General features: G+C 40.2%; 1 non-coding gene across 1 annotated transcript; it reads left to right on the top strand.

Annotated features, from left to right (window-relative positions):
- Positions 1 to 26,927: 26,927 nt before the first annotated feature.
- LOC105498978 (uncharacterized) lies at positions 26,928 to 58,317 on the top strand. Its single transcript, XR_003013457.2, has 4 exons — positions 26,928 to 27,128; positions 31,878 to 32,624; positions 57,111 to 57,200; positions 58,104 to 58,317. It is a non-coding gene; the product is annotated as an uncharacterized protein (transcript).
- Positions 58,318 to 72,089: the final 13,772 nt, after the last annotated feature.

Raw genomic sequence — 72,089 nt, forward strand, 5'->3', positions numbered from 1 at the left:
CTGTCCCCATGATCCTCATAGTCTCCATGGTCCTCACTGTCCCCATGATCCTCACTGTCCCTATGATCCTCATAGTCTCCATGGTCCTCACTGTCCCCATGATCCAACTGTCCCCATGATCCTCACAGTCCCCATAGTCCTCACAGTCCCCATTGTCCTCACTGTCCCCATGATCCTCATAGTCTCCATGATCCTCACTGACCCCATGGTCCTCACTGTCCCTATGATCCTCACAGTCTCCATAGTCCTCACAGTCCCCATGATCCTCACTGTCCCCATGGTCCTCACTGTCCCCATGATCCTCACAGTCTCCATGATCCTCACAGTCTCCATGATCCTCACTGACCCCATGGTCCTCACTGTCCCTATGATCTTCATAGTCTCCATGATCCTCACTGTCCCCATGGTCTTCACTGTCCCCATGATCCTCACAGTCCCCATGGTCTTCACTGTCCCCATGATCCTCACTGTTCCCATGATCCTCACAGTCTCCATGATCCTCACAGTCCCCATGGTCCTCACTGTCCCCATGATCCTCACAGTCTCCACAGTCTTCACAGTCACCATGATCCTCACAGTCTCCATAGTCCTCACAGTCCCCACAGTCTTCACTGTCCCCATGATCCTCACTGTCCCCATGATCCTCACAGTCTCCATGGTCTTCACTGTCCCCATGGTCCTCACGGTCTCTATGATCCTCACAGTCCCCATGGTCCTCACAGTCTCCATGATCCTCACAGTCCCCATGGTCCTCACAGTCTCCATGATCCTCACAGTCCCCATGATCCTCACAGCCCCCATGACCCTCACTGGCCCCACGATCCTCACTGTCCCCACGATCCTCACTGTCCCTATGGTCCTCAGAGTCCCATGGTCTTCACAGTCCCATGGTCTTCACAGTCTCCATGATCCTCACTGACCCCATGGCCCTCACAAGCCCATGGCCCTCACTGGTCCCCTTGCTCTTCTGCTTCACACACAGCTTTGAACCTAAGTTCCACTGCTTTTTTTTGGATGCCACCACTTCTGGGAACCTGGCATGTGTAGGAGGCCTCTCTGGTTCCACATTCACCACTAGAGTGGAGAATTCCACCTTGGCTTCATGCAGACTCTACTCATGATAAAACCTCAGGATGCAGTTCTTGACTAGGTCTCCATGATTCCCCATGAAGATGGGGTAGACAATGATTCAGGGTGTACAACATATGTTCAAAGAGTGTTACATTGAAAAAGAGCTCAACATCATTAGTCATCAGGAAAATGCAACTAAAAGCAAAATGAAGCATCACTACATACCACCAGAATGTCTAAAAATAAAACACAGACTGTACCAAGTGTTGGTAAGGATGTAGAGCTCTCAGAATCCTCAAACATCACTGGTGGAAGTGTAAAATAGCTCAACAACTTTGAGAAACGTTCCAGTGGCTTTATATAAAATTAAACATAATTCTACCCTATGACACAGCAATTTCAACCTAGGTATAAACCCAATATATATGAAAAACATACATACACCAAAATATTTACACAAGAACATTTAGAGCAGCTGTAGTTATACTAGACAAAACAACCCAGATATCCATCAATAGGAGGAAAGAAGCAAATTATAGTATATTCATACAAGGAAATGTTTCTCAACTGCAAAATGGAACAAACAAGGGGTACACACAGTAACACACGTGAATTTCCAAACCATTGTGCTAAAGGAAAGAAGCCAGACTCAAAAGAGTGCATTCTTTATCATTCCACATTTACGCATTTCCGGAACAAACAAAAATAATCTGTGGAGGAAAATAAAGCAGATTAGCAGTTGCTTCTGTTGCAATGAAACACAGACTGGAAATGAACATGGGAGACTTTCAAGTGATGTAAATGTCGTATTGATGAAGTTTGGGTCACATGGGTAGATACATTTGTCAAAACTCATTGAATGGTATACTTTAGATTGGAGCATTTTGTTATAAAATTTTCCTCCAAAAAAGAGCTACAAATAATTATTAAATTCTGATTAGTGATGTATATGCTGAAGTACTTAGGGAGAAGGGTATTAATACCTGCAGAAATTAATTGATTTCTAAGAAATTACTATTTCTTCTCTGAAATGCAGCAAAGAAGAAGATGGATTAATGGATGAGTAGGATTCATGAACGGACAGATAACAGAAGTTAGTGTAATAAATGTTAATAGAATCTGGGTTGCGTAGACGTTTACTATATAATTTCCAACGTTTTATAGTTTGAAACTTTTTATAATGAAATGTTTGATGGTGAAGAAAACAGGTAGAAATGCCTCGTGATTTATGGCTCCTGATTAGTTATTGATTTCTCTCTACATATACTTTGTCTGCTCAGATGGCTCTGGGAAGGTGTAAGGAAAGTCCTTTCACAGAGGAATGGGGAGAGGGGTTAGACAGGAAAAGGAGGGGGACAGACAAAAAGACAGGAGGCAAATGGCAAGGGTCCTGCAGAGGGTATCAGTCAGGGTCAACCAGAAAAGCAGAACCAGTCAGAGGCACATATTAAGAGAATTATCACAAGGAACTGACTTACGTGATTACGGGGCCAGCTAGGCAAGTTTCAAATCCATCTGGAAGCGTTGTGGAAGCGCAAGCTGGAATGGACACGGGCAGAGGCTGCTGTCAACGGGCAGAATTTCTTCTTCCTCAGGGAAGCCTCCGCTCTGCCCTTGAGGCCTTCCGACTGATTGAACCAGGCCCACCCAGATCATCTAGGATAATCTCCCTTACTTAAATTAACCGATGATGAACTTTAATCATATCTACAAAATACCTTCACAGCAACACCTAGGTCAGTGTTTGATTGGGTAATTGGGGGCTGTGGCCAGTCAAGATGACACAGAAATCCAACCATCATGGGAGGTTAAGCAGAAGCTGTGGTCCAAGAGTTTTTGTCTCTGTTTCCAATTAAGACTATCAAAGGTGACAGCACACTGAACATCAGAGGAAAACTGTGGCCCGGGTTGGTGCCCAAGTCTCCCTCAGTAGTCCCGCGGGATAAGAGGCAGCAGAATCTTCCAGGCACTCTCAGAGTGAGGTGGACAGGGCTGATACAGGTATGTGAAATAGGCTCTGCTGGATGAAAAGTGGCACAGCCCTTGAGAAAGCGATTTGGTGACATAAGGAAAACACTGAGCCTCAGAAGATCCTGCATCTGACTGGCAGCTTTCTGCACAAAGGTTTTGACTATAACATTATTTCCAGTAGCAAAAAATCAGTGGCATCCTGATGACCTGCCACAGGAGATAGTTTAGGAACTAGGATATACATCTGAAGCATCTTGTACATCTATAAGCAAGAAGAAAAACAAGGGTCATGATGTCCATGTTACAACATAAAAAAAGCTTAAAAGATGGTGCACACCATTTTCTATTGTATGAGTGTTTTCATATTAATACAAATACAAATGTGTGTATATGTGTGTGTGTGTCATATATACACACACACACATATACATAACATCCTTTCCATTTTCACAAGAACAACACTGAAAGAATGTCCCATAAAGTGTTAAAAGTTATATTTGGGAGGAGATTTGAGACACGACTGTCTATTTTCCAAATATTCTGAGAGGTGGTTGTTACTGCTTTTACAAAATGGGAAAGAAATTATGAGCCTGCCTAGCTCATTATGGCTGCTCGTGGTTTCAATGCCTATGGGATTGCTGAAACCAAACTTCAGCTGAGACCCCTGAAATCCAAATTGCTTTTTAAATTAAGCGGCAGGAAACTTGGAATGCATATTTTGTCTCAAATTTGGTTAATAGGAACCAGATGCAAAGCTTCAACTAAACTTCGTTGTTTAGTGTTCTGGTACCCACTTACCCATTTGCTGGCTGAGCTAAAGTTATTTTATTCATCTGCATCTTTTTGTGTGTTAATGCCTTGGATACATTAGTAAGATAAGCCTACGATGTGTTCTTTCCATGTAGTGAAAATGAACCTCTAAACATTAACGTGGGAACACAAGGGCCTATTATTTTCCCAAAAAGCAAATGAAATCTGAGTCAGAATCTGCATCCCACTCAGTTGATGTAAAAGTCAACCTCCGGCATTATGGGAACCTCCTCCCAGCTCTACACTGTCCTGGGGACCTAATGCCAGTAGAATATTCTGAAAGCTCTTTCATTTTTCTGTTCTCACGCCTGACTGCTGGGATGCTCTCCTTCCAGCTAGGATAGGCCATGGGGTGAAGCGACATCCTCCCAAGGTGGTGAGGAGCTGGGCCTTCCCCAAGATGGCTTCTCCCACACAACCTGGCTTCCCTGGTCTCAGAAAATGGCGCCTCCTGCAGTCAGAGCTGCCTCCTCTGTCCCAGGAAACTATCCCTCCGCCTGCAGCCTCCTGAGCTGTTTGCCAGGGAAAGCCTAGTAAACAGTCTCCACAAATCTGTGTGAAACATACACACATACTACACACCACACATACACATATACACCATACCACACACACACCATACATACCCCCACACACACCCCATACACGACACAGACCACACACTACACACGCCGCACCACACACACACACACACCATAAACACCCCTCACCCCACACACACACACCATACACACCCCGCATCCCACACACAATAAACACAGACCAAACACTGGACACATCACACCACCCACACATGCCATACACACCCCCACGCATCCCACACACCACACACACTACACACAACACACCACATACATTACACACAACACACCACACCACACACATACACTATACATACCCCCATACCCCCTATACACCACACATAATACACACAGACCACACACTACACACGCCACACACATACACACCATACATACCCCTACACACACCACACACATACACACCATACATATCCCACACATCCCACACACCACACACATTACACTCACTACACCACATACATACAATATACATACCCCACACACACCCCATACACCACACACAATACACAGACCAAACACTGCACACACCACACCACATACACACATCATACACACTCCACACACACCCCACACACCACACACACACCACACACCACACACACTACACATACCACACCACACACATACCATACATATCCCCACACATCCATTCACAATACACACAACCCGTATCCACAACACAAACACACTAAACACACCTCACACCCCACATACAGACCACACACTACACCACTCACAAACACACATACACTGTACTTACCCCACACACACCCCACCCACAATACACACAGACAACACACTACACACACCACACACATACACACCATACATAACCCCCACACCCCACAATCACATACAGACCACACACTACACACACACCACACCACACACACCATACATACCCCCACACATCCCATACAGCACACACAATAAACACAACACATATCCACAACACAAACACACTACACACACGAAACACACCCCCTACACACTTCATACACCACACACAATACAGGGACCACATACTAACACACACCACACACACCACACATACACACCATAGACACACTCCACACATCCTATACACCACACACAATAAACACAACACATATCCACAACACATACAATACACACACTACACACATATACACACCATGCACACAAACTATAGACACACCACATACACCATACATATATTCCACACATCCTAACACCACACACAGTACAAACATGTCCACAACATAAGCACGCAATACACACAACACACACCCAACACACAATCTCACACAAATATCACACACACTACACACAACACACACATTCATACACACACACCATACACTCGCACACACTACACACACTGTACACACACGCACACACAACACACACCAGAAAGACAGAGCAGATTTGCAATTCACTTAAGTCTTGATAAGGGCCCTGCAGCAAGGCCTTGAGGATGGAAGAGCATAACTGTGAGCCCAAAGCAAACACCATGTGTTAATCCACTATCCCACCATGCTCGAGAGTCATTTTTTCTCACTGCCAACTTGCTCCATATGTGATGTAGTCACCTTTAGATAACACTAATAAAGCACCTAGGTAATCCTGCAGGTGATTAGCTGTTGAAGAGTGAGGCACTCTCTCTAAGTCTCAGTGTCTCACCGCAGTTCACCTCCCAAGAATTATGATGAGAGTTACATGAGACAAGGCAGGGATGGTGCTGTCTAGTGCCTAGCCCATAGTATGTGCTCAATAAATGTTAACCTTAGAAAATAGCCACACACCTCAGCACTAAACAGTATGTCCCACTGCATGCCCATGAACAATCTTAAACTAGGAAAGGACATGCTGAGAAAGTCAACGTTTTTTGACCAAAATCATTCGAAGAGCTAACAGACAATTCATAGAAGAAGTGCAAAGATATGGTAGTGATCAAATAACATAAATTAAAGCAATAAGATCATTTTTCTTTGACTAGGCCGACAAGGATGTAGAAGAGTAGAAATATCTAGTGTTGACAAGAGTGAGGGGAAGGCCTTGAAAACTGGCAGAAGACAAGGATGCCCTCTGTCACCACTTCTATTCAATATGGTAATGGAAGTACTGACTAGGGCAATCAGGCAAGAAAAAGAAATAAGTGATATTCATATAGGAAGAGAGGAAGTCAAATTATCTTTGCTTGCAGAAGACATGATCCTATGCCTTGAAAAACCCATCGTCTCAGCCCAAAAGCTTCTTAAGATGATAAGCAACTTCAGCAGTCTCAGGATACAAAATTAATGTGCAAAAATTGCTAGCATTCCTATACACCAACAACAGGAAAGCAGAGAGCCAAATCATGAATGCACTCCCATTCACAAATTGCCACAAAAAGAACAAAATGCATTGGAATACAGCTAACAAGTGAAGTGGGGGACCTCTTCAAGGAGAGCTACAAACCACTGTTTAAAGAAATCAGAGAAGACACAAAGAAATGGAAAAACATTCCATGCTCATGAATAGGAAGAATCAATATTGTGAAAATGGCCATACCACCCAAAGTAATTTATAGATTCAATGCAATTCCTATTAAACTACCATTGACATTCTTCACAGAATTAGAAAAACTATTTTTAATTCATATGGAACCAAAAAAGAGTCTGCATAGCCAAGAAAATCCTAAGCAAAAGGAACAAAGCTGGAGGCATCATACTACCCAACTGCAAACTATACTACAAGGCTACAGTAATCTAAACAGCATGGTACTGGTACAAGAACAGACATATAGACCAATGGAACAGAATCGAGAACTCAGAATTAAGACTACACACCTGCAACCATCTGATCTTCAACAAATCTGACAAAAACAAGTAATGGGGAAAGGATTCCCTATTTAATAAATGGTGCTGAGAGAACAGGCTAGCCATATGCAGAAAACTGAAGCTGAATGCCTTCCTTACACTATATACAAAAATTAACTCAAGATGGATTAAAGACTTAAATGTAAAACCCAAAACTATAAAAACCCTAGAAGAAAATCTAGGCAATACCATTCAGAACATAGGCCTGGACAAAGATTTCATAACCAAAATGCCAAAAAACAATAGAAATAAAAGCAAAAATTGACAAACGGGATCTAATTAAACTAAAAAGCTTGTGCAAGCAAAAGAAACTATCATCAGAGTGAACAGACAACCTACAGAATGGGAGAAAAATTTTGCAATCTATCCAGCTGACAATTGTCTAATATCCAGAATCTACAAGGAACTTAAACAAATTTACAAGCAAAAAAACAAACAATCCCATTTAAAAAGTGGGCAAAGGGCATGAACAGACACTTCTCAAAAGAAGACATACATGCAGGCAGCAAACATATGAAAAAAAGCTCAACATCACTGATCATTCGAGAAATGAAAATCAAAACCACAATGAGATACTGTCTCACACCTGTCTGAATGGCTATTATTAAAAGGCAAGAAACAGCAGATGCTACAGACGTTGTGGAGAAAAAGTAATCCTTTTACACTGCTGGTGGGATTGTAAATTAGTTCAACCATTGTGAAAGACAGTGTGGTGATTCCTCAAAGACCTAGGAGCAGAAATACCATTTGATCCAACAATCCCATTACTGGGTATATACCCAAAGGAATATAAATTATTCTAGTATAAATATGCATGCACATATATATTTATTGTAGCACTATTCACAATAGCGAAGACATGGAATCAACATAAATGCCTGTAAATGATAGACTGGATAAAGAAAATGTAGTATATATACACCATTGAATGCTATGCAGCCATAAAAAGGAGTGAGATCACATCCTTTGTAGGGACATGGATGGAGTTGGAAGCCGTTATCCTCAGCAAACTAATGTAGGAACAGAAAACCAAATACTGCGTGTTCTCACTTATAAGTGGGAGCTGAATGATGAGAACACAGGGACATATAGGGGGAACAAAACACACTGGAGTCTGTCAGAGGGGGAGTGGGGTAAGGAGAGCATCAGGAAGAATAGCTAAGGGATGCTGGGTTTAATATCTAGGTAATAGGATGATCTGTGCAGCAAACCACCATGGCACACACTTACCTATGTAACAAACCTGCACATCCTGCTCCTGTACCCCTGAACTTAAAATAAAAATTGAACAATAAGAGTGAGGGAAAGGATTGGAGCATAAATTGAAACAACCTTTTAGAGGGTAATTAGCAGTGATTTAACTCCAGGAATTCATAGTTCAGAAACATTTGCACACGTCCTCCAGGCTATAGACAGGAAGTCGTTAATTGTTTTATAGAGGCAAAATATGGAGACAACTTCAATTCCATCCCTAAAGACTCTATTTAATAAATAATCATTGAGTCACTGTGCAATGTCTACAAATCTAAAGAATGACAGAAACACATGTGGAAGAATGGCCATATATATGTTGAGGGTTTTTTTAAGTGAGTTGAAAAACAATATACAGAGTTTCCATTTCGTAAGCGAAACACATGTTTGTGTACACATGAGAATGCGTTTGCATATCTGTACATGTACCTATAATTTGCATGTGCCAGGAACAATTCTGGGAGGAAACACAACTGCTCATAATGGTTACTCTAGAGATGTGGAAATCAGAAAAGGGAAATGCAGGAAGAGTTTTTCTCCAAATGTGGGCACTCTGTGGCAGGTGCCCTCATGCCCCCAACAGCTCCTGGGGTCAGTCGTCTGTGCATGCTGGTGCAGTGCATGTACTAAATGGCTTTGTGGAGTGCACCCAGCCCAAGCATGCCATAGACCAGGAGTGCCGGAGAATGCACATCTAGAAGCAACTGCCAACCAGACTGATGGAGGTTGGTATGTAAATACCTCAATTCCTCAGCTCCTTGGGGCACACAGCTGAGGGATATTTATACGAGCCCCTGGAGCTCCCTTGGGAGCTAAGCTAAGCTCTAGTTGCCCTCCTTGGCGTTTTGCTTCGTAACTCGCCTTTATGGGCTTCCTCACTTCCCTGTCTCACTTCCCTACTGCCCCACCAACATCTCTTGGGATCACTGTCTGATATGATTTGGACATGTGTCCCCATCCAAATCTCATGTGGAATTGTAATCCCCGGATTGAATGTGGGGCCTCATGGGAAGTGATTGGATCAGAAGGGGAGAGTTCTCATGATTGGTTTAGCGTCAGTTCCCCTTTGTACTGTGTGGTGAGTGAGTTTTCATGAGATCTGGCTCTTTAAAAATGTGTAGTACCTCCTCTCTCTCTTCCTCCTGCTGCGGCCATGTGAGGTGCTGACTCCCCCTTTGCCTTACGCCATGATTGTAAGCTCCCTCAGAAGCAGATGCCGTCATGCTTCCTGCACAGTCTGTGAAACCATGAGCCAATTAAACCTCTTTTCTTTAAAAATTACCCAGTCTTGAGTGTTTCTTTATAGCAATGCAAGAATGGACTAATACGCCTTCTAAACAAACTTCTTGCCTCAAGTCTTCTTCTAGAGGAACCTAAACTAAGACGACTTTTCATTGTCTCAATTGTTATAACAATCTTCACTGCTTTTATTTTGTTTTCTCTTCTTTGCTAAGATACATAGAGCTGCCTAAACGATGTCCCCTTGTTCATGGCACGTGCTTGTTAATGGCTCCTGCAAGACTCCTCCTGGGTTTACTTGACCTCATTACTTTTCCTCTTCATCTCTCACAACCAGGTCCATTTCTGTTCTCTAATACAGCAGTCTCCAACCTTTTTGGCACCAGGAACCGGTTTTGTGGAAGACCATTTTCCCACAAATGGGGTGGGTGCGGGTAATGGTTTTAGGATGATTCAAGTGCATCACATTTATTGTGGACTTTATTTCTATTATTATTACACTGTAGTATGTTATTAAATAACTTTACAACTCACCATTATGTAGAATCAGTGGGAGCCCTGAGCTTGTTTTCCTGCATCTAGATGGTCCCATCTGGGGGTTATGGGAGATGGTGACAGATCGTCAGGCATTACATTCCCATAAGGAGCGTGCAATCTAGTTCTCTCACATGCACAATTCACAGTAGGGTTCACACTCCTATGAGAATCTAATGCCACCGCTGATCTAACAGGAGGCAGAGCTCAGGCAGTAATGCAAGCCATGGGAGTAGCTATAAATACAGAAGAAGCTTCGCTTGTCTGCCAGCCGCTCACCTCCTGCTGTGCGGCCCAGTTCCTAACAGGACACAGACCGGTAGCATTCCGTGGCACGAGGGCTGGGGACCCATGGTCTAATACATACTCTTGCTATTGTATTTTAAGATGTTCTCACAGTTCATCATCATGTTTTTTGGATGGATGCAGTTTCTTAACAAAGATGCATAGTGTTATTTTCATGTCAAGTCCTCACATTGTCTCTGAGCTTTAGCGGTTGACACAGAGAAATCAGCTGTTGGTAGAAGCACTGCTCATCTGCAAGTGCTCTGTCTTGACCCTGAGCACTTTTAGGAGACTTCAGTTTTATTATATTGTGCCTGGGTGTGGAGTCTTTTTGTATAACTATCACTTGGGATTTGTTGGGAAAGACTGGTATGTTTCATCAGTTTGGGAATATTCTCAGGCATTAGCTCTTCAAATATTTTTTCTGCCCCAATTTCCCACTCCTCTCCACTGGGACCCTAACTGGCCAGTAAGATGAATCTATTATTTCCTTCACGGCTCCTTTCTCCTCCACACTGCTCTCTAGATCATTGTTTCTCGCCTATCTTACCGTTTACTCAGTCTCCTTTCCACTCTGGCCAACATTCTGTCAAGAAGACATAAGTTTCTTCAACTAAATTTTTTTTCAGGTTTAAGTCAAGGTTCTCTTTCTAGCCAATGGCTATGTAATTGTTCTAGCATCTTTTTTTTTTCTTTTTTTGAGACAAGGTCTTGCCCTGCCACCCAGGCTGGAGGTCAGTGGAGCAATCATGGCTTATGGCAGCCTCAATTTCCCCAGGCTCACTTAATACTCTGCTTCAGCCTCCCAAGTAGCTGGGACTACAGATATGCACCACCACACCCAGCTAATTTTTGTGTTTTTGTAGAGACAGGGTTTCACTGTGTTGCTCAGGCTGGAGTTCCAGCCTCTTTATTGAAAGTTTACCCTTCCTAGGCTGGGCGCGGTGGCTCAAGCCTGTAATCCCAGCACTTTGGGAGGCCGAGGCCGGCAGATCATGAGGTCAGGAGATCGAGACCATCCTGGCTAACATGGTGAAACCCCGTCTCTACTAAAAAATACAAAAAACTAGCCCGGCAAGGTGGTGGGCGCCTGTATTGGGTGGCTGCGGCAGGAGAATGGCGTAAACCCGGGAGGCAGAGCTTGCAGTGAGCGGAGATCCGGCCACTGTACTCCAGCCTGGGCGACAGAGCGAGACTCCGTCTCAAAAAAAAAAGAAAAGAAAACAAAAAGAAAGTTTACCCTTCCTTCATTGAATTGCTTTTGTACATTGATCAAAAATAAGTTTGGCATGTTTGCATGGGCCTATTTCTGGGTTCTCTGTTCTGTCCCATTGAGCAATGTTTCTACTCATCTGCCAATTCTACACTGTCTTCATTGCTGTGGCTGTAGAGGAAGACTTAATGTTGGCTACAGTGATTCCTCTTATTTTACCTTTTTTGAAGAGTGTTTTAGCCATTCTAAGGTCTGTGCCTTTCCATATAAATTTTAGAATAAACTTTTTTATGTCTATCAAAAATAGTCTTGCTAGGGCTTTGATAGGAATTGATCAATTTGTTAATAATTGATATCTTTACTGTTTATTTCACTTTCTATTTCCAATAAGTTTTTCTTATTATTGCTTTATAGCACCCTGTTTTTCTTAATGAACAAAGTATTTTCTATTATCTTTCCAAGTACAGTTTTGTAAATGCATATTTTATCGAGGTGTAATATGCACACAAAAAGTACACAAATCCTGAGTGTACAGCTCAGTGAATTTTCAAATGAAATGCACCATGGAACCAGCACCCTAATCACAAGACAGGACCATCACCCTAGAGCGGCCCTGTACCTATCCCAGTCCCCATCAGTGCCCTCCAAGGGGAGCTAATATCCTGCCTTCTAAACCTGTCGGTAAACTTTGACTTTTAAAAATTCCATGTCAATGGGATCATACACTTTTATGTTGCTTTCACTCAAAATAATTTGAGAGATAGATTTATATTTTTCTTCTCAGGGTTAAATATTATTCTTTTGTATGAAATGGAAATTTCTATTGTTGATGGACTTTGGAATTGTTTCCAATTTGGGCTATTATGAATAGTGCTGCCATGAAACATGTATATGCTTCTTAGTAAACATATTAACACACTAATACACCTGGGAGTGAAATAGCAGGGTCAGAAGATATGTATATTTCAGCCTTAGGAGATTCTGCTGAAGGCTTTCTGGAGTGGATAAACCAACTTACACTTGTGCCAGCTCCGTGTCCCCACCATGTGGTGCTGTTTATGACTTTCATTGGAGCCGATGTGGTAGTGTGTGGTAGTATTACACTGAGATCTTGATTTTCAGTTCCCCCTGGCTAACAAAGTTGAGAAATTTTCATATTTTTATTATTGATTTGAACATTTTACTTATCGAACTTCCTGTTCAACTGTTTTGACCATCTTTCTATCTCATTGCCTATCTTTTTCCTACTGAGTTCTTTACATATTCTGGATAGAGTCCCTTGTCATGTATGTGTGTATTTATACACACACATACACACGTCACACATCACAGAGCAAACACCTCTCCTGCCCTCTGACTTGTCTTTCCACAAGTCATCTTTTGATTAAAAGACATTCTTAATTGTATACAATCCAATTTTTCTTATACTTTTAAGTATTTTCATTATATATCCCTTGTCTTTTACTGTTCTTGTATAACACCCTTGTTGAGATATAAGTCACATACATACAAATCACCCATTTAAGGTATACAATTCAATGGGTTTTAGTATGTTCAGTTAGACAATCGTGATCACAATCAATTTTTGAAAAATTTCACCATCCCAAAAAGAAAGCAAATACCTGTCATTTTCCCCCAACACGTATCCCCTCAGCCCAAGGCAACTACTAATTTTTCTTTCTCTATAGATTTACCCATTCCCCTTTCTTTTTCTTTTTCTTTTTTTTTTTTTTTTTTTTTTTTGGTAGAAGGAGGGGGAAGGTGAATCTTTCTTGTTCACGTTGGAGGTTTTCCTCAAATGTTTGACGTTTTATTGCTGTCATTTATGTTTGAGGGAGGCCTTAAAAGATTTATTAGTAGTGCTGTATGTGCACCTCACTGTAACAAAATAAGGCAGCATTTTTTCTGAGGTCTCCCAGCCAATATCTGTAGCTCCTTTGTCTAAGTGCCCTCACGTGCAAAGCCTCTATATTTCAACATCTCAGTAATAAATCTCTGGGATCCTAGAGGGCAGAGGGAGACATGCAGACACCTGCTGCAGGGGGTGGTGGAGATAGGGACCCAGGGAACACAGCTGCTTCACAGAGACTTCCCAGCTTTCATGCTGTGTTCAGGCTCACACTCAACCTCACCTGCCAGAGTACCTGCTGTCTTCCATTCGGAGCGTTCAGCAATTCTTCAAGGCAAATGTGCTCACTCTTCATCAGTATCACCCCCTGCAGGCACTGGATGCTCATCTCATCTTCTCTGTTAGGTTAGCTACATCCTCCATCCAATTTACATCTCCAAAATGTTGGTGTCTTTTGTCTGCATTTTCTTTTCTTTTGTTTCTCTTTGTTCTTGTAGGTAGATCTTGTTTACTTATTTACTGATTCATTTATTTGTTTAGTAGAGACTTAAACATAAAAGTAAAACTATACATTTATGTGATCTTAGTAGGTTTCGGAAAAGGAGAAATGGTTAAATGCATTGCAAATAGAGAGCTTTTTAGTAGTCAACTATTACATTTTTACTAATTTGATTATACTAGACTAATTTGAATTGAATTAATTGGATTTTTCTCACTATTAGTGAGAATGACATCTTGTCTTGTTACATTGCTCCTTCTGTAAATTAACCTAATGATATCCTTTGCTGATTTCTCTGTTTCTTGCTTTCTATCCTTGTTGATGTGTGAATACTTCATATATTCTAAATGTAAATCATCTTACTGATTTAGACACTACAAACACCTACCAGTGTTCTTTCTGTTAACTTCATGGAACAGATTTCATGTTCTTCGTGGAAGAAAAATTTTCCAATTTTGATACCATCAAATTTATTAAATTTTTGCCTTATTCTTCATGCTTTTAGGGCCTTGTTTAAAACATCATCTCACATTCCAAGATTGCTGAAATATTTTATTTTTTCTTTCATTTACTTTATAGTCTTACCTTTTGCATTTAGGTCTACCCATATTGTTCAAATAGGGCACGATATCAGGATGCAGCTTTATTTTACTCAGTTTAGAAAGCCAATTTTTCTAAATTTTTCCATCAACATTTACTGGATAATCTACCTCTTCTTGTAAAGCTGTGATGTCACCTCATATGTAAAAGACATACGTGAACCCTCGGATCTGTTACTGGGCCCTCAATTCTGTTTCACTGGTCTCTTTGCATAATCCTTTCTTGGTACCATGATGTTTGGGGGTTTGTTTTATTACTATGGTTTTGTGATATGTCTAAACATTGTGTAAGGTGTTTCTTAACCCATCCCCTTGCCTCTTTGCTCAAAATAGAGAATCTCTATTTCTCCAAATAAATTTTAGAATCTTTTTTTTTTTTTAAAGACGGAGTCTCACTCTGTCGCCCAGGCTGGAGTGCAATGGCGTCATCTCAGCTCACTGCAACCTCTGCCTCCTGGGTTCAAGCAATTCTCCTGCCTCAGCCTCCCTAGCAGCTGGGATTAAAGGCGCCCGCCACCTCACCTGACTAGTTTCTGTATTTTAGTAGAGATGGAGTTTTACCACATTGGCCAGGCTGGTCTCAAACTCCAGACCTCAAGCAATCCACCCGCCTCGGCCTCCCAAAGTTCTGGGATTACACGCTTGAGCCACCTCACCTGGCCTAAAATCACTTTTTTGTTCTCTAGATATTCTGCTAGGATTTTCATTGCTGTTATGTTAAACATTTGAAAAATCAGCTTCTTGATAAATGATGTCTTCCCCTCCATTAATATGGCTTATCTTTCCATTTATTCAGGTCTTCTTTCATGTCCTGTAACAGTGAATTAAGTTTTCCCTCCATAAATGTCTTATACATTCTTATTAGGTAATGCCTAGGTAGTTCATTTTCATGGTGCCATTTTATTTTCCAGCTGTTTATTGCTGACAAATAAGAATAGTAATGAATGTTCTTATTTCTTGATCTTATATCTGGTTGAGGTTGACATTTGTAGTCATTAAAACTTGTCATCATTTTGCTCTCAAAGTGACTCTAAGCAATGTTTCAGTGATGGCTGCCTTCATTTGCAGGAAGAGAGATGCTCCCACAGTAACCTATACCTTTGTGAAATGTATTCATTTGAAGAGACAAAAAGGAGAGAGATAAAATGGAAAGCTCTTAAGAGCCAATCAAAGGGATCTATCCAGCTCTGCAATCGCCTCCCTGAGGAAGTGACAGAGGCTGAAGGCTTCATTGTTAGGAGCAGTTTAGACTCTGGTTGCACAGACCTAGGCCATCAGCATGAGTAGTGACTGAATGAGCAACATTAACAGAACTTGCAGTTTATTTAGGTGACAAAGATAACGTTTAACATCATGCAAATGAGAAGGCCAAATGTTTAGGCAGATAAAACGGGATCCTCAGAGAATTTCCGACCTACCCCACAAGTGTTTACATCAGGTGCTTTTGTGCAGATGAGGGAACCTGCCCAGGGCCTTGTCTGAGCATACCCACATGAGTACTGGAAGAACAGGGCAGAGCCACAGGCAGGAGGGAGGAGCCTGGCCTCTTCAGCTCCTGTGTGGTGGCCTGGGATTCAATCTGTGAGGCAAGGGGACTGAAAGAAATTGAAGAGGACAACAAAGATGAAAAGATATTTCATTTTCGTGGATTGGAAGAATCAATATTGTTAAAATGTCCATATTATCCAAATCTATCTACAGATTAAATGCAGTCCCTATTAAAATAACAATGACATTCTTCACAGAAATAGAAAAAAAAAATCTTAAAATTTATGTGGAATCACAAAAGACCCAGAATAACCAGTGCTATCGTAAGCAAAAAGAACAAAACTGGAAGGATCACATTACCTGACTTCAAATTATACTACAGAGCTGTAGTAACCAAAACAGCATGGTACTGGCATAAAAACAGACACATAGGCCAATGGAGCAGAATAGAGAACCCAGAAACAAATCCACACACCTACAGTGAACTCATTTTCAACAAAGGTGTCAAGAACATACATTGGAGAAAGATCAGTCTCTTCAATAAATGGTTCCAGGAAAACTGGATATCCATATGCAGAAGAATGAAACTAGACTCCTATCTCTTGCCATATACAAAAATCAAATTAAAATGGATTAAAGACTTAGATCTAAGATCTCAAACTGTGAAACTTACAGGAAAACACTGGGGAAGCTCTCCAGGATGTTGGTCTGGGCAAAGATTTCTTGAATAATACCCCATAAGTGCAGGCAGCCAAAGTAAAAATGGACAAATTGGAACACATCAAGTTAAAAAGCTTCTGCACAGCAAAGGAACAATCAACAAAGTAAACAGACAACTCACAGAATGGGAGAAAATATCTCCAAACTAACACTCTAACAAGGGATCAATAACCAAAATATATAAGGAGCTCAAACAACTCTAAAGGAAAGAATTTACTAATCCAATCAAAAGAAAAGGCAAAATATTTGAATAGACATTTCTCAAAAGAAAACATACAAATGGCAGACAGACATATGAACAGGTGCTCAATGTCACTGATCACCAGGGAAATGCAAACCAAAACTACAATGAGATATCATCTCATCCCAGTTAAAATGGCTTTTACCCAAAAGTCAGGCAACAACAAATGCTGAAAAGAATGTAGAGAAAAGGAAACGCTCGTACGCTGTTGGTGGAAATGTAAATTAGTATAACTACTATGGAGAACAATCTGGAGGTTCCTCAAAAAACTAAAAATAGGGCTACCATATGATCCAGCAATCCCACTGCTGGGTACATGCTCAAAAGGAAATCAATATATTGAAGAGATAACTGCACTCCTGTGTTTTTTGCAGCACTGTTCACAATAGCCAAGATTTGGAAGCAACCTAAGTATCCATCAACAGATGAACAAGTAAAGAAAATGTGGTACGTACACACAATGGAGTATTATTCAGCCACACAAAAAAGAAAGAGATCCTATCATTTGCAACAACATGGATGGAACTGGAAGTCATTATGTTAAGTAACGTAAGCCAGGCTCAGAAAGACAAATATCATATCTTCTCACTTATCTGTGGGATCTAAAATTCAAAATGATTGAACTCATGAAAATAGAAAATGGATGGTTACGAGAGGCTGGGAAGGGCAGTAGGGGGTTGGGGGGTAGGAGGGGATAGAAAGAATGAATAAGACCTAGTACTTGCTAGCAAAACAGGGTGACAGTGGTCAATAATAATTTAATTGTACATTGTAAAATAACTTACAAAGTACAATTGGATTGTTTGTAACACAAAGAATAAATGCTTGAGGGAATGAACATCTCTGTTTTCCATCATGTAATTATTATGCATTGCATGCCTGTATCCAAACATCTCATGTACCGCATAAGAGTGTGTGTGTGTGTGTGTGTGTGTGTGTGTGTGTGTATACTCACAACAATTAAAAGTTTGTTTTAATTTAAAAAACCACATCAAACTAATGAAAGAAAAGGTACTCTGGTTGAAGTTGGGTTGGGGCCCTAAAGACTCACCTCTTCCCCTCATCTTCAGGTGGCCAGAGATCTCTCCACAGACCAGCTCCGTTCATCCAGAAGACAACTGCATGATCACCAGTAGCCCAATCACAAGGAAATTAGGGCCCAGACACAGGACTCAACCTGCAACTGGCCCTGTTTCATGGTATTCTTGAGATATTTCAAGTCTCCATTGCCACTTTGCTACTCCAGCTCTCCTGCAAGGTAGAAGTGTTCCTTCTATTTATTTATCTTTTTTAAGAGACAGAGAGACAGGGTTTCTGTCACCCAGGCTGGCGTGCAGTGGCACAATCATAGCTCACTGGGCTCAAGTGATCCTCCCGCCTCAGCCTCCCAAGTAGTTGGGACCACAGGCACATGCCACCACACCCAGATACTTTCTTTTTTATTTTTGTAGAGACAGGGTTTTGCTATGTTGCCCAGGCTGGTCTCAAACTCCTGGTCTCAAGTGCTCCTCCCACCTTAGCCTCCCCAACAGGCATGAGCCACCACACCGGGCCAGGAGTGTTCTTTACATAGAGCATCAGACTTACTAAATGAGTTGTACACATTAAATTCTGACAGTGAAGTGGTAGTTACTGAATACCTGCTGGAGCCCCTCCCTTCCAGATGTGGCACCATAAATACTAGCTTCCTCACATGGAACCAACTTCACAACCAGTTTATAGGTCATGGATGAAAGAGCAGTCAGTTTGTTCTACTTCTGTTTGATGACCCTGCTTCATGACTAGCTTTCTTAATAAGATTTGACACCCACTGATACTTGACTGATTTTTAGATTCAAACTCATCTTAGAGAACAAAGGTGAACTGTTGGCAATTGAAGCTGTCATGCGTATTTTTTTTTTATTTTCTTTTTTCTTTTTGAGAGAAAGTCTCACTCTGTCACCCAGGCTGGAGGCTGCAGTGCAGTCATGTGATCTCGGCTCACTGCAACCTCCACCTCCCGGGTTTAAGCGATTCTCCCTGCTCAGCCTCCCGAGTAACTGGGATTACAGGCCCGTGCCATCATACCCAGCTAATTTTTGTATTTTTAGTACAGACAATGTTTCTCCATGTTGGCCAAGCTGGTCTTGAACTCCTGACCCCAGTCGAACTCCTGAACTCCTGATCCACCTGCCTTGGCCTCCCAAGTGCTGGGATTACAAGCCTGTCATGCGTATTCTGAGGGGAATTCCCAGAAAGGATTCCAGCAGTGCTGTGAGCCATGCCAGCAGCTTTGGCAGGTGAGCGCAGCCTCTTAGAGAGCCACCTGAAGAAGGGGCATTCGTGGGCATGTGCAGGCTTGAGGATGCTTATTAGCAATCACTCATTTCTCTGCAGGAGCAGCCAGAAAGAATATTATCCCAAATATCCTCATCCTATACTAACACAATCATGGAAACAGCACATGAGTGCAAAATTATTTAGAATTTATTTCCATAATTGATAAGCCAAATCAAACTGACAATCTAGAATAAAATGTTGAATTATTGCTTGATCCCACCGTTCTTTCTTTGTTGAACACTTCTATTCACTGGAGAAAACACCACAAGTTGCATACTTAAAGAAGTATGCTTACATTTACATTTTAAACCTATGTATGTAAACCTTTCGTAAGTACCAATTTTTTAAAAAGTTGTAATAACATGTTCTCAAAAAAAGTTGAATTATTAAGGTTACCTACAAAAAACTTAACCTTCTGTGTTGTATAACCCACCTGGAAGCTATCTTTCAGCATCCCAACTGAAATTTCCCTAACTGCTTAGCCTCGCTCGTGTGGGTTACCGTTGGCAGGAGGGTTTTATGTAAAGAGGACATCAGGGCTACTCCACTCTCGTCCCATTTTCCCTGCTCACACACTGAGGTTGGTTGCCCGGGTTAAAAGGCCAACCTTTGTCTTGACCGAACACAGTGAAGCACCTACCTTACTGCTTTGAACTGACTTGCATGGTTGGCATCCTGCCATATCCACCAAACGGAACCAAGAGAACATCAACTCTTGACAAGCAAATCTCCTTTTGGATGGCATGACATTGGGTGCTGGCCAGAAATGATTCTTTAATTTGTGACTCATGCTTTTTGCCATTGAAAACCCAGGCTTTGAGCAATAACTAAGTCCCCAGAGCGTATGATAGAATCGTTTATTATCTCCAGGCCTGAGAAGTGATTCCAAGATCACTAATGAACATGCGCCTTTCTCTGAACATCTGGAAAAAATAGTAAGTATGTGGAAATGTAACTGTGTTCCTTGCATGTGAGGTTAACACAGCAGCCTATTTTCTCACTAATTTTAAAGGCACATTAAAGAAAAAGAAACCAAAAAGGATGATGCTTCATTGAGGATGTTTTCAGACTAGCTCATCTGTAACTGAATCAGTTCCCTGAGTTCAGATGCCAGCAGGCCCTGATAATGTTAACGAGGCCAGTGACTTCAGGATAATGATGCTGACATGATTCTCCCAGGCTGTGCCTCTTGGGTGGCCAGAAGGCTGGAGGCTGAAGCATTTCCCGAAACTTTTGACCCCAAGCCTTTACATTCACTGCGCACAAACACTCCTTGTGGGTCCCATGTTCCTGTTTATTTTTCTGCATTGGAATCCCATTCAATCTGATTGGTATTTACTTAAATGCTTGAAGAATGGTGTTTGAGAAGCAATGAATTTTCTATAAAACTGCAAAGGAATAAAAATAGTTGTCTTGAGAGAAGGAAATTGACATTCTTTTCTCAAAAACTTTTCTCATTTCTACTAGCTGTTATTGGTTGTGTGCGTGTATACGCATATCTACACCCAACCAATAACCTGTATATACATATATACACATGCACACATACATACATATAAACGCACACATACATATGTGTATATAGTTTACAAACTTTGGATTTATATTGACAACTCCATGCTTCAGCTCCCCACCAGCGATAACTGTCCGTGGACAGACATGGGACTACGCAAGGTGTCAGAGCTTTGGCATAATCTGGGCATTTGTATTGGTATTTTTAGGTTTATGCTCATTTTAGCTTTGTTAACTAACAGGCCTACCTCAGAACTAGAAATGTGTTCACGCATCACGCAGTACCCAGACCCTGGTCAGTGCCTACTAGATGATGGATGAGATAGTTCATACATTCAGTATTTTCGAAGCTAATTGTCTCTTTTGCTCATTTCTGTAGCCCAACAAGAAGATAAGCCGAATTCATACTGAATTATTTTATTGTTGTTTTGAAATGGGATCTCGTTGTATTGGCCCGGCAGGTCTCAAACTCCTGGGTTCAAGCAATCCTCCCACCTCAGCCTCCTGAGTAGCTGAGATTATAGACATGTGCTACCATGCCTGGTCCATACTGAATTATTCATATAAAAATTATTTAGTACATCTGTTATTTCACCTTGCTTTTACTGATGATGTGCATGTTTTTAAAAATCTAGTGCCATAATTTTTTCCTTTGGTTTATTGAAGCTACTGGTTCATTGGTTTGTAGATATTGTTATGAATATATTTGGAAAACAAATAACAGGAAAAAACAAGCAGCATTTAGTGGAAATTTTTTTAAAGAGTGAGTGTTGTACTAGGGTGTCTCTCTATATATCCTCTTGTTTAATCCTCACTATAACTCTATGAGGAAATTAGTAGTCATAATAGTAAGATTATGGGCCGGACATGGTAGCTCATGCCCATAATCCCAGCACTTCAGGAAGCCGAGATGGATGGATTGCTTGAACCCAAGAATTTGAGGCCAGCCTAGGCAATATGGTGAAACCCCATCTCTACCAAAAAATACAAAAATTAGCTGAGCATGGTGGCAGGCGCCTGTAATCCCAGCTACTCGGGAGACTGAGGTGGGAGGATCCCTTGAGCCCAGGAGGCCAAGGCTGTGGTAAGCTGAGATCTGCACTCCAACCTGGGCAACAGAGTGAGACCCTGTTTCAAAAAAAAAAAAAAAAGTGTTAAGGCATTTTCCCCACCAGCCTTATGTAATGGCATCACTTTTTTTTTTTTTTTTTTTAATTTTTTTTTTTATTTTAATTATTATTATTATACTTTAAGTTGTAGGGTACATGTGCATAACGTGCAGGTTTGTTACATATGTATACTTGTGCCTTGTTGGTGTGCTGCACCCATCAACTCGTCATTTACATCAGGTATAACTCCCAATGCAATCCCTTCCCCCTCCCCCCTCCCCCCTCCCCATGATAGGCCCCGGTGTGTGATGTTCCCCTTCCTGAGTCCGAGTGATCTCATTGTTCAGTTCCCACCTATGAGTGAGAACATGCGGTGTTTGGTTATGGCATCACTTTTTTACTATGGAAAGTGAACTTAAACCTATTCCAAGTGCACACTACATCTGTAAAGAAGAGCAAATCCTAAGGGAACTAGCGGGAGGTGTGGTTTTAAAAGATGAGAAGTCCTAAATTCATTCTTCTTGGATTTTATTTAATTATGCATTTCATTTTAAGAAATTATAAACTCCTAAAGGCAAATGAATGTTTTGTGATGTTGTAATATTACTGAGAAATTCAACCACAGTACTAATAAAAGAAATCCAAATACCACCAAAACTCTCTTTTCCACCATTGGATTGGGGATGTCTGAGTCTGACCGCAGTCCCTCAGTGCTGACGAGGGTCTTGGAAACTCCATCCTTGCTGCTCTGTGGGAGTGCTCACCACATAGCAGTTGAGGATGGCAATCTGATCATGGGTGGCAGCATCTTAATGGGCATCCATGTTTTTTCTTTTCTTTAATTATTATTATTTTATTTTATTTTTTCATAAGTTATTGGGGTACAGGTGGTATTTGGTTACATGAGTAAGTTCTTTAGTGGTGATTTGTGAGATCTTGGTGTACACGTCATCGGAGTAGCATACACTTCACCATGTATGTTGTCTTTTATCCCTCGCCCCCTCTCCCACCCTTCCCTCCAAATCCCCAAAGTCCATTGTATTATTCTTATGTCTTTGCATCCTCATATCTTAGCTCCCACGTATAGGTGAGAAAATGCAGTGTTTAGTTTTCCATTCAATAGACATCAATTCTGATCAAGAGGGCCACTTCTAGTTTATTCTAAAAAGACGATCAGGCAAGTCAGAAAAAAAAAAGTAGTTTTCATTGCAGCCATTGTTTTATAATAATCTTTAAAATGAAGGAAAGTTATATCTCAAAACTGTCAACTGTTTTCTAAATTCAGCTGCACCTTGTTGATCTAACCCAGTGTCATCCCTCACCCAATACGCTCACAAGGGCTCTCTCACACTTGCCTCCAGAAACCCCGACCTCCCTTCCTCACCAACAGGAAAGTTCAAGTTCCTTGAAAGACCAACAAGACCAAACCTGGCCTGCTCCCTCCAGTGCTGGGCTATGGCCATGCTGACCTTTTCTCTGTTCCAAGAAACAAGCCAAGGTCTTACCACTATAGCACTCCTGTCCAGAAGGTTCTCCCCACCCGCCTTTCCTAACCAACACCACCCTCCTTTAGGGCTTCTGTGATCACCACCTGCCCCAGATCACTCTAGCTCCCTGTGCATCATGGCTTCATGCCACCTCGTCTTGTACCTGCAAAGCACTTACACATCTCATGAAGCCAGGGACCATGTTTCTTTCTTTGGTATCTCTATTCTTCATTTTCTTATTTTTATAAATTTAAGGGGTACAAGTGAAGCTTTGTTATGTGGCTATATTGCGTGGTGGCGAAGTCCAGGCTTTTAGTGATATCATCCCCTGAATAGTGTAGATCATGCCCACTGAGTAATTTCTTATTCCTCACCCTGCTCACCCCCCCAACCCTTCCCAGTTCCAAGGCCTATTATTCCACACTCTATGTCCATGTTTACACTTTATTTAGCTCCCACTTATGTGAGAACATGTGGTATCTGACTTCCTGTTTCTGATCTGTTTCACTTAAGATAACAGCCTCCAGTTCCATCCATGTTGCTGCAAGACGTGATATTCTTCTTTCTTATAGCTAAGTAGTATCCCTACATATATATATACACGCCCCACATTTTATTTATCCAATCATCCATTGATGGACACTTAGAATGATTCCATATCTTTGTGATTAGATGCTCAAAAATACATGTTGAAACATGGCTAAATCATACATAGCAGGCTCCTTTCTTTCGCTCTCTCTCTCACCTCTGCCACTTTTAGCAACAGCTGCATTCCAAGCAGGAAGAAAGAGGTACAGGTTGAGTGTGTATATCCCTCATCCAAAATGTTTGGGACCAGAAGTGTTCTGAATTTTGATTGTTTTCAAATTTTGAAATGCATGTATTATACTGACTGGTTCAGCATCCCTAATACAAAAATCTGAAATGCTCCAATGAGCATTTCTTTGAGCATCACATCAGCACTCAAAGCGTTTTGGATTTTGGAGCATTTTGGATTTCGGATTTTCTCACTAGGCATACTCAGCCTGTATCAGAAGAGGCTCAGCCAAAGCCACTTCTCTGCCTTAAACTGAGCTCCGTGGCCGTTCTCAGCTATGAGGACTTGATAAAGCCTAAGTTGTTTTTTTGGGTTTTTTTAATCTTTGTAGCCCTACAGCAAATAAAGATGGGCAAAAAGAGGTTAAACTCAAAACTAAAATGTCTAGAGCCACCTTCATCTACCCCACTGCAATGAAAACGCAAGGACATAAGAATTTACTAAAGTATTGTTCCCAGTGGCAAAAAGCTGGAACTCAAACAAACGCCTAATGACAGAGGAATGACTAAATAAATTCTGGCTCATCCACACCACAACCTATTATACAGCCATTGAAAAGAATGAATTAGAGCCACATTGACGACTCTGGGAGATTTCCATGAGCAATTATGGAGTAAATAAAACCAAATGCAGAAAAAAAAAAAAGTCTGTTTCCTTATCCCATTTCTAACAAAAATGAAGAAAAGCACTCTCTAACATCTGTGCACATACATGCAGGTAAGTGCGAGTGAGCTGAAAATTATAGGCCACATACTGTTATCATGAGTGACCTGTGCAGAAGGCAGAAAGTTTGGGAAGGGAAAGAGAAGAAGAAGAGCAAAAAAACAAAAAGAAAATTTTTGAAATGAAATGTTATAATATGATCCATTAATGTATTAACTTAAATATATACGTGTGTTCATATATACAAAGAGAAAACTTTATATGTTGTCTCTTCTTTTTTGTTTCTGAAATCAGGCTTGCAAAACTGGCAATTTCCCACTTGTTTTGAATCCTCAGAAAATGTCATATCTCCAGAAAGTAAACAAATTTTGACTAGATAGCATTTCCTTAATGGACTTCCAGTGACTCTTCTGGATAAGAAAACAACACTTCTACATTCAAACCCCAACTGCCACTTGAATCTCATCAAATGAAATTTTAGTTTTTCTTTCTAGCTTGTGTTTTTCCCTGGAGAAACAAGTCTATAAATGTTTAAAACAGACACTACTTCTCATGGTGAATAAAATATTATTGTGTAGAAAACTGGCTCCAGGAAATTAAAAATCGATATACTCTGAGAACTAAAATAGGATGGAAAAAGTTGCTTTGTCCACATTGCAATGGCAGGGGCAATGCAAAACAAAAGAATCAGTATTGTAAAATAAAAATTACAAGAGAGCATTTTTCAGCTTGGTATGAGAAATACAATTGACCGAGTGAAAAAAATTAACCCTGTTTGTGTTTTACTCAAGTGACCATCTCTGCAGCTTACTGCTAATTTGCCTCCTTGGAATTTACCATTCCTGGTAGCAAAATCATTTGCTCATAACTGTTCTAGTCGTGCGCAACCACACTTTTCTAATGAAGATTCCTTGCTGAATGTTCTAGCTTTGACCTCATTTCAAAGTTGCTTTAATTTTAAAGCCTGACTCAAGATCTTCAATTATTATATCTTAAAAATCTTAAATGTTTTCTGTTTCTGTTATTAACTATCCTAGGTTAGGGATATTTAAAATAACAGCTGATAATATGGTTTTAAAAAATTGTAAGAATGATTGCTAATGTCTGGCTCTCACTTTAAGAGGACATGGGAGCCTTTGGAAGACGTCTTGCCTGTCTACCTAGGGCTGGCCCCCAGGTCCCGATCTGAGAGTCTGGGCTGGCTGACGGCTGGGTGGCTTTCACAGAAGCCGGCCTGTCTTCTGGTTCCATTTTTCTCTCCACCCCAGTATCTTGGGTTACTCTGGAAAGCTATGCGATGCCCATGTGCACACCCAGTTAAAGGGCATTCGAGTCTTTGCCCGTGGAAATTTCATAAATGGAATGTGTAATGAGCCATGCATGGCTTATCGCTAAGGAATCCGGGGGAATCTAAAACTTGGATGACAGGGTCTCTTATGGGTCTTTTCTTCTCGTACCTCTTGACACAGCACGACTATCTTGAAGTCAGCCAGCGGCCAGCAGAGGCGGTCTTTCCATCTGTTTCAGAAAACCCCGTGGCTTGTGCAACCTGGGAAACTTGCCCACAGCCATCCCACGTGGTCAGTCAGCTCTCTGGCTCCATTATCTACTGTCTCTTCCCAGATGTGACTGCCTGTTTAGGAGCAGGCAAAGTTATGCGGACCCAGGGGAGAAGCAGACACTCACCTAATGCACAGTCCTGCTGAGAATTTACCCAAACCCAAGGAGGTGGAAATGGAGCAGAGCTTGGGTCCTTTCCAAGACTGTTAACTGAAGATTTCTGTGGTGACATCACATAGAATTTTGACTAGCATTCGCCAAGAATGAACTGAAAGCAGGATCTGTCTCACTATACACTGAGAACTGTAGAATATGCAAGGCACATGGAACTTATTTTCTTATGTATAAAAGCTTGTATATACTCCTTATACATCTGTCCTAATGCTTTCCAAACAGTCCTCACTCTAAGCCTCACCAAGACCCAGATGGGGAAACAAAGGCACAGAGGGGTGAGTCACTTGACCAAGTCACAGCGCGGGAAAGGGACAGAGTTTTTGTGTCAAATCCAGGAAGTTCACCTCTTGGCTATAGTGCTTCTGATTCACCAGTGATTCCCACACGGTGGTCCCTGGACCAGCGGCATCAAAATCACCCAGGAACTTGATAGAGATGAAAAGTCACTGGCCTCAACCCAGACTTACTGAATCAGAAACTCTGGGGAATGGGGCCCAGAAATATTTGTTTGAACAAGCTTGCCAGGTGATTCTCATGCACACTACAGTTTGAGGAATATTGAACTAGGCCTTTGGAATGAGGTTTTTCTTTACTGAGTGTTTTAGGGGAATTCTTGGGCAAATATCAGAAGAGATTCACTAGAGTCCTTTCTGGGTACAAGTTAATAAATAGGTTTCCTTTCTGAGGTACTGCATGCAGTAGTCAGAACTGTAACGAAGTATATTTATGAACATATTAATAAAAAATGTGTTTACTCTGTGAAAATAATATTCCCCTTAGAAAGGCGTTCATATGAACTTCGTGATTGATCTAATAGGGTACAGTCGGGAAGGGTCAAGAGTCACCCCACGCCTTGTATCTCAGGTCAGCCCACCTCTTTCCATCTCTGCTCCCATCCTGGCCCCAACTACGCTCATCTCTCACTCAGAAATCTACAGTGGCTTCCTAACTCGACACCCCTTCTATTCTGAAACTCCTTCAAGCTGTTCTTCACATTGAGGCCAGAGTGATTTTTCTGCAAATCTGAGCTTAAGTAAAGCCCTTAAAGAATTACTGTTGTTCACAGGATACAGAACAAAATGCCTAACAAGGCCCCTGAGTCCGTGGGGCATGGTTTGCCCATTCCTTTACCCCAAGAGACATAGAATGCAATTCTCCGTTTCACTGCTTGCTCCAGTCACCCAAGCAATCTTTTATTTTCTCAAAAACACAAAGCCTTATATGCCTCAGCTACTTTCACATGTTTGTCCCTCTTCTTTAAATGCTTTTCCCCTCATTTCACTGTTTAACATATATACCCTTCAAACTTCAGTTCAAACCTCGCTTCAAGAAAACCTTTATGTTTTCACCAGAGAGCTTACAGCGTTTGGCATCCCATCAAATATCATCAGGCATGCAAGGAAGGAAAAAAAGCCCCATAATGAAGAGAAAAATCAACGAATTGAAACGGTCCCAGAATGGGCACAGGTGTCAGAACTAGCACACAAGGACGCTAAAACATTGTTATAACTGTATTCCAGAAGTTCAAAAAGTTAACTAGACACATAAAAGTTTTTTTTTTTTTACTTTAAGTTCTAGGGTACATGTGCACAAGGTGCAAGTTTGTTACATATGTATACGTGTGCCATGTTGGTGTGCTGCACCCATTAACTTGTCATTTACATTAGGTATATCTCCTAATGCTATCCCTCCCCCCTCCCCACACCTCAGCCCCAGGACAGGCCCCAGTGTGTGATGCTCCCCTTCCTGTGTCCAAGTGTTCTCATTGTTCAGTTGCCACCTATGAGTGAGAACATGCAGTGTTTGGTTTTCTATGCTTGCGATAGTTTGCTGAGAATGATGGTTTCCAGCTTCAACCATGTCCCTACAAAGGACACGAACTCATCCTTTTTTATGGCTGTGTAGTATTCCATGGTGTATATGTGCCACATTTTCTTAATCCAGTCTATCATTGATGGGCATTTGGGTTGGTTCCAAGTCTTTGCTACTGTGCATAGTGCCACAATAAACGTAAGTGTGTATGTGTCTTTATAGCAGCATGATTTATAATCCTTTGGGTATATCCCCAGTAATGGGATGGCTGGGTCAAATGGTATTTCTAGTTGTAGCTCCTTGAGGAATCACCACACTGTCTTCCACATGGTTGAACTAGTTTACAGTCCCACCAACAGTATAAAAGTGTTCCTGTTTCTCCACATCCTCTCCAGCACCTGTTGTTTCCTGACTTTTTAATGATCGCCATTCTAACTGATGTGAGCTGGTATCTCATTGTGGTTTTGGTTTGCATTTCTGTGATGGCCAGTGATGATGAGCATTTTATGAAGATATTTTTTTTAAAAAACACCCAAATTGATGGGGTGTGGTGGCTCACACTTGTAATCCCAGAACGTTGGGAGGCCAAGACAAGAGGATCACTTTAGCCCAGGAGTTTGAGGCTGCAATAAGCTATGATAGCTCCACTGTACTCCAGCCTGAGGGACACAGTGAGATCCTGTCTCTTAAAAAAAGATTTAAAAAAAAAGATCCAAACTGAACTTTTAGTGAACTTGAAGACATAACAATAGAAACTATTCAAAATGAAAAAGACAAAAAGAATTTAAAAGAAAAACACAAAAATAGCAACAGTGAGTGGCAGGACAGTTTTATGTGACACTCATATCTCGTGTGCAAAGGGCTCCTTAAGCATATTTGATCTGTGGCTTTATCATTTTATCAAATTTGGAGATTTTTCAGTCATTATTTCTTCAAATATTTTTTCTGCCCTTCCCACAACCTCTCTCCTTTAGGGACTCTAGTTACACATATATTATAAGAAATATTGAAAGAAGTCTTCTAGGCAGAAGGAAAGTGAAATGAAAACCAGATGAAAATGAATAAACTGTACCAGAAATGATAACTAGTAAATACATTGGTAAATATATATACTTTAGTATTTAAATCTTTTGAAAATATGATTGTTTAATCAAGAGTAATACCAACGTACTATCGAATTCATAACATACATATAAGTGAATGTATGACAACAAAACCATAAAGACTATATAAGTGGAAAAGGGCAAATAGAAGTATATTATTTAAGCTTCTTATACTGTCAGTGAACCTGTATAATATGACTTGAAGATAGACTATGTCAAGTTAAAGATTTTAAACCCTACACCAACTATTAAAAGAACAAAACAAGGAGTTACAGCTAAAATCCAACAAAGAAGATAAAATGGAATCATAAAAAATTTCAATTAATTTTTAAAAAGGCAAAAATAGAGGAAAAGGGTAACACTGAATAATGTTACAAATAGAAGGCAAGTAGCAGGAGGAGATACTTAGACCTAACCACAGCAATAATCATATTAAGTATAAATGGTTTAAATGCCACAATAAAAAGTCAGAGATTGTCATATTGAATCAAAAAAAGACCTAATAAACACAAGAAATTCTCTTTAAATATAAATAGACAAACTGATTAAAACTAAAATGTTCAACAATGATACACTGTGCTAACCCTTCTCAAAAAAAGACTGGATGGCCAGGGGCAGTGGCTCACACCTGTAATCCCAGCAATTTGGGAGGCCAAGGCAGGCGGACGACTTGAGGTCAGGAGTTCAAGATCAGACTGGCCAACGTGGTGAAACCCCGTCTCTACTAAAAATACAAATATTAGTCAGGCATGGTGGTGGTGCCTGTGATCCCAGCTACTTGGGAGGCTGAGGCAGGAGAATCACTTAAACCTGGGAGGCAGAGGCTGCAGTGAGACAAGATAACGCCACTGCACCCCAGCCTGGGTAACAGAGGGAGACTGTCTCAAAACAAAACAAAACAAAAGACTGAAGTGGCTATATTAATATCAGACAAAGTTGGTTTCAGAATAAAGAATATTTCCAGTGATAAAGAAGGAATTGGAAATGACTTTATGCACTCTTGTATTATTTGAAAAAAAATCAAATAATACAACATGTAGCCTATATATGTATATTTGAACATGTACCTATTTAGTAATTTAAACGTTCAATACACTTTTCTTTAGGCTACTCCCTATACCTAGCACTATGTAGGTATTTAAACAAAAAAAAAAAGGATAAAGAAGTTGGACACGGCCCCAGACCCAGGGGAGCAAAATCTGTTAAGGAGACAAGACGCTAACTTTGTTTTTTAAGCTAATAAAAGATGTGTCAGATGTTAATTGAAAAATGGGAGTTCAGAGAAAAGAATATTTCTGGCATCAGAGCAATTAGGGAAAGTTTCTAGAAGAGAGCTAAGCCCCAAGAGTATGCACAGATAAAGAGAAAGAGGGAAGAAGAAAAGCATTTTATAATAATTGGAAAATGTTTAATTTATGTGGCTGGATGGGATTTTACTTTGCTTTATTCCTCCTACTTGAGCAGAGAGACCATTTTGGTCTCATTGCTTCCAGGCTTTATGGCTTTTGTGGAGAGTAGTTTGGGTGGATGCAGGGGAACTGCTCTGGTGAACGGGCCATGGCTGTGCAGGCGTTCCAGCAAACTACAGAGAAACAGCAAGGCCCTGGCCGCGTGGAAGCCTGCCTGTCTTGGCATCCGTGGAAAGATTGGTGTGTCTTAATGTGGGGCATAAAACAACACATTTTTTTACACCTCATCCCAGGACAATGACTAAGACCAAGACCAAGGTATTACCTCTGTACAGAGATGACGAAGATCAACTGGGCACCAACCACCACCTTGAGAGTGGGTCACCACACAAGCCCCACAAATTTCACCCGTCTCCAGGGTGAGGGGGCCCTAAAAGAGATGGAATTACCCTGCTCCACCAGCTCAGAGGAATGAGGCCTGATGTAGATATGAAGCTGAATTACAGGTGATTTTTTAAAAACCTACACATCTGAGTGTTAGGGCTGAGATTTGTGTTCATAACACATATCAACAGCTCAATCATTAGAATCATTTTCTGATAATAAGATGATTACTCTTTCTTCTTTCTTGGGTACACTGAAGGAGGTCAGTTTGGAGAACCACAGTGTAGACACTTACTCTCTTTCCTTTCTGTTTCAGATAAACTCAGAGCAGGAAGACAGCAAAGAATAGCAGTGAAAAGCATAGTGCTTAATCCAACTGCCCTTACTCACTGCTGAGACCTGGAAATGATGTTCATCAGATACAAAACAGGAGCGATGATAACTCATTATGTTTGTGTGATGATAAACAGAGAAAATACATTGAAGAGCTTATATGAGTGGCAGACATGGGACATGCTTCCCAGTGGCTGGCCAGCCTGTCGTCTTCTCCATGATGTGTCCAGAGAAAAGCTCTGCACATTACCCTCTCAATGAATGATGATGGCACCAGTGAAATCAGGGGAGGCAGGAAATCATGTTAGTTTGGTTTTTAATGCAAGAAGTTACAGAATACAGAGTCCTCAAAACTAAGAATGTGCTAGTTGTATAACAGGGTCCTTCTTGGGACTCAGCCAGGATTCAAACTGTAAAGGAAAATCGGGTGAGCAGGTGGGGTAGTCAAGTGATTCTATTTGCATGAATAAATTTGTGAGATGATACCTTCTTGTCCAGGAACATTGAGCAGTGCTCATGCTGGGTGGATTGTCATTTGGAAACCCTGGGAGATGACATGCCTAACATCAGCTTTCTCGCAGGTGACAGCTGCACCCTCTAACGGCTTCTCAAGTGACAGAGCTCAATAAGTGTAGAAGGGAAAAGTATGAGGATGATCCACGAGCACAGGGTGGACAGCCTCTGTGGTGGGCAGTGCATTAGCAAGGGAGAGACATTCTGTATCGTGCAGGTATGTGCAAGAACCAAAGAAAATAACTGTCATGAGAATTCTGACCTCATTAATACCCACAGACTAGAGACACCAGGAATCTGAGCTTGCAAAAGCATAAGGGAGCATAAGGGCTGTGTTCTCTGGCCCTTGGGGCACAGCATTTCACCACACTTTGTATTAATTTAACCTTGATGCAGATCGAAGAGCCCCAGTGATTTCCCAATAAAATGCTCCAGTTGCATAAAATTGCTTGACCTTCAGTAGATGCTCATTCTCTATGGTCCACATCTACTGCAGGCTCACATTCTGGCCAGGGAGAATCTTCCGCGTGATTGAAGCAAGAGGTCCCACATGATTTGCTTTTTGCCTGGCATGGAGGCACTGTTTGCCCTGGTGACAAAGGACACATAGCCTTGTCTTTCCTCTGGAGGCCATTGGATTCATACTCCATCCTGAGATAACTTTGTATTAATCAAGACCTCCTAACATATCTCTTTTTTGAAAATGACAAGCATGCTGTGATGAGGTTCTCAAGGTCTGGTCACAGGTTTCTCTCAGCACACACGGGGACATGGCAGTGCTCAGCACTGCTTTCTTCTGTCTGGCTCGGGTGCTGTGTTGAGACAGGCACAGCGGCCAAGTGAGTATATCTCTTGCAGTCCTGTAGCCTTACCCCTTTTCTTCTCTGTCTGTCCCATATCCTTCTCTTTCTTTCCCCTCATCTCCATTCTTTTCTTTCGTTCCTGTCACTGTTTTCTTCTTTGCTTTTGTCCTGTTTCCTGCTTTCAAAACACATTTATAAAGAGAGCATCCTCTGAGCCAAAAGTAACAAAACTGTTTCACATTCTTTATCTGGTGGCAGGCTGCCGTCTAAAGGGCATTGTAAACACTTCACAGACCTTCCCTCCCTGAGGGAACTGCCTGATTCTCCGTTATAGAATGTCATTAGCTCTAATGAGTGCTGGAAAATAGCAACTAACATAAATTATAAAATATTAAAAATTATTGACACCAATAAACTGTTTTGTATTTGCAACATGAATGAATTGGGCTATCATCTTATAATTTTCAAGGACACAAAAAGCAAAAATAGCATACCTGATTAAATGATATTTTCCAATAATTTCTTAATTTAGAATAGTCAAGTAGGCAGGCAGTTTCCCAGCCTCCATTGCAGTTAGGTTGAGATCATGTGACTGAGTTCCAGCTGATGGAAAATAGGTGAAAATTGCACACTTCCAGATGTGGGATTTTTGTTTGTTTGGTTGGTTTTTTGGTGTGTTTTTTTTTTTTTGGTTTTGAGTTTTTTTTGTTTTTTGTTTGTTCGTTTGTTTGTTTTTGACAGTCTTGCTCTGTTGCCTAGGCTGGAGGCTGGAGGGCAGTGGCATGATCTCAGCTCACTACAACCTCCACCTCCCGGGTTCAAACAATTCTCCTGCCTCAGCAACCCAAGTAGCTAAGACTGCAGGGGCACGCCACCACGCCTGGCTAATTTTTGTATTTTTAGTAGAGATGGGGTTTCACTGTGTTGGCCAGCTGCTCTCGAACTCCTGACCTCAGGTGATCTGCCTGCCTCTGCTTCCTAAAGTGCTGGGATTATAGGCATGAGCCACTACGCCCAGCCCAAGGGTGATCTTTAAAAACATCTCTCACAGGCTCTTTTTACTCCATGGTACAATATGTAGGAGGATTGCCTAATCCATAATGCATTGTGTGCCAAACAATATATAATTTTAAATTGTGTTAATATCCTGAGATTTCAGGGTTTGTTGTTTGCAAAACAGTATAACTTATCCTGACTCATACAACAGAAAATTATAAGTTAAGCATCTACTAAAGCTAATAAAAGTCTTAGAATAAAACAAAGAAATAAATCTTCATAATCTTGGATTTGGCACTGGATTCTTAGATATGACACTAAAAAGCAACAGCAGCAAAAGAAAAAAGTAGATAAATCAGACTTCATCTAATTTTTGTGTATCAAGGCTTATTATCAAGAAAGTGAAAAGACAACCTACAGACTGGGAGAAAATATGTTCAAATCAGATAATAAGATTTTAATATCTAGATTTCATTTACATTTGTTTTGTTCTTTCTTGCTATTTACTGATTGAAGAAATTGGATCTTTGAGGCCCAGCTGGGACTTGGGAATATAGAAAGAAATCCTTCAACTCAACAACAAAAAGAGAAACAACCCAATCAAAGAATTGTCAAAGGACTTGAATAGTCAACACTCCAAAGAAGATATATAAATGGGCAGTAAGCAGCTGAAGAGATGCTCAACATCACTAATGATTAGGAAAATGAAAATCAAAACCACAATGAGCTATCACTTCATACAGGTTAGGATGACTAAGGAAAAAAAAAATCACAAGTGTTGTCAAGAATGTGGAGAAATCAGAATGCTAGGATATTGTGGGTGGGAATGTAAGATGGTGCCACACTATGGAAAACAGTTTGGTGGTTCTTCAAAAAGCTAAACAGAATTACCATATAACTCAGCAATTCTACACCTAGGTATATACCCAAAAAATCTGAAAACAAGGACTCAAAGAGATACTTCTATGCCAGTGCTCATTGCAGCACTATTTATGACAGCCAAAAGGGGCAAACAAGCCAGGTGCCCATCAACAGATGAGTGGATAAATGAAGTGTTGTTTATGCCTACAGTGGGATATTTATTACTCGGCCATAAAAAGGAATGAAGCTCTGACACATGCAACAACGTGGATGAGGCTTGAAAACATTATGCTAAGTGAAATCAGCCAGACACAAAAGAACAAATACTGTAGATTCCACTTATATGAAATGTTCAGAATAGGACAATTCCTGAAAACAAAAAGTTAAGTTAAAGGTTGCTAGGGGCTGGGGGGAGGGGGAATAGAAAATTCTTACTTAATGAGTAGAGTTTCTGTTTGGGATGATGAAACAATCATAAATAAATAGTGGTGATGGTGCACAAGATTATGCAAGTAATTAATGGCACTAATTGTATACTTAAAATGGCTTAAATGGCAAATCATATACAGTATTACATATAGAGAGAGAAAGAGAGAGAGAGAGAGATTACTGCTCTAAAAAATGGGGAGGAAGTCTATCACTTAAATTTAAATTTGAAGTCACAGTTTGGATTCATTATGTATTTAATCTTTATATTTTATTTTTCTATTTCCTAGCTCTGACTACTGAAAAGGCCAAATAACAAAAATCAACACAACAGCAATAACTTAAGTTGTCTCTAAGTACCTTTTCCCCAGGAAAAAAAAAAAACTAAGAACCCTTAAAGAAAGGTGCATTTCAAGATCTGAGCAGGAAATATATAGGACAATCCTGGAATATCTTGTTATAGAAAGAGAAAAGCCTCTTATGAGGTCCACTAGAACCATGCCAAATGAGTTCAGGAGGCACCTTGTTAATCTCCCATTTACCAAGGATGGGACCATTTGAACATCAATAAAAATAACTGCAACAATTTGAAGTACATAAAATATGTTTATTCCCATGAGTCCATAATAATACTTAAAAAAAAAACTTCTTTGCCACACTTAAAGGATGCTAAGAAGCCAACTCATTATTTTGAAAACTAGAGAATAAAAAAGAATCAAACATTTTAATCCTGCTTTTCCTATACAAATGAGATGTCAAAATAACAAAAAATTTGTGAGGAAACTTTCTCTTCATAGAATTATTCCAGCTTTAAAAATGAAGATGAAAATGAAGAAAAGGAGAAGGAGAACGTGGAGGAGGAGAAGGAGAAGAAGGGGGAGAGGGAAGGGGAGAAGGAGAAGAGGAAGAGGAACAAGAAGAAGAGGAAGAGGAACAAGAAGAAGAAGAAGAAGAGGAGGGGGAGGCAGAGGAGGAGGAGAGGAGGAGGAAAAGGAAGAAGAAGATGAAGAAGAAATATTGATAGGACAGACACAAACAAATGGCTGAATGGTGGCACCATTTCCTGAGGTGGGGCACACTAAGGCGAGAAGCAAGGCAGAGAGAAGGCATGAGTTCTGTTAAGGATTACATTCACCTGCTTCAGTTGTCGTTACAAAGGACCACAGATGGGCTGTTGGGGGAGTTGCTGAAACAGCAGAAATCTATTGTCTCACAGTCTTGAAGGCTGGATGTCCAAGATCAAGGTGTTGGCAGGGTTGGTTTCTCTAAGGCCTCTCTCCTTGGCTTGCAGATCACTGTCTTCTCCCTGTATACTCACATGGTCATCCCTCTGTGTGTGTCTGTGTCCTCATCTCCTCTGCCTATAACACACCAGTCAGGTTGGATTAGAGTCCACTGGAAGGATCTCATTTTACCTTAATCACCTCTTTAAAGACCCTGTCTCCAAATACATCACATTCTGAATTACTGAGGGTTAGGACTTCAAAATATGATTTGTTGTTGTTGTTGTTGGGGGGGGATGCACTTCAGCCCACAACAAGGACATGCTTCCTTTAAGATCCAAATGAAAATGTTTATCAGGCCATTGTACCATGAAGCCTAGAGCACAGAAGAGAGGACTGCGCTGGGAGTGGACAGACAGTCTGAGAGGGAAACTAATTGAGAGGTGCAGGTGGCTGTAGGAAACCCCAACCCAGGACAAGCTGGGTTGGGGGTGGTGAGTCAGAACACTCAGATCATCATGCCTGCTCAATACCATTCTCCAGCAACAGGAAGGAGGGCTCCTCAGAGAAATATCTGGTCCCAGGTCTGGTGCAGGGAACACATAAGATGAGCCTGGAGGGTCACACAGCCCTGGAAATTAAGGAAGTGTTAGAAGAGGATGGAGACACAGCAAGAGGACCCAGGAGCCAGCTGAAAAAGGCATCCACTGGTCAAATTTGGAATAATTTGAACTAAATAGTGATAATGAGGGATTATAACCTATATCATAGACAAGGAATCCATGTACCCACACAGATATGAGCAAATAAATATGGGAGAAGGGCCAGCTCTTCCTTGCAGGGGAATGCCAACTCATATATGCAAAAGAAATGACAGAATTAGAAAACCACTTGGCACCCACAACTGTAATGACTGTTTTAGGCAAAAATCATCAAAAGATGCTAAAATCAACCAGCAAATGTGTGATAAGAAGCAGGATATTTGCATAGTCTCAAAGTATCACCTCCCAAGATTCTCATTAATAACAAAGGGGAAAATAGGAACTTAGCAGTGAAGAAACCTGTGGCACTGTGTTCACCAAGTAACTGTCGCTACCATCACCAGCGATGGGGCAAATTGCTACCACGTTCCTCCTGATCTGACACAGCACAACTTCTGTTGTATCTCTGCCAAAAATGCATGAACTGTATGCCCATGCATGCATCACAAACACACACTGCACACGCACGTGCACACACACACGTACACACACACATGTTCTGCAGAAACATCAGGCAAACCCATTTGGAGGAATATTCAACAAAATAATGAACACCACTCTTCACAAACATCAAAGCCACGGAAGATTAAAAAAAGACTAAAGAACTATTCCAGATTAAAGGATACCAAGGAGACCGGACAACGAAAAGCAATGTGGGATGCTGGATCAGAAAAATAACAATAGTGCGACACCTAGAAATACTGGAATAAGGTCTGTAGATTAGACAATAGAATGGTATTGATGTTAATCTCCTGCTTTGATAGTTGCACTATAGTTATAAAAGAGAATACCCCTGGGTTTTGGATATGCACAGTTAAGTGTTCCAATAAGAAAACCACATGTCTGCAATTTATTCTTTTTTTTTTTTTTAATTTATTTATTATTATTATACTTTAAGTTGTAGGGTACATGTGCATAACGTGCAGGTTTGTTACATATGTATACTTGTGCCATGTTGGTGTGCTGCACCCATCAACTCGTCATTTACATCAGGTATAACTCCCAATGCAATCCCTCCCCCCTCCCCCCTCCCCATGATAGGCCCCTGTGTGTGATGTTCCCCTTCCTGAGTCCAAGTGATCTCATTGTTCAGTTCCCACCTATGAGTGAGAACATGCGGTGTTTGGTTTTCTGTTCTTGTGATAGTTTGCTAAGAATGATGGTTTCCAGCTGCATCCATGTCCCTACAAAGGACACAAACTCATCCTTTTTGATGGCTGCATAGTATTCCATGGTGTATATGTGCCACATTTTCTTAATCCAATCTGTCACTGATGGACATTTGGGTTGATTCCAAGTCTTTGCTATTGTGAATAGTGCTGCAATAAACATACGTGTGCATGTGTCTTTATAGCAGCATGATTTATAATCCTTTGGGTATATACCCAGTAATGGGATGGCTGGGTCATATGGTACATCTAGTTCTAGATCCTTGAGGAATCGCCATACTGTTTTCCATAATGGTTGAACTAGTTTACAATCCCACCAACAGTGTAAAAGTGTTCCTATTTCTCCACATCCTCTCCAGCACCTGTTGCTTCCTGACTTTTTAATGATCGCCATTCTAACTGGTGTGAGATGGTATCTCATTGTGGTTTTGATTTGCATTTCTCTGATGGCCAGTGATGATGAGCATTTTTTCATGTGTCTGTTGGCTGTATGACTGTCTTCTTTTGAGAAATGTCTGTTCATATCCTTTGCCCACTTTTTGATGGGGTTGTTTTTTTCTTGTAAATTTGTTTGAGTTCTTTGTAGGTTCTGGATATTAGCCCTTTGTCTGATGAGTAGATTGCAAAAATTTTCTCCCATTCTGTAGGTTGCCTGTTCACTCTGATGGTAGTTTCTTTTGCTGTGCAGAAGCTCTTTAGTTTAATGAGATCCCATTTGTCAATTTTGGCTTTTGCTGCCGTTGCTTTTGGTGTTTTAGACATGAAGTCTTTGCCCATGCCTATGTCCTGAATGGTACTACCTAGGTTTTCCTCTAGGATTTTTATGGTATTAGGTCTAACATTTAAGTCTCTAATCCATCTTGAATTAATTTTCGTATAAGGAGTAAGGAAAGGATCCAGTTTCAGCTTTCTACTTATGGCTAGCCAATTTTCCCAGCACCATTTATTAAATAGGGAATCCTTTCCCCATTTCTTGTTTCTCTCAGGTTTGTCAAAGATCAGATGGCTGTAGATGTGTGGTATTATTTCTGAGGACTCTGTTCTGTTCCATTGGTCTATATCTCTGTTTTGGTACCAGTACCATGCTGTTTTGGTTACTGTAGCCTTGTAGTATAGTTTGAAGTCAGGTAGCGTGATGCCTCCAGCTTTGTTCTTTTGACTTAGGATTGTCTTGGAGATGCGGGCTCTTTTTTGGTTCCATATGAACTTTAAAGCAGTTTTTTCCAATTCTGTGAAGAAACTCATTGGTAGCTTGATGGGGATGGCATTGAATCTATAAATTACCTTGGGCAGTATGGCCATTTTCATGATATTGATTGTTCCTATCCATGAGCATGGTATGTTCTTCCATTTGTTTGTGTCCTCTTTTATTTCACTGAGCAGTGGTTTGTAGTTCTCCTTGAAGAGGTCCTTTACATCCCTTGTAAGTTGGATTCCTAGGTATTTTATTCTCTTTGAAGCTATTGTGAATGGAAGTTCATTCCTGATTTGGCTCTCTGTTTGTCTGTTACTGATGTATAAGAATGCTTGTGATTTTTGCACATTAATTTTGTATCCTGAGACTTTGCTGAAGTTGCTTATCAGCTTAAGGAGATTTTGGGCTGAGACAATGGGGTTTTCTAAATATACAATCATGTCATCTGCAAACAGGGACAGTTTGACTTCTTCTTTTCCTAACTGAATACCCTTGATTTCTTTCTCTTGCCTAATTGCCCTAGCCAGAACTTCCAGCACTATGTTGAATAGGAGTGGTGAGAGAGGGCATCCCTGTCTTGTGCCAGTTTTCAAAGGGAATTTTTCCAGTTTTTGCCCATTCAGTATGATATTGGCTGTGGGTTTGTCATAAATAGCTCTTATTATTTTGAGGTACGTTCCATCAATACCAAATTTATTGAGCGTTTTTAGCATGAAGGGCTGTTGAATTTTGTCAAAAGCCTTTTCTGCATCTATTGAGATAATCATGTGGTTCTTGTCTTTGGTTCTGTTTATATGCTGGATTATGTTTATTGATTTGCGAATGTTGAACCAGCCTTGCATCCCAGGGATGAAGCCCACTTGATCATGGTGGATAAGCTTTTTGATGTGCTGCTGAATCCAGTTTGCCAGTATTTTATTGAGGATTTTTGCATCAATGTTCATCAGGGATATTGGTCTAAAATTCTCTTTTTTTGTTGTGTCTCTGCCAGGCTTTGGTATCAGGATGATGTTGGCCTCATAAAATGAGTTAGGGAGGATTCCCTCTTTTTCTATTGATTGGAATAGTTTCAGAAGGAATGGTACCAACTCCTCCTTGTACCTCTGGTAGAATTCAGCTGTGAATCCATCTGGTCCTGGACTTTTTTTGGTTGGTAGGCTATTAATTATTGCCTCAATTTCAGAGCCTACTATTGGTCTATTCAGGGATTCAACTTCTTCCTGGTTTAGTCTTGGAAGAGTGTAAGTGTCCAGGAAATTATCCATTTCTTCTAGATTTTCCAGTTTATTTGCGTAGAGGTGTTTATAGTATTCTCTGATGGTAGTTTGTATTTCTGTGGGGTCGGTGGTGATATCCCCTTTATCATTTTTAATTGCGTCGATTTGATTCTTCTCTCTTTTCTTCTTTATTAGTCTTGCTAGTGGTCTGTCAATTTTGTTGATCTTTTCAAAAAACCAACTCCTGGATTCATTGATTTTTTGGAGAGTTTTTTGTGTCTCTATCTCCTTCAGTTCTGCTCTGATCTTAGTTATTTCTTGCCTTCTGCTAGCTTTCGAATGTGTTTGCTCTTGCTTCTCTAGTTCTTTTAATTGCGATGTTAGAGTGTTAATTTTAGATCTTTCCTGCTTTCTCTTGTGGGCATTTAGTGCTATAAATTTCCCTCTACACACTGCTTTAAATGTGTCCCAGAGATTCTGGTATGTTGTATCTTTGTTCTCATTGGTTTCAAAGAACATCTTTATTTCTGCCTTCATTTCATTATGTACCCAGTAGTCATTCAGGAGCAGGTTGTTCAGTTTCCATGTAGTTGAGCGGTTTTGATTGAGTTTCTTAGTCCTGAGTTCTAGTTTGATTGCACTGTGGTCTGAGAGACAGTTTGTTATAATTTCTGTTCTTGTACATTTGCTGAGGAGTGCTTTACTTCCAATTACGTGGTCGATTTTGGAGTAAGTACGATGTGGTGCTGAGAAGAATGTATATTCTGTTGATTTGGGGTGGAGAGTTCTATAGATGTCTATTAGGTCTGCTTGCTGCAGAGATGAGTTCAATTCCTGGATATCCTTGTTAACTTTCTGTCTCATTGATCTGTCTAATGTTGACAGTGGAGTGTTGAGGTCTCCCATTATTATTGTATGGGAGTCTAAGTCTCTTTGTAAGTCTCTAAGGACTTGCTTGATGAATCTGGGTGCTCCTGTATTGGGTGCATATATATTTAGGATAGTTAGCTCTTCCTGTTGAATTGATCCCTTTACCATTATGTAATGGCCTTCTTTGTCTCTTTTGATCTTTGATGGTTTAAAGTCTGTTTTATCAGAGACTAGTATTGCAACCCCCGCTTTTTTTTGTTCTCCATTTGCTTGGTAAATCTTCCTCCATCCCTTTATTTTGAGCCTATGTATGTCTCTGCATGTGAGATGGGTCTCCTGAATACAGCAGACTGATGGGTCTTGACTCTTCATCCAGTTTGCCAGTCTGTGTCTTTTAATTGGACCATTTAGTCCATTTACATTTAAGGTTAAGATTGTTATGTGTGAACTTGAGCCTGCCATTATGATATTAACTGGTTATTTTGCTCGTTAGTTGATGCAGTTTCTTCCTAGCCTCGATGGTCTTTACATTTTGGCATGTTTTTGCAATGGCTGGTACCGGTTGTTCCTTCCCATGTTTAGTGCTTCCTTCAGGGTCTCTTGTAAGGCAGGCCTAGTGGTGACAAAATCTCTAAGCATTTGCTTATCTGTAAAGGATTTTATTTCTCCTTCACTTATGAAACTTAGTTTGGCTGGATATGAAATTCTGGGTTTAAAATTCTTTTCTTTAAGAATGTTGAATATTGGCCCCCACTCTCTTCTGGCTTGTAGAGTTTCTGCCGAGAGATCTGCTGTTAGTCTGATGGGCTTCCCTTTGTGGGTAACCCGACCTTTCTCTCTGGCTGCCCTTAAGATTTTTTCCTTCATTTCAACTTTGGTGAATCTGGCAATTATGTGTCTTGGAGTTGCTCTTCTCGAGGAGTATCTTTGTGGCGTTCTCTTTATTTCCTGGATTTGAATGTTGGCCTGCCCTACTAGGTTGGGGAAGTTCTCCTGGATGATATCCTGAAGAGTGTTTTCCAACTTGGTTCCATTTTCCCCCTCACTTTCAGGCACCCCAATCAGACGTAGATTTGGTCTTTTTACATAATCCCATACTTCTTGCAGGCTTTGTTCATTTCTTTTTCTTCTTTTTTCTTTTGGTTTCTCTTCTCGCTTCATTTCATTCATTTGATCCTCAATCGCTGATACTCTTTCTTCCAGTTGATCGAGTCGGTTACTGAAGCTTGTGCATTTGTCACGTATTTCTCGTGTCATGGTTTTCATCTCTTTCATTTCGTTTATGACCTTCTCTGCATTAATTACTCTAGCCATCAATTCTTCCACTTTTTTTTCAAGATTTTTAGTTTCTTTGCGCTGGGTACGTAATTCCTCCTTTAGCTCTGAGAAATTTGATGGACTGAAGCCTTCTTCTCTCATCTTGTCAAAGTCATTCTCTGTCCAGCTTTGATCCGTTGCTGGCGATGAGCTGCGCTCCTTTGCCGGGGGAGATGCGCTCTTATTTTTTGAATTTCCAGCTTTTCTGCCCTGCTTTTTCCCCATCTTTGTGGTTTTAGCTGCCTCTGGTCTTGATGATGGTGATGTACTGATGAGGTTTTGGTGTAGGTGTCCTTCCTGTTTGATAGTTTTCCTTCTAACAGTCAGGACCCTCAGCTGTAGGTCTGTTGGAGATTGCTTGAGGTCCACTCCAGACCCTGTTTGCCTGGGTATCAGCAGCAGAGGCTGCAGAAGATAGAATATTTCTGAACAGCGAGTGTACCTGTCTGATTCTTGCTTTGGAAGCTTCCTCTCAGGGGTGTACTCCACCCTGTGAGGTGTGGGGTGTCAGACTGCCCCTAGTGGGGGATGTCTCCCAGTTAGGCTACTCAGGGGTCAGGGACCCAGTTGAGCAGAGAGTCTGTCCCTTCTCAGATCTCAACCTCCGTGTTGGGAGATCCACTGCTCTCTTCAAAGCTGTCAGACAGAGTCCTTTGCGTCTGCAGAGGTTTCGGCTGTGTTTGTTAGTGCCCTGTCCCCAGAGGTGGAGTCTACAGAGACAGGCAGGTTTCCTTGAGCTGCTGTGAGCTCCACGCAGTTCGAGCTTCCCAGCAGCTTTGTTTACCTACTTAAGCCTCAGCAATGGCGGGCGCCCCTCCCCCAGCCTCGCTGCTGCCTTGCCGGTAGATCACAGACTGCTGTGCTAGCAATGAGGGAGGCTCTGTGGGTGTGGGACCCTCCCGGCCAGGTGTGGGATATGATCTCCTGGTGTGCCTGTTTGCTTAAAGCGCAGTATTGGGGTGGGAGTTACCCGATTTTCCAGGTGTTGTGTGTCTCCGTTCCCCTGGCTAGGAAAAGGGATTCCCTTCCCCCTTGCGCTTCCCAGGTGAGGCAATGCCTCGCCCTGCTTCAGCTCTCGCTGGTCGGGCTGCAGCAGCTGAGCAGCACCGATCGTCCGGCACTCCCCAGTGAGATGAACCCAGTACCTCAGTTGAAAATGCAGAAATCACCGGTCTTCTGTGTCGCTCGCGCTGGGAGTTGGAGACTGGAGCTGTTCCTATTCGGCCATCTTGCTCCGCCCCCTGCATGCTCTATTCTTAAATACATCAAAAAAAACTATGAACTATACACACGAACAAGTGTGCACACATACACACACGCACACATGGGGCTGGGATGAGAACCAAATACTCGGTAACATTATACTATTTTTTGCAATTTCTTGTAAGTCCAAAATTATTTCAAAACAAGAAATTGTTAAAAGGAAAGAAATGACAGCAGCAATAACAAAACAGAGTGGGATGTGTGGAAGTACCCGGTGAGCTCCTGTGTTGCTCTAGTTCTCAACCTGGAACAGCTTACCATGTACATGCAGCTGTAATGAAACAACTAATTCAAACAAAATTCTTCTTGTCATTAAAGGCAGGCATCTGGTGGACCTTCTTCTTCTTAGATTGTGATTCAAAAGCCCAAACCATTCCTCACTGGTCTGAAAAGTGAGTCAATTGCCGAAGCCTCCTGAACCTGGATGTGGGAGGGTTCTGCTTCTAGAGAGGTGATTTCCTTTCCTTTCAAAGCAGCTGGCTAATGACCACATGCCCCTCTAGGCATGAAGACAGGGGAGCAACTGACCTTGGAAGGGAAAACTAGGAACCATAACACAGTTTCTTATCTCTTCATATCCTTGGCCTCATTCGATCAATCCAAGTAGTTTCCAGCCTTTGAACATGGCCAGGACAGCCCAGAAACCAAGTTCCCATTTTTGGGCAAAGAGCTGAAAGAGTTTCCAAAGGTGAATTGCCAGGTCACCTTCCTCCTCCTCTCTCCTCCAGCTGCTTAGAGGAGTAGAAGTTAAAAGCTGGTTAAGTAACTAATATTAAAAAATAATTTGGAGAATCACAAAGATTCTCACACAAGAGGACTTCACATCGCATAGTCCAACTCTGATTTTCTAGATGAAGAAGCCGGAAGCCCATTGAAGCAAAACAGTTTGTTCAAAGTTACTCTGGTCGGGGCAGGCCAAGACAAGAGATTGTACCAGGGGCCATAGGGCATACAGAGGACACCTGACCCAGATTGGGGGTCATTAGAGAAAAGTCTCTGGAGAAAGAAAGCAGTGAGACAGAATCCTAAGGAATTCAACAGAGGGAGCTGACACATGTCCTAAGGAGACGGATTCACAGCCCAGAGCTGGGAAAGCAAGGCAGGGTGCAGGACACAAGCAGCAGCCCCCCACATGTTGCCTGTGGGCAGATGAACCTGCAAGGAGCCGCAGAGTCCGGGGCCCAGGGAGAGATTGGGGTTCGATCCAGAGGACATGGGGAGCCTTAGAGGAGTTCAAGCCAGAACTTTCATTCTCACATTCCACTCTGCACTCCAGGCAAGGTATGGCATTGTTGCTCCTCCTTCACTCCATCTAGGCTTAGAGTTCTTGACACCAGCTCTAGACCCAGAGGGAGGTCTCCAGAAGAGAGACTGGGATGAGCTCTGGACCCTGAACTGGTCAGTCTCTGTCACTCCTGGGGTCTTCTGTCCCTGTCTGGTGTGCCCTTCCAATGGCTGGGCCTTGAGTGGCCACTCCTGTGGTGTCAGCTTCCAAATGCTGATTATTTATCACATACATCACACACACCCTCCACACATTGCACACGCACACACCTGATAACCAAGATGAGTGACTAAGGTACCAAGGGCTTATTAAGCTAGCTTTAGGGCACATCTGGAAAAAAAGAAAAATGAGCCACAGACACATCTGTGGCTGTTTTTCCAAAGATGTTTTCAGGAGCCTTAGTAGTTATACATTTCCTTAAATTGAGGGATGGCAGACAGAAAGAGGGGCAGATAGGTAGTAAAGCAAATGGTTACATTCCTGTTAGACTTTAGTTAGTGCCCAGTTAATCTGCATTTCACATAAGAAAAGGTGAATGTTTGAAGGGGAAAAAAGGGAGTAAAGGAAGAGTGAATTATGCAGCCATCTCTGGGTAGGAGGAAGGAGTCTTCATTCCAAACCTGGGAAGATAAACTTGTAATTGACATTATCAATATGGAATGAGTAGACTTTAGTTTTAGGAGCTAGACTTAGATTTACACCTAAAATTACAATGGGCATGTCCTTGTTTATGGGAGGCCAGCAAAAAATGTACTCCTGAATGATCTGTGGGGCAGCCCATGGTAGATCCCTGAGGCTTCCTACCTGTCCATGGGGACCTGGCTAGTGCACAATGCTAGAGCTATTCATTTGGAAGCTGGTGTTGCATGGCTCAGCCTCCCTGCTTCAGTTCGGGAGTCGTGGTATTTTTTATTTTCCTTTACACACCATACACACTAGGCACACTATACACACACCATACATACATCACACACACACACACACACACACACACACACACACGTCCTCAGTCACATACTTGCTCTTTCTCTTCCTCTTTCTTACTATTTCTCTTACCCTCTTCCTACTAGTTTCCTGAGAGCTTCCTCTTCATTACTAAAGGGGGACCCTTACAGAGGGGTAGACTGAGGTTGCTTCTGCTGCCCTCTCTGGCCCCTCTTTCCTGACCAATTCCTGCTCTCTGAGCCCAGCACCTTTGTGAGACTGAGTGCCCAGTGCTGCCATGCTGCCAGCCAAGAGCTGGGGTGGGCAAGGTTCTCTCCTTCTCTTGGCTGAGAATGAATATGCCCAACATCCCAAACTTGCCCTCACCCTGTGCCCTTTATTGACACATAGGGACTCAAAGCCACTTTGTCTCTGGGCACCTTACTCCTACCTTCAGGGAGCTTTTCATAAGCTGATGACCATGCAGTAATACTGGAGTCACTCCCAGCCCAAATCACCACGCAGAGATGCAAGCCAGCCCCTTCTCTCACACAAGGGAAATTTCAACTCATTGAGATACTCAAAATGGATGCCCTGGGCTTATCAAAATTTTGATGCAATATTCAATTTTGTTTAAAAGTCATACATACAGATATGCATGAATATATATACTGTATATATAGATAGGATTAGAAAAAGTTATTGGAAGAACATACACTAAAACACATGTTTGAGCAGTAGTAGATTTACAAGTGATTTTTTAATGCCCTGTTTTATTCGATTTTGGTATAATAAATATGCAACAGTTTTAGAATCAGAAAAGACATGACATAAAAATTGCCCATGAGACTAGAACAAGTAGAAGAAAGAATTTTAGGGCTTGAAGACAAGGCTTTAGGATTAATCCAATCAGAAAAGACAAAGAAAAAAAGAATCAAAATAAATAAAGTCATCAGGAAATATGGAATTTTGTAAAACAGCCAACTATAAGAATAATTGGTGCTCCTTAGGAAGAAAAGAAGTCTAAAAGTTTGGAAAACTTATTTGAGAGAATAATTGAGGAAAACTTCCCTGGTCTTAGATACTTCCTTGGTCTGAGAGATCTAGATATCCAAATACAAGAAGCTCAAAAAACTCCTGGGAAATGCATTGCAAAAAGATCATCACCAAGGCACACAGTCGTCAGGTTATCTAAAGTCAACATGAAGGAAATAATTTTAAGAGCTGTGAGACAAGAGCATCAGGTAATCTACAAAGGAAAACCTATCAGTCTAACAGCAGATTTCTCAGCATAAGCCTTACAAGCCAGAAGAGACCCAGGACATATCTTTAGCCTTCTTAAACAAAATAATTGTCAGCCAAGAATTGTGTATTCAACAACACTAAGCTTCATAAATGAAGGAGAAATGAATTATTTTTCAGACAAACAAATGCTGAGGGAATTTGCCACTACCAAACCAACACTACAAGAAATGCTGAAAGGAGTTCTAAACCTTGAAACAGAAGCTCAATATAAACTAAGACAGAACCTCCTTAAGGCATAAATTTCAAAGGGCCTATAAAACAATAACACAATGTAAAAACAAAGTATTTAGGCAACAACTAACAAGATAAATAGAACAGTACCTCATATCTCAGCATTAAAGTTGAATGTAAATGGCCTAAATGCTCCACTTAAAAGATACAAGAAAGACAAATAAGGGCATTATATAATGATAAAAGGATGAGTCCAACAGGAAGATATTACAATCCTAAATTTGTATGCACTCAACACAGGCACTCCCAGATTTATAAGGCAATTACTACTAGACCTAAGAAATAAGATAGACAGCAACACAATAATAGTGGGGGACCTCAATACTCCACTGATAGCATTAGACAGATCATCAAGACAGAGGGTCAATGAAGAAACAATGGACTTAAACTATACCCTAGAACAAATGGACTTAACAGATATTCACAGAACATTCTACCAAACAACTGCAGAATATACATTCTTCTCATCAGCACATGAAACATTCTCCAAGATAGACCATATGATAGACCACAAAACAAGTCTCAATAAATTTAAGAAAGTAGAAATCATATAAAGTATCTTCCCATACCACAGTAGAATAAAATGGGAAATCAACTCCAAAGGGAACCCTCAAAACTATGCAAATACATGGAAATTAAATAATCTGCTCTTAAATAATTTTTTGGTTAACAATCAAATCAAGATGGAAATGTAAAAATTACTTGAAATAAATTATAATGTGAGACAACTTACCAAAACCTATGGGATACAGCAAAAGTGGTACTAAGAAAACGGTTCATAGCATTCAATGCTGACATCAAAACATCTGAAAGAGCACAAATAGACAATCTAAGGTTATACCGCAAGGAACTACAGAAACAGCAACAAACTAAACCCAAACCCAGGAGAAAAAAGAAAAAGCAAAGATAAGAGCAGAACTAAATGAAATTGAAAGAAAACAACAACAACTACAAAAACAACACAACGGCTGGGTGCAGTGGCTCATGCCTGTAATCTCAACACTTTGGGAGGCCACAGCAGTCAGATCACTTGAGCTCAGGAGTTTGAGAAGAGCTTGGCCAGCATGGTGAAACTCGTCTCCAAAAGAATATAAAATAATTTTGTATTTTTTTGTAAAAATACAAAAATTATGCAGGCATGGTGGTGCACACCTGTCATCTTAGCTACTTGGGAGGCTGAGACAGGAGAATCACTGGAACCAGGGAGGCAGACATTGCAGTGAGTCGAGGTCATGCCACTGCACTCCAGCCTGTGTGACAGAAGGAGACTCAGTCTCCCAAAAAGAAAAAAAATACAAAAGAGAAATGAAACAAAAAGCTGTTTCTTTGTAAAGATAAACAAAATTGATAGACCATTAGCAAGATGAACCAAGAAAGGAAGAGAAAAGATACAAATAAGCTCAATTAGAAAGAAACTGGAGATATTACAACCAATACCACAGAAATACAAAAGATCATTCAAGGGTACTATGAACAGCTTTATGCACACAAACTGCAAAATCTAGAGAAAATGGATAAATTCCTGGAAATATGCAACCTTCCTAGATTAAGTCAGGAATAAATAGAAATGCTGAACAGAACAATAACCAGCAGCAATATTGAACTGGTAATTTTTTAAATGCCAACAACAAAAAAAAGTTCAGGACCAGATGGATTCACAGCTGAATTCTGTCAGACATTCAAAGAATAATTGGTACCAATTCTACTGAAACTATTCCAAAAGATAAAGAGAATCCTCCCTAAATCATTTTATGAAGCCAGTATCACTCTAATACCAAAACCAGGAAAAAAAAATAAAATAAAATAACAAAAAAAGAAAACTACAGACCAATATCCCTGATAAATATAGACATAAAAATCATCCACAAAATACTAGCTAACTGAATCCAACAGCATATCAAACAGATAATACATCATGATCAAGTGGGTTTCATACCAGAGATGCAGGGATGGTTTAACATACACAAGTCAATAAATGTGATACATCACATGAACAGAAATTTTTTTAAAAACCATATGATCATCTCAATATGCAGAGAAAGCATTTGATGAAATCCAGTAATGCTTTATGATTAAAAAAAAAAAAAACCTCAACAAAATAGACATAGAAGGGACTTACCTCAAAGTAATAAAAGCCATATATGACAAACCCACAGCCAACATTATACTGAATGGGGAAGAGTTGAAAGCATTCCCCTGAGAACAAGAACAAGACAAGAATGCCCACTTTCACCCCTTATATTCAACATAATACTGGAAGTCCTAACCAGAGCAATCAGACAAGAGAAAGAAATAAAGGGCATCCAAATTGGAAAAGAGAAAGTCAACCTGTTGCTGTTTATTGATGATATGATTGTATACCTAGAAAACCCTAAAGACTCACCCTGAACGTTCTTTATATTTGATAAATGAATTCAATAAAGTCTCAAAATACAAAAATCAGTGTACACAAATCAATAGCACTGCTATACACCAACAATGATCATGCTGAGAGTCAAATCAAGAAATCAATCTCTTTTACAACAGCTGCCAAAAAAAAGTAAAGTATGTAGAAATGTACTTAACCAAGGAGGTGAAAGATCTCTACAAGGAAAACTACAAAACACTGCTGAAATAAATCATTGAGGACACAAATGGAAACAATCCCATGCTCATGGATAGAAAGAATCAATATTGTGAAAATGACCATATTGCCAAAAGCAATCTACACATTCAATGCAGTTCCCATCAAAATGCCATTGTCATTCTTCATGGAACTAGAAAACAATACTAAAATTCATATGGAACAAGAAAAGAACCTGCATAACCAAAGCATTACTAAGCAAAAGGAAAAAATCTGGAGACATCACATTACCCAATGTCAAATTATACCACAAAGCTATAGTTACCTAAACAGCAAGGTACTGGTATAAAAATAGGCACGTCAGTCAATGGAACAAAACAGAGAATCTATAAATAAAGCCAAATACTTAGAGCTAGCTGATCTTCCACAAGCATACAAAAACATAAATTGGGGAAAGACACCCTGTTCAACAAATGGCACTAGAAAAAACTGGCAAGCCACATGTAGAAGAATGAAACTGAATCCCCATCTCTCACCTTATACAAAAATCAACTCAAGATGGATCAAAAATGTAAATCTAAACCAGAAATTATAAAAATTATAGAAGATAACATTGGAAAAATTCTTTTAGACAATGGCTTAGGCAAATAATTCATGACTAAGACCCCAAAAGCAAATATGACAAACTCAAAAATGAATAGACGGAACCTAATTAGACTTAAAACCTTTAGCACAGCAAAGGAAATAATCAACAGAGTAAACAGACAACCCACAGAGTGGGATAAAATATTCATTAACTATGCATCCAACAAAGGATTAATATCCAGAATCTACAAAGAACTCAAATCGGTAAGGAAAAAACAATCCCATTAAAAAATGGGCAAAAGACATGAATAGACAATTCTCAAAATAAGATATACAAACAGCCAACAAACAAACATATGAAAAAGTGCTCAACCAGGAAGAAATTGAGTCCCTGAACAGACTAATAATGAGCTCTGAAATTAAATCAGCAATAGATAGTTTACCAGCCAAAAAAAAACAAAAACAAAAACAAAAATCCAGGACCTAATGAATTCATAGCCAAATTCTACCAGATGTACGAAGAAGAGCTGGTACCGTTCCTACAGAAACGATTCCAAAAAATTGAGGAGAAACTTCTCCCCAACTCATTCTATGAGGCCAGCATCATCTTGATACCTTGAACATTGATGCAGTGTTCATCAAATCAGCAATATCTCAACAAAATACTTGCAAACTGGATCCAGTAGCACATCAAAAAGTTAATCCAGTCTAGGCACAGTGGCTCATGCCTGTAATCCCAGCACTTTAGGAGGCCAAGGCAGGGGGATTGCCTGAGCTCAGGAGTTTGAAATTAACCTAGGCAACATGGCGAAACCCTGTCTCTACTAAAAATACAAAAAAATAGCTGGGCGTGGGCCGGGCGCGGTGGCTCAAGCCTGTAATCCCAGCACTTTGGGAGGCCGAGACGGGTGGATCACGAGGTCAGGAGATCGAGACCATCCTGGCTAACACAGTGAAACCCCGTCTCTACTAAAAATACAAAAAAAAAAAAAAAAAAAAAAAACCTAGCCGGGCGAGGTGGCGGGCGCCTGTAGTCCCAGCTACTCCGGAGGCTGAGGCAAGAGAATGGCGTGAACCCGGGAGGCGGAGCTTGCAGTGAGCTGAGATCCGGCCACTGCACTTCAGCCTGGGCGACAGAGCGAGACTCCGTCTCAAAAAAAAAAAAAAAAATAGCTGGGCGTGGTCAGGGGCCCCTCTAATCCCAGTTACTCAGGAGGCTGAGGCAGGAGAATTGCTTGAACCTGGGAGGCAGAGGTTGCAGTGAGCCGAGATCATGCCACCTCACTCCAGCCTGGGTGACAGAGCAAGATTCTGTCTCCAAAAAAAAAAAAAAAAAAGTTAATCCACCATGATCAAGTAAGCTTCATCCCCAGGATGAGAGGTTGGTTCAACACACTCAAAACAATAAATGTGATTCATCACATAAACAGAACTAAAGACAAAAACCATATGATTATCTCAACAGATGCAGAAGAAAAGGCTTTTGACAAAATTCAACACCCCTTCATGTTAAAAACACTCAATGAACTAGGTATCGAAGGAAGATACCACAAAATAGTAAGAGCCGTCAATTACAAACCCACAGCGAACATTATATTGAAAGGGCAAAAGTTGGAAGCATTCCCCTTGAAAAGTGGCACAAGACAAGGATGCCTCTCTCACCACTTCTATTCAACATAGTATTGGAAGTCCTAGCCAGAGCAATCAGGCAAGGGAAAGAAATCAAGGGCATAAAATAGGAAAAGAGGAAGTCAAACTACCTCTGTTTGCAAACGACATGATTTTATACCTAGAAAACCCCACAGTCTCAGCCCAAAAGTACCTCCAGCTGATAAACAACCTCAGCAAAGTTGCAGGATACAAAATCAATACAAAAATCACCAGCATTCCTATACACCAACAACAGCCTAATCAGAAAAGCCATCCCATTCATAACTGCCACAAAAAGAATAAAATACCTAGGAATACAGCTAACCAGGGAGGTGAAAGATCTCTACAATGGGAATTACAAAACATTGCTCAAAGAAATCAGAGAAGATACAAACAAATGGAAAAACGTTCCATGCTCATGGATAGGAAGAATCAATATCATTAAAATGGCTATACTGCCCAAAGCAATTTATAGATTCAATGCTATTCCTATCAAACTACCAATTACATTCTTCACAGAACTGGAAAAAAACTATTTTAAATTCACATGAAACCAAAAAGAAGCCCAAATAGTCAACGCAATAATAAGCAAGAAGAACAAAGCTAGAGGCATCACATCACCTGACTTCAAACTATATTACAAGGCTACAGTAACCAGAATAGCATAGTACAGGTGCAAATGCAGGCAAATAAACCAATGGAACAGAATAGAGAGCCCAAAAATAAGATCACATATCTACGACCATCTGATCTTTGACAAAACTGACAAAAACAATCAATGGGGGAAGGACTCCCTATTCAATAAATGGTGCTGGGATAACTGGCTAGCCACATGCAGAAGATTGATACTGGACCCCGACATCATATACAAAAATTAACTCAACATGAATTAAAGACTTAAGTAAAACCCAAAACCATAAAAACCCTGGAAAACAACCTAGGCAATACCATCCTAGACACAGGAAAATTGACAAATGTTATCTAATTAAACTTAAGCGCTCCTGAACAGCAAAAGAAATTATCAACAGAGTAAACAGACAACCTACAGAATGGGACAAAATATTTGCAAAGAAAGCATCTGACAAAGTCTAATATCCAGCATCTATAAGGAACCTAAACAAATTTACAAGAGAAAAACAACCCCATTAAAAAGTGGGCAAAGGACATGAACAGACACTTCTCAAAAGAAGACATACATGCAGCCAACAAGCATATTTTAAAAAGCTCGACATCACTGATCATTAGAGAAATGCAAATCAAAACCACAATGATATACCATCTCACACCAGTCTGAATGGCCACTATTAAAAAGTCAAAAAATAACACAGGCTGGTGAGGTTGCAGAGAAGGGAACACTTGCAGACTGTTAGTGAAAGTGTAAATTAGTTCAACCATTGTGGAAGGCATTATGGCAATTCCTCAAAGAGCTAAAAGCAGAACTATAACTCAACCCAGCAATCCCATTACTGAGTATATATACCCAGAGGAATATAAATCATTCTACCATAAAGACAGATGTATACAAATGTTCATTGCAGCACTATTCACAATAGCAAAGTCATGGAATCAACCTAAATGTCCATCAGTGACAGACTGGTTAAAGAAAATGTGGTACATATACACCACGAAATACTATGCAGTCATAAAAAAGAATGAGACTATGTCTTTTGTGGGAACATGGATGGAGCGGGAGGCTCTTATCCTTAGCAAACTAACGCAGAAACAGAAAACTAAATACTGCATACTCTCACTTACAAGTGGGAGCTAAATGATAAGAACTTATGAACACAAAGAAGGAAATAACAGACACTGGGGTCTGCTCGAAGAGGGAGCATGAGAGGAGGGAGAGGAGCAGAAAGATAACTATTGGGTACTTGGCTTAATACCTGGATGAGGAAATAATATGTAAAACAAACCCCCATGACACATGTTTGCCTATGTAGCAAACCTTCACATGTACCCTCAAACCTAAAATAAAAGTTTAAAAAATCATAATAAATTGTAAAATAGTCATAAAATAAAACACCAAAAGAAGAGCATAACTTAACTACTGCTAATTGCAGCAACTTGAATGAATGTCATGAACATATTAAATAAAAATACTCGACAGTAAATAAAAAAGAAAAATTACTCAACACCACTAATCATCTGGGAAATGATTATTTAAACCACCTTACTCCTGCAATAATTGCCATAAGTAAAAAGTCAAAAATGTGGTGAAAAGGGAAAACTTTTACACTACTGCTGGAAATGTAGATTAATACAACCACTCTGGAAAACAGTATGGAGATTATTTAAAGAACTAAAAGCATAGCTATCATTCGATCCAGCAATCCCACTACTGGGTATCTACCCAAAGGAAAAGAAGTCACTATATGAAAAAGACACTTGCACACACATGGTTATAGCAACAAAATGTGCAATTGCAAAGATATGGAACCAACCTAAATGCCCATGGACAAACAAGTAGATGAAGAAAGTGTATATACATAGCATGGAATGCTTCTCAGCCATACAAAGGAATGAAATAATGTCTCTTGCAGCAACTTAGATGGAGCTGGAGGCCATTATTCTAAGTGAAGTAACTCAGGAATGGAAAACCAAATATCATATTTGCTGCTTATAAGTGGGAGCTAAGCTATGAGGACTCAAAGACACAAAAATGGTATAATGGACTTTGAGGACTCAGCAGGGAAGGCTGGAAGGGGGTACGGGATAAAAGACTACATACTGGGTACATCGTACACTGCTCAGGTGACAGGTGCCCTAAAATCTCAGAAAACACCACCAAATAACTTATCCTTGTAACCAAGAACCACCTGTACCCCAAAAACTATTGAAATAAAATTGTTTTTAATGCCTCATCGTTTTAATTTAACTTGAAAGAAAATCATGTTGCATTTTTAAAGTTTATTTTCAGGAAAACATTGACCATGACTTTATCTTCATTCCATGAAGGTTCAATGAGAGGGTAATGATTATAAAAATAGTGGCTATGTCCAGATAATATCTGGATGATTGGTATCCCAAGCTGGTACTTTTCCAAAATATTTCTGAAAACTGGGCTAAGGCCCACGACTTGGTGAAAACAAAAAAATGTTGATCTTTTAGGGACTTTGATTCCAAATAAGGGCTTTGATTTATAATAAGGATATTATAAAAATTTATATTATCTTGAACAGCAGTTAGCTGCTCAATGAATATGTTCATGTTTTCTAGGAGAAAAGAGTTTTGCCTTATAATCATCTTTAAAACAAATACTTCTTGAAAGAAACCTGCAAAAATATTTTGAGTCACATGGAAACCTCAATGATAAACATGCAAACGGTACAATAATGTGGTTTACATTCTGCTGGTAAACGTGCTAGGGATGAGCCAAGGGCATTGAAAATGTGTAAATATTCACAATGAGCTCACTCCTCCCACCCAGGAAAATTCTTGGTCCACTGTCTACAACTTCAGGAAATGCATGGAAACTGATTCCTGAGGCTGGTGAAACGGCTTCTAAGGTCAACCTCTTCTGAGTCCATACACATAACTCCAGAGCATGTTCCTTAACAGCAAATGGGCTCTGGGGTCTGCAGACAAATGCTTGCACCAGTGACGTTCTCTGTTTCTTCTCTCTTCCTGTCCCTGTTCTTTCTCTAGCCCTGTCTTTTTCCAATTATTTTGTCTCTTACTATTAGTATCTACAGAGACAAAATACTGTTGTGATTTTCTTGCAATCATAGGGACAAATACCTGAATTAGTCAAATAATGGAGCCATTAGCATATTGCTTGGAGTTATATTGTCCAGACCATTGCCTCGGGAATTCACTTGTGGATAGCCGTAGGCTTTATAGCTCAGAGGTTTAGAACCACAACTTCCAAGTTGTAGTTTTTTCCCCAGTGCTTCACCAAAATTAGAGGACAATGCATTTTTCTCCAGTAAAGTGGTTCTCAAAGTATGGTCCAGGGACTCCAGGGGTCTCCAAGATCCTTTCAAGGGATTCATGAAGTCAAAACTATTTTCATGATAACACTAAGACATTATTTGTCTCATCCTCTTATGAGTCTAGAATGGAATTTTCCAGAGGCTACATGATGAGTGACATCACGACAGGCTGAGTGCAGAGCCAGCTCTGAGAATCCAGCTGCCTTCTATTAAGGTAGGCATTAAAGATATTTTAAAAATGTAAAACAATGCCATTCATCTCCCTAAATAGCCTTTATTTTGGAAAATGTAGTTATTTTTATAAAAAGATTTTATTTATATTAACATGTAATGGTTTATATTCTTATTTTTAAATAAATAAGTTAATTTTTAGATTTGTTTTAATTTCTAAAACAATAAATATCAATAGCTATGATCCACATAAACAAAAGCTATTTGGGATCCTCAATTATGTTTAAGAATGTCAAAGAGGAATGAGAGAAAAATTGATTACTGCTTTTCTAGTACAATTTAAAACAAACAACTTTATTAAATTGGCTTATTTTATTTTGGCCTTGTCTGATAGAATCTCTTTGGGGCTAGATATGGCAGCTTTGTAAGGTGTCCACTTGGCCAGGCTGAACCACATTTCCACAGTTGCCTTTCTCATGTGTTTCTGGCCAGAGGGAGCCAAAGAAAGACTCTAGGTGACAGAGCGAGACTCCGTCTCAAAAAAAAAAAAAAAAAGAAAGAAAGACTCTAGTGCAGTATTTGAAGCACAGACATGAAGCAGCCACCATCTTGTAACTCACCTTACCATATCTGCTTCCAAGAAATAGCCACTTCAAGTCATTCACATGCCTTTGGTATTCACCCCTCATCTGCGGATGCACCTCCTTGGCGCGAGGCACAGCCAGGCCTCCGGCTGCTCCACCTTCCCCCCAGTCCTCCTTCAGGTTCTCTGACTGCTGGGCCAGCTGTGTGTGATGAAAGACCTGGCTTCTCCAGGACATGCAGACCATCAAGGGCAGAGGGAACACAATAAAGGGTCTGCATTTCTATCTGTTCTCCCGGGCTCCAGCTGATGCATTTCATCTCCTTCTTGCTCTCCCCATTTCATATTCATCTTATTTTCCAGGTACCCTTTCTGTGGGTACCTTCAAGCTCTAGCACCAAATATGAAGGTGACTGCTCTCACCAGCTCCCACCCCTACCTGAGGTCAAATCTCTGAATGGCATATAACACACTAGAGCAATTAAGAGGATCTAACTAATGGTAGGGAAGGAAAAATGTGTGTACAGAGGCAGGAAGTCATGGACACAGTTATATTGAAAGATACAATGACCTCCTCCTCCTTATTGTGATATTATCATGCCTTTCCACACTTGGGCTTCTGGGATTCTGCCCTAACTACAGGGTCACACATAGAACTGTGTCCACAAAGAGGCAGATTGATTGCAGGATGGTTTCATGGGCATATATTTATCTCCAAATTCATCAGATTGTATACATTAATTAAATACAGTTTTTTGTGTTACAATTATACCTCAATAAAATGAGAGCTTTTTTCAAAAAAGAGGGGAAGAAGGCTGGGCTCATTTGAAACAATGGCTCAGGTTGTCACACCTGGAAGCACATTTGTTATCAGGCCAAGGAAGTTGGAAAAAAGACCTTCATGGCATCATTCTGGCCATCTGTGTAAGACAAATAGCCAGCCTCCTAGCTGGGGATAAATGGCAAGTGTGCCTACATACATTCTGCTTCCCTGTCATTCTTCCCTTTAATTTCACTTCGTTTTTCAAGTATTTGTTGAATTTCATGCCCTCTATGTGACCAGCACTGGGTTGGATTCCATGGGCAAATACATGTATTTTCGTACTCGGGGAATTCATTAGTTACCTATTGCTGCATAACAAATTACCCCCAAAACTTAGCAACTTAAAGCAACAATTCTCTATTAACTCACAAAGTTCCTGACAGTCAAAAATCTTGGAGTGGTTTATCTGGGTCTTTCTGACTCAGGCTCTCTTATGAGGTTTCAGTCAAGTTGTTGGCAAGGACTGCAGTTATCTGAAGGCTTGACTAGGGCTGGAAGATCTGCTTCCAGGAAATAGCCACTTCAAGTCATTCACATGCCATTGGCAAGAGGCCTCAGTTTCTCATTATGTAGACTCCTCCACAGGTGATACGGTTGAGATGTGCTTGCCCTCCAAATCTCATGTTGAAATGTGATCCCCAGTATTGGAGGTGGACCTGGTGAAAGGTGTTTGGGTCATGGAGGTGGATCCCTCATGAATGGCTTAGTGCCCTCCTTGCAGTAATGAGTAAGTCCTCACTCTGAGTTCATGTAAGATGTAGTCACTTCAAAGAGCCAGGCAGCTCTCTCCTCCCTTTTTCTTGCTGCTTCTATCACCATGTGACATGCTGCTCCCTCTTCACATTCCACCATCATTAGAAGCTTGCTGAGGCCCTCACCAGAAGCAGATGCCATCAACATGCTTCCTGTACATCCTGCAGAATCATGAGCCAAAACAAACCTCTTTTCTTTATAAATTACCCAGTTCTGGTATTTCTTTATAGTAACACAAGTGGACTAACACAGAAAATTGTTACTGAGGAGTGGAATGTTGCTATAAAGATACTTGAAGATGTGGAAGAAGCTTTGAAGTTGGGTAGCAGACAGACATTGGAAGAGTTTGGAGGGCTCAGAAGAAGACAGGAAGACAAGAGAAAGTTTGGAACTTCTTAGAAACTGGTTAACTGGTTGTGACCAAGGTACTGATAGAAATATAGACAGTGTTTTTCCAACAAGAAACTATAAGAACAAACAAAACTTAAAAAAAAAAGAAATACAGACAGTGAAGGCCAAGCTGATAAGGTCCCAGACAAAACTGAAGAAGTTACTGGGAGCAAAGGTCACCCTTATTATACCCTAGCAAAGAGCTTTACTTCACTGTGTCCATGTCTTACAGTTTTATGAAAGGTTGAACTTAAGAGTGATGACTGAGCATATCTGGCAGAAGAAATTTCTAAGCAGCAAAGCATTCAAGATGTGCCCTAGCTGCTTCTAACAATCTAAGATCAGATATGGAAGCAGAGGAAAAACTTAAGTTGGAACTTGTCATTAAAAGGGAAGCATAGTGTAAAAATTTGGAAAATCTGCAGCCTCGCTATGTGGTAGAGAAGAAAAGAGTATTTTCAGGTGAAGAATCCAAGCAGGCTAAGGAACAACCACTTGTTAGAGAGACTAACATAACTAAAAGTGAGCCAAGTGCTAATAGTCAAGACAACAAAATAAAGTGCTTGAAGGCATTTCAGAATCTCTGAGGTGGACCCTCCCATCACAGACCTAGAGGCCAAGAGGAAAGAACAGTCTCAGGGGCCAGGCCCAGGGCTCCATTGCCCTGCTCCCAGAAACCCAGCAGTTCCATCTCCAGCCTCAAGTGAAAAGGACCGCAGATATAGTTCAGGCCACAACTCCAAATGGCACAAGCCATAAACCTTGGTGGTTTCCACATGGTGTTAAGCCTGCAGATGTGCAGAATGCAGAAGTGAAGGAGGTTTGGAAGCTTCCTCCTAGATTTCAGAGGATGTATTGGAAAGCCTGAGTGCCCAGGCAGATGCCTGCAACATGGGTGGAGCCCCCACAGAAAAACTCTGCTAAAGAAGTGCTCAAGGGAAATATGGGGTTGAAGCCCCACACAGAGTCTCCACCACCAGGGCACTGTTTAGTGGAGCTGTGGGAAGAGAGTCACTGCCCTCCAGACCAGAAAATGTAGAGCCATCAGCAGTTTATACCCTGAGCCTAGAAAAGCTCCAGGCATTCAACTCCAACCCATGAAAGCCGCCAGAGGGGTTGCACCCTGCAAAATCACAGGGGCAGAACTACTAGGGCTTTGCGAACCCACACCTTGCACCACTGTGCCCAGCATGCTGGACATGGTGTCAAGGAAGATTATGCTGGAGCTTTAAGGTTTAATGTCTCCCCTGCTGGATTTCAGACTTGTGTGGGTCGTGTCGCCCCTTTCTTTTGGCCAATTTTTTTCCTTTTGGAATGGAAATCTTTACCCAATACCTGTTCCATCATTGTATCTTCTAAGTAAATGACTTGTTTTTTATAATTTTACAGGCTCATAGGTAGAAAAAACTTGCCTTGAGTCTCTGATGAGACTTAGGACTTTGAACGTGAGACTTTTGAGTTAATGCTAGAATGAGTTAAGACTTTGGAGGACTATTGAGAAGGGATTATTGTTTTTTGCCATGTGAAAGGACATGAGATTTGGAGGGCTGGGGGCAGAATGATATGGTTTGTCCCCTCCAAATCCCATGTTGAAATGTAATCCCCAATGTTGAAGGTGGGCCTAGTGGGAGGGTTTGAATTTTGGGGGTGGATCCCTCATGAATGGCTTAGTGTCCTCCTCACAGTAATGAGTGAGTTCTCACTCTGATTTCACACAAGATCTGGTTGTTTAAAAGAGTGTGGCACCCTTTTTGTCTCTTGCTCCATCTCTCATCGTGTGACATGTTGCCCCCTGCCTTCACTTTCTGCCATAATCGGAAGCTCCCTGAGGCCCTCCCCAAAAGTAGATGCTGGCACCATGCTTCCTGTACAGCCTGCAGAACCATGAGCTAAATAAACATCTTTTCTTTATAAATTACCCAGCCTCTGGTTTTCTTTATAGCAATGCAAATAGACTAATATGATAGACTTTTAGTGAAATGGCAGCTGACTTCTCCCAGAGTGAGTGATCAGAGAGAGAGAGAGAGAGGAAAAAAAAAAAAAACCAGAAGCAACAGAGTCTTTTATAGCCTGTTGAAGTGATATGTCATTACTCCTGCTATATTCTGTTGGTCACACAGAACAATCCAGAAAGTAACCCACAAGGGCATGAATCTTTGGAGGTGGGAATCTTGGGAGGTTGGGAACTGCCATGGAGGTGTCTACCATAAGGAACTCCTCATCTTATGACCCAGGAAAAGATAGAATAATGAACACATAATCCTCAAGCAACTAAATTAATTTTTCTTTACATTTATTCATTGGTTCATTTTATTTTCATGGAAAAAATTAATGTGATGCCAGCAAGGAGATATTATTTCTTTTTTGTGGATGAGAAAAATGAAGCAAAAACAATTTTTGACTTGCCCTAAGTAATCAAGTAATGATGCAGCTGAGACCAGATCTTGAACTTTTAGTTGACTGGGTTTTCCACCTCTGCTTTTCCATTACAGAGTGAGGCAATGAGGGTTCATAATGAAGTTCCCCATGGGATGGAATAAAGAATGACTTGCAGACAGGAGATAAAGAGAAGGTTTCTGCCATTTCAGGAGAATTTCCTACATGATCGTCCTCCATGATTTTCAGATTAGTAGTTTTCAAATAATGCCCTTTCTCTCTACCCTGAACAAGATGTCCTGCTGCTAATTTAAAATTAAATTATGCCAAATTTTTACCAAATACTCATACATATACAATATTGGATAAAATTTTCTTTATTTTAAGTTTTTCTCTCCTAAATTTTTCTTAAATTTAGAAGCTTGGTACCAATTATCCACTGAGAACTGGTAGAAAACAAAATGAATAAAGAACAAATGACTAGTAGAAAAAAACATAAACAATATGTTCAGTTAATGCTTTGTGGCATTTTGAATGTATTTTCACATGCAGTTAAGATTATTTCACATTATGCAAATATATTTTCATAATTATTCATAACTTGTGTGTTTCATTAAATGAATTGATATTTGCAGTGTCTTACCAAGGCATACTGTGACCCCTATCTGGAGATTAGCTTCTTGAACAAAATCAATAGCACTGAAGATGAGATTCGTTCTAATTCACCATCTCTCCTGGTCAGTATAATTCTGATCTTTATCTTCCATGAAAATATACATTGGAGGAAAACAATTTTTAATGTTCTGCCCTGGGAGATATAGACTAGGAAAATATCTTCCTAGTGGCACCCAGTTAGCTTAATTTTCTGGGGCCACTATGCTCTCCTGTTATTGAGATATCTAAGAGGAAGAAGAGTCTTCCCTCATACCTGGAAATTCTTTTTCTTCCCCTCTGATAACATGTGCAAACTTGTCATTAGCAATGCCTATGGGGCTATTCGCCTCTCCAGGGTAGGAATCCTGCATCCTTAGCCTCCCACGGTACCTTGTTATAGAGAAGTGGTAAATAATTATCTGTTGAATGAATGACAGTCTCAGAAGCCTCAGAAGGCCTAAATCTGTTCCCGGAGCTTTCTCATCACAGCTTTCTTCAGCCAAGGATCCACAGGAGAATTAACCTACAGGCAAGTTGCAGAATGCAAGGTAATAATTTCTTTAAAAAGTTAATTGCTTTCTTACATAGCAACAATGAACACTGAAATTGAACGTTAAAAACACAATATTGTTTTTATTGTCACCAAAAAGTGAAGTCCTTGGGTATAAATCTGTAATGGAAATGGCACAGCAAAGGTTGCTGTGTCTAGGCATTAGAAATAGAACGCCATGCTCAAATAGCTCAAGCCAGTGGCCAAAGATAAGAACTTAGAGGTTTCTCTCCCACCTAGCAAACTGGGCTCTCTGTTTTTTCTACTGCTTCCTTTAAGCAGATGAGCCTTCAATCTGAATTTGTGCCTTCCATCTGAAGAACCAAGGGCTACCCCAGGCTGGGTTTTCCCTGGGAAACTAAGGAGAACTCAAGGTTGGGCTACCAGCACCAAAGCAATACTCAGGTAGGCATAAATCGGACACAGCTCAAACAAGAACCACAAGGTCATCTGCTAAGGTAAACAAGTTTCCTGTGTGAGGGACACTGGCCATAGGTCAGACAATGAGGCATTTTACCAAGTAAAATAAGGATCCTGTGAAAGCCACTCTATAAACACCCCCATTTACTACTCTTCATTTCCTGTTAGGGTAGGGTTACTAGCCACTGTGGTACTGGAACACCAATTTAGCTAGGGGCTTTCAAAACAAAACCTAACAAAATACGTGCAAGACCTATATGAGTTGCATAAAAACCACAAAACTACAATGGAAGTCAAAGAATACCTAAATAAATGGAGAGATATTTCATGTACATAAATAGAAAGATTTAATATTGTCAAGATGTCAGCTCTTCCCAACTTGATCTGTAGATTCAACATAATCCCAATTATAATCTCAGCAAGCTATTGTGTGGATAAGGACAATAAGACTCTAAAGTTTATATGGAGGGGCAAGAGACCCAGAATAGTCAAGACAATATTATAAAATGGCAAATTGAAGGACAGAAACTAATTTCAAGACTTACGATAAAGCTAAAGTAATAAAAACAATGTGGTATTGGCAGAAGAATAAATAAATAGATCAGTGAACAGAATCCAGATACCAGAAACAGACCCACATAAATACAGTCCTCTGATCTTTAACAAAGGAGCAAAAACATTTTGGTGAAGAAAGGATAGTGTTTTCAACAAATTAGGTTGAAACAATAGGACATTTACAGGAAAAATAAGGATCCAGACATAGCCTTTACGCTTTTTACAAAAATTAACTCAAAATGGATCATAGGCCTAATTGTAAAATGCTAAATTATAAAATTCCTAAAAGGTAATATAGAAGAAAACCTAAGTGTCCTTGGATTTAGTGTTTAGATGCCACACCAAAGACACAATCCATGAAAGAGAACATTGATAAGTTGGACTTCAGTAAAATCAAAAATATATGCTTTGCGAAAGATTATGACAATAAAAAAAAACACAGACTAGAAAAAACATTTGCAAAACATATATCTGTTAAAGGACTGGTATCCAAAATATACAAAGGCCTCTTAAAACTCAGTAATGAGACAATAAACAACCCAACTGAAAATGAGGCCACAGATCTGAACAGACACTTCACTGAAGAAGATACACAGATAGCAAATAAGCATATGAAAATATGTTCAACATTATATGTCATTAAGGAAGTTTTTGAAAAGCAATTAAGGCCAGTCGCAGTGGCTCACGCCTGTAATCCCAGAACTTTAGGAGGCTGAGGCGGGCAGATCACAAGGTCAGGAGTTTGAGACCCGCCTGACCAACATGGTGAAACCCTGTCTCTACTAAAAATACAAAAATTAGCCAGGCATGGTGGCATGCACCTGTAATCCCAACTACTCAGGAGGCTGTGGCAGGAGAATCGCTTGAACCCAGGAGGCAGAGGATGCAGTGGGCCGAGATCGCCCCATTGCACTCCAGCCTGGGTGACAGAATGAGACTCTGTCTCAAAAAAAAAAAAAAAAGCAATTAAAACAATGAGATACTGCATTTCTATTAGAATGGCTAAAATTGAAAACACTAAAGGTGTTAGTGACATCAGTAAGATGTCAGAATAGGAAGTTTTCAGCTTTATTTCCCAACACATGAAGTCCAACTGGCAACTACTCACAGACAAGAACACCTTTGTGACAATCCCAGAACCTGGGGGTGAGGTTGAGACATTCCACCTAATTGTGGGGTCCAACCATTATTATCACCTTGCCAGGACCACAGCCCACAACTCCACAACCAGAGGCAATTGTGGAGCCCAGTTAGTGGCACCACACAACTAAGAAGCCCAGCCAACAACCTGCCTGAACTCGGAGCCCAGCCAGCAGCCTTGCTTGACTACAGGCCCTGCTAGCTGACCCACCTGACTTCAGAGTCCATCCAGCAACCCCACCCAAGCTCAGAGTACAGTCAGTGGTCCTGCCCAACTAGAGAATTAACAGCAAGCCCCACTTGCCCAATGACACTACCAACTGGTCTGTCCAGACCCCAGGTTGGACTGAATGGTTAAGGTATATCCCTGCCAAAGTGAACTTGTAAAGCTAGACAAGGAGAGCACTTCCACAAATGCACAGAAACAAACACAAGAATACAAAAATTGGAAAGAGTCAGGGAACATGACACCATCAAAGGAAACTAACAAAGCTCCAATAATTTACCCAAAAGAGATGGAGACCTATAAACAGTCTAAAAAACAATTCAGAATAATCCTCTTAGGAAAGTTTGATGAACTACAAGAAAACATAAGTGGATAGCTAAACGATATTCAGAAAAACAGCACATGACCAAAATAAGTAGTTCAACAAAGAAACAAAAGACAACATAAATTTTTTTATATCCCAAATAGAAATCCCATAGATTAGGAATGCAGTGACTGAACTAAAAAGGTCAGTAGAGAACTTCAACAGCAGACTCAGTCAAGTACAATAAAGAATCAGAGGACCAGAAGATAGGTCATTTGGAATGATCTGATCAGAGGGCAAAAGGAAAAAAAACAAAAAGCGGTGAGGAAAACCTACAAGATATATGGGACACGACCAATAGAAACAAATTTGCATTATAGAAATTCCAGGAGAAGATGGAGAGAGAAAAGGACAGAATGTGTTTTTAAAAATAATGACTGGCCAGTTGCAGTGGCTCATACCTGTAATCCCAGCACTTTGGGAGGCCAAGGCAGGAGGATCAGTTGAGGTCAGGAGTTTGAGAGCAGCCTGGCCAACATGGTGAAACCCCATTTCTACTAAAAATACAAAAATTAGCCAGGCATGGTGGTGTGCACCTGTAGTCCCAGCTACTTGGGAGGCTGAGGCTAGAGAACTGCTTGAATCTGAAAGGCAGAGGTTGCAGTGAGCTGAGATTGTGCAATTGCACTCCAGCCTGGGTGACAGAGTGAGACTCTGTCTCAAAAATAAATAAATAAATAAATAAATAAGGCTGAAACCATATCCAGAAAATTGAAACTGGACCTCTTCCTTACATCTTATACAAAAATTAACTCAAGATGGATTAAAGACTTAAATGTAAAACCCAAAACTATAAAAATCCTAGAAGAAAATTCGGGCAATAGGCCATTCAGGACATAGGCATGGGCAAAAATGTTATGATGAAATCACCAAAAGCAATTGCAACAAAAGCAAAAATTGACAAATGGGATCTAATTAAAGAGCTTCTGCATAGCAAGCAAAACTATCATCAGAGTGAACAGACAACCTACAGAATGGGAAAAAAATGTGTGCAATCTATCCATCTGACAAAGGTTTAATATCCAGAATATACGAGGAACTTAATCAAATTTACAAGAAAGAAACAAACAACCCAATTAAAAAGTGGGCAAAGAATAAGAACAGACACTTCTCAAAAGAAGACATTTACACAGTCAACAAACATATGAAAAAAGCTCAACATCCCTGATCATCAGAGAAATGCAAATCAAAACCACAGTGAGATACCATCTCATGTCAGTCAGAATGGTGATTATTAAAAAGTCAAGAAACAATAGATGCTGGCAAGGCTGTGGATAAATAGGAACACTTTTACGCTGTTGGTGGGGGTGTAAATTAGTTCAACCATTGTGGAAGACAGTGTGGTGATTCCTCAAGAATCTACAGGCCAGGCACGGTGGCTTACGCCTGTAATCCCAGCACTTTGGGAGGCCAAGGCGGGCGGATCATGAGGTCAGGAGATGGAGACCATCCTGGCTAACACGGTGAAACCCCATCTCTACTAAAAATACAAAAAAAATTAGCCAGGCATGGTGGCAGGCACCTGTGGTCCCCGCTACTTGGGAGGCTGAGACAGGAGAATGACATGAACCCAGGAGGTGGAGCTTGCAGTGAGCTGAGATCGCACCACTGCACTCCAGCCTGGGTGACAGAGCAAGACTACATCTCAAAAAAAAAAAAAAAAAAAAATCTAGAACCAGAAATACCATTTGACCCGGCTATCTCATTGCTGGGTATATACCCAAAGTGATATAAATAATTCTACTATAAATACACATGCACACGTATATTTACTGCAGTGCTAGTTAATAGCAAAGACATGGAGCCAACCCAAATGTCCATCAGTGATAGACTGAATAAACAAAATGTGGTGCATATACACCATGAAATACTGTGCAGCCATAAAAAGGAATGAGATCATGTCCTTTGCAGGGACATGGATGAAGCTGGAAGCCCTCATCCTCAGCAAACTAACACAGGAACAGAAAACCAAACACCACATGTTCTTATAAGTGGGAGTTGAACAATGACAACACTTAGACACAGGGAGAGGAACAACACACACCGGGACCTGTCGGGGGGTGGGGGACAAGGGGAGGGAGAGCATTAGGACAAATACCTAATGCATGTGGGGCTTAAAACTTAGATGATGGGTTGATAGGTGCAGCAAACCACCATGGCACATGTAAACCTATGTGACAAACCTACACATTCTGCACATGTTTCCCGGAAATTAAAGTAAACTGTTTAAGAAAAGAAAGAAAAATAGCTCAACATCACTGATCATTAGATAAATGCAAATCAAAACCACAGTGAGATACCATCTCACACCAGTCAGAATGACGATTATTAAAAAGTCAGGAAACAACAGATGCTGGTGAGGTTGTGGAGAAATAGGAGCGCTTTTACACGTTGGTGGGAATGCAAATTAGCTCAACCATTGTGGAAGACAGTGTGATGATTCCTCAAAGATTTAGAACCAGAAATACCATTTGACCCAGCCACCCTATTACTGGGTATATACCCAAAGTAATATAAATAATTCTGTTATAAAGATACATGCACATGTATTTTCACTGCAGCACTATTCGTAATAGCAAAGACATGGAATCCACACAAATGCCCATCAGTGATAGCTGGATAAAGAAAATGTGGTACGTATATACCATGGAATACTATCCAGCCAAAAAAAAGAATGAGATCATGTCCTTTGCAGGGACATCAATGAAGTTGGAAGCCATTATCCTCAGCAAACTAATGCAGGAGCACAAAACCAAACACTGCATGTTCTCACTTATAAGTGGGAGCCGAACAATGAGAACACATGGGCACAGGGAGGGGAAGAACACTTACTGGGGCCTGTTGGGGGACAGCAGGGGTGGGAGAGCATTGGGGAAAACAGCTGATGCATGCTGGGCTTAATACCTAGGTGGTGGGTTGAAAGGTGCAGCAAACCACCATGGCACACATTTACTATGTAACAAACTTCTACATCCTACACATGTACCCCAGAACTTAATTTTAAAAATAAAAAAAATTAAAAAGTGTTAATTGGACAAAAAAATTGGCTGAAAACTTCTAAAACTTGAGAAGAGAAATGAACATCCACACTCATGAGGCCCAAAAGTCTCCAAATAGGTTGAGTTCAAAAAGTCTACACCAAGACACATTATAATTAAATTGGCAAAAGTCAAAGACAAAGAGAAACTTAAAAGCAGCAAGAGAAAAGCAACTCATTACATACGTGTAAGCCCCCTTAAGACTACCAGTAGATTTTCTTAACAGAAACCTTGTAGGCCAGGAAGGAGTTGGATGATATATTCAAAATAGTGAAAGAAAAAATACTGTGAACCAAGAATACTATACCTGGAAAAGCTATTCTTCAGAAATAAAAGAGATAAAGAGTTTCCCAAACAAAAACTGAAGGAGTTTATCACCACCAGACCTGCCTTATAAGAAACACTAAAGGAAGTTTTTCAAGCTGAAATAAAAGAACAGTAATCAACAACATAAAAACATATGAATGTATAAACCTCACCATAAAGGTAAATATATAATCAATGTCAGAATTCCCTAGTATTGTAATAATGATGCATAAATCAGTTTTAATTCTGGTATAAAAGTTAAAAAACAAACATATTAAAAATAATTGTAACTATAATGATTTGTTATTGGATACACAATGTAAAAAGATATAAATTGTAACATCAATAAACTAAAATGTGAGGGGGAGAAGTAAAAGTACAAATTTTTGTTTGCAATCAAAGTTAAATTGTTATCAGTTTAAAATAGTGTAGTGACTATAGTTAACAATACTTTTTCCTATACTAAAAATTTGCTAAGAGAGTAGACCTTAAATATTCTACTATGCAGAAATGTTCTACTAGCACTGGAAAAAAGATAACTAGGTGAGGTAAAAGATTAACTTGATTGTGGTAATCATTTCATAATATATATGTATATCAAATCACCATGTTGTACTCCTTAAATTTATACAATTTTACTTGTCAATTATACCTCAATGAAACTAGGGAAAAAACAAATACTGGTAAGGTTGTGTTGCAATGAACAACAGAAAGTCTCATTTATTGCTGATGAGAATGCAAAATGGTACAGTTACTCTGAAAGACAGATTGGCAGTTTTATACAAAACTAAACATACTCTTACCATATGATTCAGCAGTCACATTTTTTGGTATTTACCCAAATGAGCTGAAAAATGTCTACACAGAAAGCTCTTCACAAACATGTATAGCAGCTTTATTTGTAATTGCCAAAAGTTGGAAGCAACAAAGGTGTCCTTCAATAGGTGAATGAATAAACTGCAACATATCCACACAGTGGAATGTTATTTAGCAATAAAATGGAATAAGTTATTGAGCCATGAAAAGAGATGGAGGAATCTTAAATACAAATTATATAGCCAGCTCTGTTCTTTAATCAGGAGATAGAAATATAGTCTCAGAAAAGCAATGCACCAATTATTAAGTCAAAAAAATCAATTTGAAACAGCTAAAGACTATGATTTCAACTATATGACATTGAGCAAAACTGCATAAACTGTAAAAAGATCTGTGGTGGTAAAGGCTTTGGGGAGAAAGACAGGGATAAATAGAGCACAGGGTATTTTAAGGCAGTGAGACTATTCTGGATGATACTGTAATGGTGAATATAAATTATTGTATATTTGTCAAAATCCACAGAATATACAACGCGAAGAATGAGCCCTAATGTAAACTGAACTACTAACTTTAGTTAATAATAATGTGTATCAATATTGGTTCATCAGTTGTGACAAATGTACCACAGTAATCCAAAATGTTAATAATAGGAGATTCTAAGGGTGAAGGAGTGAGGTGATAAATAGAAAATCTCTCTATTTTCCACTCAATTTGTCTGTAAATGTAAAACTGCTTAAAAAGTAAATTCTATTTTTAATAAAAGAGAAATTAAAACATTCTAATACACAAAAACTGAGTTTGTCACTAGCAGACCTGTTGTACAAGAAATTCTAAAAGGGTCCTAAGGCTGAAATACAATGACACTAAACAGTAAGTTAAATATTACAAAGAAATAAAGAACACCAGTAAAAGTAGCTACATAGATAATATGACAGTGTTAATGTATTTCTTGTTTGTAACCCCCGTTTTTCCTAGATAATTTAAAAGACAATTGCATAAAGCAGTAATTATAAATATATGTTGTTGAGCATGTAATGTATAAAGACATAATTTGTGATAATAATATAAAAGGAGAGGAACTGGAGCTGCATAAGAGCTAAGTTTTGGTATACTATTGAAAATTAAGTTGTTAGTAATCTAAATGAATTATTATAAATTAAAATGTTAATTGCAATTTCCAAGGTAACCACTAAGTAAATATATTTTAAAACATTACAAAAGAAGTGAAAAGAGAATAAAATGGAACACAAGAAAATACCTATTCAACAAAAAAAATTAAGGAAGGAATTGAGAAAGAAAAAAGATGAAAGATATAGAAAACCAATAGCAAAATGGCAGAAGTCTTTCCTTATCAGTAATTCTATTAAGTATAAATGGATGAAACTATCCAATTAAATGGCATAGCCTGGCAGAAAGGATTTTTTTTTTTTTTTTTTTTTTTTTGAGACAGAGTTTTGCTCTGTTACCCAGGCTGGAGTGCAGTGGTGTGGTCTCGGCTCGCTGCAACCTCTGCCTCCTGGGTTCAAGTGATTCTCCTTCCTCAGCCTCCTGAGTTTCTGGGATTACAGGCGCACACCGCCACTTCCGGCTAATTTTTGTATTTTCAGTAGAGACAGGGTTTCACCATTTTGGTCAGGCTGGTATTGAACTCCTGACCTCGTGATCCATCTGCCCTGGCCTCCTAAAAGTGCTCAGATTACAGGCATGAGTCACTGCACCCAGCCAAAATGGATTATTTTTAAAACATGGTTCAATTATATTCTGTCTACAAGAATTCACTTGAGATTTAAAGATGTAAGTAGGTTGAAAGTAAAATGTTGAAAAGATATTCTATGCAAATAGTTATCAAAGGAGAGCTGGAATGGCTATATGCATATCAAACAAAATAGACTTCAATATAAAAATTGTTAAAGAGATAAAAAGGACATTATATAATTA

The sequence above is a fragment of the Macaca nemestrina genome, chromosome 14 (genome assembly GCF_043159975.1).
Source record: "Macaca nemestrina isolate mMacNem1 chromosome 14, mMacNem.hap1, whole genome shotgun sequence".
NCBI classification, from domain to species: domain Eukaryota; kingdom Metazoa; phylum Chordata; class Mammalia; order Primates; family Cercopithecidae; genus Macaca; species Macaca nemestrina.